This window comes from Dromiciops gliroides, chromosome 4 (genome assembly GCF_019393635.1).
Source record: "Dromiciops gliroides isolate mDroGli1 chromosome 4, mDroGli1.pri, whole genome shotgun sequence".
NCBI classification, from domain to species: domain Eukaryota; kingdom Metazoa; phylum Chordata; class Mammalia; order Microbiotheria; family Microbiotheriidae; genus Dromiciops; species Dromiciops gliroides.
The window spans coordinates 1-72,089 of NC_057864.1; the positions used below are offsets into that span (position 1 = coordinate 1).

The window sequence follows — 72,089 nt, forward strand, 5'->3', positions numbered from 1 at the left end:
GATCCCTAACCCTAACCCTAACCCTAACCCTAACCCTAACCCTAACCCTAACCCTAACCCTAACCCTAACCCTAACCCTAACCCTAACCCTAACCCTAACCCCTAACCCCTAACCCCTAACCCTAACCCTAACCCTAACCCTAACCCTAACCCTAACCCTAACCCTTTCCCTTAATTTATCTCCCAGACCAGTAAATGGCAGAAATCTCTTGTCTATAGTTAGAGCTTTTATTGTGTGGTAATCAACATCATGTAATCAACATCACCAGGTGATGTTGATTAGAAGGATAGGAAAGTATAAATACAAAACAAATAGTCTTAAGTCTAAGCTTAGTCTATATTCCATATAAAACTCACCAAAAGCCCAAGGCCGCCTTTGGGGGTAGAGAGAGAGAGCGGAGTCAAACGTGTGCTGCTAATGACTTGCCGGGCTGAGTCCAACTCCAGTCAGCGTCTGTCTGAAGAGCACAGTCATCAGACCAGGAGAGCAGGCAGGAAAACCCACTTCCATTCTCTCCTTGCCTTTTAAGCTGGCACTCCGGAAGTGGAGTACTTAGCAGGGGGGCTGGCTTATATAGCCCATGCACGGCCGCCGTCGGTCTCCTCCCCGAAAGGGTGGTCCTTTAAAAACTGGCGTCTTTTCGTATTCACTAACCGGCTGTTAAAAAACTTTTTACCACACCATCTTGACCTCACTTTCTTCCTAACATCATAAATTGGCTTTATGAAGCCACAAAGTTTGGCAGATGTGGACATGAGATTTATACCCCTCTCACGTCTTGTCTGCCTACCTAGCTTAACCAGAGTTAGAAAAATAGGAAGACTCTTTTTTTAAAAATCATAAGTATTTTATTATTTTCCAGTTACACATAAAGAAATTTTTCACATTTGTTTTCATAAGAATTTTAGACCCAAATTTTTTCTCTCTCCCTCCCTTCCCTCCCTGTTCCCCAAGAGAGAAAGCAATCTTATATAGGTTATATATGTACAATCACATTAAACATATTTCTGCATTGAGACTCATCTTTTTAAAGACTTTCAAAGTTCCACAAAAAAGTTTTCATTCTCTTTACTCTTTTTTCCCTTCAGCTGATAAGCCTAAAGGTAAACTTCACTTTCGATTTACCAAGATATAAAATTATCTCCTCTGGGAGACCCTGAAGTTCCCTTTGACTGTGACAATCAGCCCAGATGCACCTTATATATATATATATATATATAGAATTTTGGTTTTTTTAGATTCCCCTTCCAGGCTGGAAGAGCAGGAGCAAACATGGCCTCTGACCTGCCTACTAGTGGCTGCTTTTTTCTACAATGCTTCTGCTCTACCTCAGGGCCATCATGGGAATTCTCTCCTCATCACTGTACATACAGGTAACCTGTAGGAGACCACAAAATTCCCCCAAATTCCCCCAATTTTTATTCCCTTGGTCAAATAATGCTAATGCCTTCCCTTCACCAAACATTGTTCACCAATTGACATAATACTGACACAAATCCTTTTCTTCATTCTGAAGACATTCTATTTCTGAGAACATCCAGATGTCTTCTTTCACACAATCCCGCAGTTCCTGACATGATGTAATTAGGTGTAATTAGCTGGCTCGGCATCTGAAAGCTGCTCTCTGCCTACCCTATTAGCTATTAGCTGCCTAAGCCAGTGTGTAAACTCCTATCAGCCTGGGGGGGGGGGGCGGTGGTTAAGAAATCCCCCAGGTGTGGGCCAAGCTGTAAGGGCCTGCCCCTCCCCAACTGCTTCTCCCAGCCCGATAAGGAATACTATTAAAAAGCCTGCTTTCAATTTAATAACAAAAACAGGGTTTTTTGATAAGAATAAACTTAGAAGTAAATACAAAGAAAAGCAAGATTTATACGACCTATGAACTTGTCCAGCTGCTGCATCTCTTTTCTCAGTCTTCCTTTGCTCCCCCACTATACCTTTCTTCCTTCTACCGACCAACACTCCTCTTCACTACCTCCCTGAGTGTCTCTCACCTGCCTCTGTAAACTCTTATCCCTGCCATCTCTCATTCTCATCTACTGACTCCCTCACTGTCAGCTGCCTCCGCTCTTCTTTCTACGTAGCTCCATGTCTCCCTGCATCCCCTTTCTCAGTTCTCCCTCTTACCGGATCACTCCCCTTGCACTCACCGCTGCTCCCCTCTTAGCGGAAAGCCGGCCTCTTTCAACTCACTGGAAACCCCTTCTTTTCTCATCAGCATCCTCTTTCCTTCTCAGCTCCCCTGCAACTGCCACTCTTTCCTTCTCTGCTCCCTCCACTGTCTAACTTCCCCGGTATATAAGAGGCCTCTCTCATTGGGAACAGGGAGCCAAGCCCCCACACACACCAAGCTAATTGGTTGGCAGCACTAGGGCAGCAGCCAGAAGGAACCATGCGCCTGGGGCAGATCACACCACACCGGGGCCCAGGGTTTTCACCCTGGCTCTGAGGTGTGGCTTCTGCAGCTGAAACAGAGGGGGAGGGATGGATCCAGCACGGTTCACACAGAGAAAAACCATGAGGGCCTAAGTCTTTCTAATCTTAGCCAAAGGCAGGGTTCCCAAACAAATTCTTATATTTTCTTTTATTTCACCATTCTGTTATAATCAGACAAAAAAAAAATTTAACCTTTACCAACAAACTCAATGATCCAGAAAAAAAGCATGTCCACAGTGATCACATTCATAAGGTTTCTTTCCAGTATGAATCCTCTAATGTGAAGATAAGAGATGATCTCTGGCTTAAAGCCTTCTCACACAGAGTCCATAGATGGCTTATACCCAGAGTGAATTTTCTGCTGTGAAAGAAGCTCTTTACTCCATTGCAAAGCCTTTCCTCATTAACAGAAGTTATAGGATTCCTATTTCCTATGAATTCTCTGATGAGAAACAAGGGCTGACTTCATATTGAAGGCTTTACCACAGTGATTACATTCATAAGGTTTCTCTCCATTGTGAATTCTCTGATATTTAACAACATGGAACCGCCATCTGAAAGTCTTTACACACTGATTACATTCATGAGGCTTCTCCCCAGTGTGGATTCTCTGACGTTCACTGAACTTATGTCTGATTCTCAATGTCTTTCCACATAGATTACATTCAAAAGGTTTCTCTCCAGTGAGGATTATCTGATGGTTACCAAGATCTGACCTCCATGTGAAAGTCTTTCCACATTACTTATATTCAAAAGGTGTGGGTTCTCTGATGTTTAACAAGATGGGACCTCCATCTGAAAGTCTTTCCACATTGATTACATTCAAAAGGCTTCTCTGCAGTGTGGATTCTCTGATGTTTAACAAAAAGGGGCTTCCATCTGAAAAATTTTCCACACTGATTACATTGAAAAGGTTTCTCTCCAGTGTGGATTCTCTGATGGTTGACAAGATGGTACCTTGTTGTGAAAGCCTTTCCACATTGCTTACATTCAAAAGGTTTCTCTCCAGTGTGAACTTTCTGATGTTTAATAAGATGGGACCTCCATGTGAAAGTCTTTCCACATTGATTACATTGAAAAGGTTTCTCTCCAGTGTGGATTCTCTGATGGTTAACAAAAATGGACCTCCATCTGAAAGTCTTTCCACATTGGTTACATTGAAAAGGTTTCTCTCCAGTGTGGATTCTCTGATGGCTAACAAAAAGAGACCTCCATCTGAAAGTCTTTCCACATTGATTACATTCATAAGGTTTCTCTCCAGTGTGGATTCTCTGATGGTTGACAAGATGGGACCTCGATGTGAAAGTCTTTCCACATTGATTACATTCAAAACGTTTCTCTGCAGTGTGGATTCTCTGATGGTTCACAAAAAGAGACGTCCATGTGACAGTCTTTCCATGTAGATTACATTCAAAAGGTTTCTCTTCAGTGTGGATTCTCTGATGATTAACAAGATAGTACTTTGATGTAAAAGTCTTTCCACATTGATTACATTCAAAAGGTTTCTCTCCAGTGTGGGTTCTCTGATGTTTAACAAGATGGGACCTCCATGTGAAAGTCTTTCCACATTGATTACATTCAAAAGGTTTCTCTCCAGTGTGGGTTCTCTGATGGTTGACAAAAAGAGACCTCCATCTGAAAGTCTTTCCACATTGATTACATTGAAAAGGTTTCTCTCCAGTGTGAATTCTCTGATGGTTGACAAGACGGGACCTCCATCTGAAAGTCTTTCCACATTGATAACATTCAAAAGGTTTCTCTCCAGTGTGGGTTCTCTGATGTTTAACAAGTTGGGACCTCAATGTGAATGTCTTTCCACATTGATTACATTCAAAAGGTTTCTCTCCTGTGTGGGTTCTCTGATGTTTAACAAGTTGGGACCTCGATGTGAAAGTCTTTCTACACTGATTACATCCAAAAGGTTTCTCGCCAGTGTGGATTCTCTGATGGTTATCAAGATCTGACTTCCATGTGAAAGCCTTTCCACATTGATTACATTGAAAAGGTTTCTCTCCAGTGTGGATTATCTGATGTTTAAAAAGATGGGACCTCCATCTGAAAGTCCTTCCACATTGATTACATTCAAAAGGTTTCTCTCCAGTGTGGATTCTCTGATGGCTAACAAGAGCTGAACTCCATGTGAAAGTCTTTCCACATTGATTACATTCAAAAGGTTTCTCTCCAGTGTGGATTCTCTGATGGTTAACAAGATGAGACTTCCATCTGAAAGTCTTTGCACACTGATTACATTTAAGAGATTTCTCTCCAGTGTGAATTCTCTGATGGTTAACAAAATGGGACCTCAATTTGAAAGTCTTTCCACATTGATTACATTCGAAAGATTTCTCTCCAGTGTGGATTCTCTGATGTCTAACAAAATGGGACCTCCATCTGAAAGTCTTTGCACACTGATTGCATTCATAAGGTTTCTCCCCAGTGTGGATTCTCTGATGTGTTACAGCACAGATTTCTCTCCTAGCAAAGTCAGAGGGATCATTATTCATGCGTCTTTGCTGGTGAATTTCTTCAATAGAAAGACTTATCTCTGCAGGAGTTTCTTTTATTTCAATTCTGATCTGTCCTAAAAGAAACAAATAAACATACACACAGTTGTGTATACATACAAATATAATTACATTCCCTTCCCTCTACTGGCAGAATATAAAATGAGTTACATTCTGTTCCCCCCAGGGAAAGGGAAAAGTCTTCAAACTTAAACAGGTAGAATCGACCTTTTGAAAATGTCATTAGCTCACAATTGAAGGATGATTTTATTTACTAGTACTTTTTCTTATAATATGTAAAGATAGTTTTCAACATTCATTTTTATAAGATTTTGAGTCCCAAATTTTTCTCTCTCCTTCTCTTCCTCCCTCCCTTAAAGAGCAAGCAATTTGGTATAAGTTATACATGAACAATCATGTTAAACAAATTTCCACATTAGTCAAGTTGTGAAAGAAGAATCAGAGCAAAAGGGAAAAACTACAAGAAAGAAAAATAAAACAAAAAACAAAAAAAGTGAAAAGTATGTTTTGATCTGCAGTCAGATTTCATTGTTTTTGTTTTTGTTTTTTCCTCTGGATCTGGAGAGCGTCTTCCATCATGAGTCTTTTGGAACTCTTTGATCATTTTATTTCTGAGAAGAGAGGATTATTTTATTTACAAAAAGCTTCATATAAAATGTTTTTTAAAAAGAGCTTTGGGGCAGCTAGGTGGTGCAGTGGATAGAGCACTGGCCCTGGATTCAGGAGGACCTGAGTTCAAATCTGAATTCAGACACTTGACACTTACTAGCTGTGTGACCCTGAGCAAGTCGCTTAACCCTCACTGCCCCACCAAAAAAAAAAAAAAAGAGAGAGCTTCATACACAATCACATTGGGTCCTCACAACAAACCTGTAACATAGGCAGGACTGGCATTCTCATTACATTCACAACTCAAGTCATGATTTCAGAATGGTTCAGATTGTCTTGATCCAAATACCAGCAGCTGAGACTAGAACTCAAACTTTGTGAATGGGCATGCTCTTTCCATAATACCAGACAAATTGTCTCCACTTTGAATCTTGCCTCTTCACTTTCAACCTTCATAAACATTATGCCATTTGGTACACATATAGTAAATATTTCTATTATTTCAAAATCTAATTTATCTGTAACCATAATGTAATTTCCCTGGTGATCAATTTCAATCTTATTTTTTCTCCTACAGTATCTGAAATCACATGATGAATGCCAATAGTATTTTTTGCATTTACCTGAGGTGTGAGAGATTTTTGTTCTGGCTCATTACTTCTTTGGGGTTAGCCATTACTTATTTCTTTTTTAATAATTTATCTTTAAATGTTTCTGCTCACTAAAACAATGAATTCCTTGTAATAAACACAACTGTCTGAAAATATGTGTCTATGAATTTGAATCCACCATCCTTTTATAAGGAAGTAGACAGGATGCTTCACCATTAGTCCTCTCGCATCCCTTCTTTACATTTAGTAGTTCACAAAACTCCTGGAGGTTCTGGACAGTGGTCCAAAGGGTTGCACCAAAAATTTATAAATGGAACTTGAAGCAGTAAATAATGGCCCAATTTTATTGCAAAGATATTTTTCCTCTGGTACAACAAACATGCACATGTTAACCACAATAGGATTCTTTCTGCAATGATTCCAAACTGTCATGATCAGGCATATAATGCTTTTGGTGATCATTCTATGATTACATCATACTCTGACTGATTCAAACTAAGTGCAACATACTCTTTCAGTTTCTCAACTTAACATTAAATTGTTTCCAAACTTCCAAGAAGGTTGGTTCTTCACAGACATGCACAGAGCAGCATTGGCTGTCTGTCAATGCCCCTTAGTAGTTCTCTCATTCCTGGGGTGCCTTGTAATTGCATCTCATCAAAGCTGTTACCACCAGATTCAGATATTACATAAGCCTGCATACTTGCTGTGGAGGTAACTGGCTCAGAATACCATGACTGCTAGGCATGCACAGTAGAAGCCATAAGGAAACCATCAAGGACCCCCACAACCTTTCTACAAAAATAGACCTTAAATTGCCACTCATTGCAATGCTGAGGCACTTTCTTATCTGACCCAATCTTCCACTTATGTTACTGTTTGTCTCCCTGGCAGTTGCTCAAAGGAATTCATTGGCAAAACAAATTAGTCACTCAGTACAGTTTCATTGAAGTGTTGCTAGTTTCCCAGTGATAGAAAACACAAACTAAGCCTGAAGAAATTCTATCCTTACAAAGGTGATTCTAAAGATAAACATTGTTTTTTTAAAAAATGACAATAGTGACAAAGTAATATGTGCAACTGACCTTCAAATCCATTTATCATTTAATATACTACTTTTCATGAGCCAATAGAAAAATAAATCTTTTATGTAGTAACCAGGAATTCATTTTATTGACTAGTTAAGAAGCTCAAAACAAAAAAATGTATTTCCATCCCTCAGAAAGAGAGCTTGGCCAACTCTCCCATTTCCCACCCCATGCATGTGTCAACCTTTTTACAGTATTCTATTTAAAAGTCAAAATACAGCTGGTGGCCCAGCGGATAGAATGCTGGCCATCAAGTCAGGAAGACATGAGTTCCAGTTTCCCTTCAGAAACTTGCTAGTACTGTGACCCTGGTCAGAGACCTCTCTTTGCCTCAGTTTCTTCAATTGTAAAATGGGCATAATAATAGCACTAACTCCTAGAGTTGTGAACATCAAAGGAGATAATATTGATGTATTGCATGGCACATAGTAGGTACTATGTAAAAGCTATCTATTTGCTAGAGTGGGACAGAATTCCAGGCCTGATGTCAGAAAGTCTCATCTTCCTGAATTCAACTCTGCCCTTAGACACTTAATAGCTGTGTGACCACAGGCAAGTCACTTAACTCTATTTGCCTCGGTTTACTCATGTGTCAAATGAGGTGGAGAAGGAAATAGTAATCCACTCCAGGGTCTCTGCCAAGAATACCCTAAATGAGGTCAGAAAGAGTGAGAAAAGACTGAAAAATGACTGAAGATGAAATAAATGTGTCTATTCCAAAACACTCTCTCTTCGAGTAGATCAGCTAAGAGTGAGGTTCATGAGCTGTTACTTCTCAAAATCATTTCCATGTCTGCATAGTATACTGTGAGCTCTGTGACAGCAGGAACTGTCTTTTACATTCCTTTGTTTGCTCAGGGCTTAGCACAGCACCAAAAACCAGAAGGTGCTTGACCAGTGCTTACTGACTGCCTGACTGGGCCCAGAACTGACCCCAGGCCACAGTGGCCACATTCTGGTCTCTTCTAGTTGTCGTATGTATATTCTGGTCTTGTCATATATCATCTCTTTCACACTAATCACCTTTAAGCGTCACCTTTGTCACATTCTGACCCAACCCAATAGTGAAGATCACAGCGGCTTCTTTCTGGGCTCCTGACCATGGAACACCTGGGAGTCTCTATATCCCAGCTCCCCAAACTGAGGGGTGGTCACCTCCATGAGCCTGACCAATGATTCTCCAAGAATGGGACAGAGATTGAGCCAGAAAGGGACTTGGGCTAAGGATTTAGGCAAAGCTTAGCCTTGGATGACTTCCAAGTAAGGCAGTAGCCTTTTCTCTTCCTCATGTGTTGTTGAATAGAGAAAGAAAAAGAAATAATGAAAGCAGGCTTGCTGGATCTACAATAAATTTAGGTACGTCATCTCAGCTGGGCCCCCACTGTGGCAAAGCAGTGCTTTGCCATCTCCCTAATTGACACCCTATGCCTCTCAACATAGCAGCTTTTCCAAACCTTTTCAATCCTCCCCCAGCCACCTTTATAGGCTTGCTTCCATCCCCTCCCCCACCTTCTCACCTGAGAATTTGGCCTCTTATTTCAAGGAAAAAACTGGACCTTTATCAAGAGCTATCTCACCCTCCTCATCTCACATAGATCAGAGGCCTTCTTTTCCTCTTTGACCTCAGTATCAGACAAGAAGATCAGCTTTCTGCTCCCTAAAGCAAATCACTTTAAATTGTGCAAATGATCTCATTCCATCCTGTCATCCACCTCCTGGTTCTCCTTTTATCATGTCCAAAAGGAAACTGATCCTCTTTCCCCCAACCCTCCTTTCTTCCAATGTTCCTGATGTTCTCCGAGGCTCACAAATTATGCATGCCTGGACTCCCAGCCACACTCTCTACCCAAATTTTCAATCTGCTCCAAAGTCCTGTGATTCCAGCTGTGTAACATCTCTGAAAGACAGCCCCTTCTCTCCTTAAACTATCACTGTCTTGGTTCAAGTGCCACTCACCTCACACCTGAGGTATGTAAGGGCCTGCTGGTTGGTCTGGCTGCCTCATCTCCCCCTAGTCCAGTCATTCCTCCCCCCAGTGGTCAAGCTCATCTTCCTAAAGCTCTCAACTGACCAGGTCACCACCTACTTAACAACCTCCAGTGGCTGCCCAGCAAAAGGATCAAATATAAAACCCTCTGTGGGGCTACTAAAGTACTTCCCCTACCCCTCTGCTCCTCCTCCAGGCTTCTTTCACCCTATTTCGCCCAAAGATGCTACACTCCAATCGTACAGGCCTCCTATCTGTTATGTTATATACTCTATATATATATACTCTACATCCTGACACCATGGGTTTTCCACCCTCTCCTTGTTGCCTAGAATGCTCACCCTGGCTCCCCTGAAGCCCTACCTGGAGCCCCCTTGTACACTCAGCCTTTCCCAGCCCTCCTTCACTTTAGGGCCTTCCCTCTCTTGACCAGCTCCAACTTATCCTGTCCATAGTGGGCTCCTACATAGTTGTTGGTGTGTTGCTTGCCACATCAGACGGTGGGATCCATGAGAGCAGGGAACGGCCCTTGCATCTGTTTATGTCCCTGGCGCTTAGGGCCTGACATGTAGCAGGCCCTTCAGTGTTTGGTGACTTGAAGGTCTAAGAAAGAGCTCATACTGAATGGCCTTAGCCCTTTTTATGCTTTCAGGAGTTTTTCACAGTGACTTCTTAAAAGATCATTGATTGATCCTTGGAAGGGACTTGAAAGGCTATGGAGTCTGACTCCTTCATTTTACATATGGGGAAACTGAGGCTCAGGGGTCAAGGGACTGGCCCAGGAAGCCACTGCTAAAAATTTCTGAAAAAAGGTCTTCCTGTCCCCAAATCGAGTCCTTGCTTCACCACAACATATTGAAGCCTCTTATAATCACAAGTCTCATATACCTGCTATGGAAACTTATTTTGATTTGGGGACCATACCATTAGGCTGAGATTAGAAAGCCTTAGGCCCTCAGGATCTCTTCTCTGTGGGAGGTGCTGGTGCCCCTCCCCCTCCCTTCAGCTGAGCCGGAAAACCCCGTGGGCTGTACAAGACGGCAGGTCAGACAGCTGGGGGAAAAAAAAGTCCCCAGCTCCCTCTGACCTGAGCGGAGCTATCTGAAAGATCCCAGATAGCCTCTGGTGTAGCACATGAGGCTTGAGCACACCCCCCACCACCAGCTGCAGCCCTGACTGGAGGATTAGTTTGGTGTATGGGTACAGGAAGCCCCGAGATTTGAGTGGAGAGAAGAAAAGGTATATATAGACCTGGGAGTTAGACTCAGGGGGAGGCGGCTGATGAGAAGGCAAAAGGGGGGACGAGATGAACAGTAATGCAGGACAAGGTACGGGGGCTGACAGGAGGACTGGAGGCCGCCGGACAAGACTCAGAGGGGTTTCAGACGGACCAGACGAGGCAGAGAAGAGGTCAAGCGGTGGCTGACAAGATTAGAGAGATGGGAGGATGGACGAGATAGAGAGACTGGGGGCTGACAAGACGGCAAAGGTTGGAGAAGACAGACAGGCGGCTACAAGGACGCAGGAGAAGACGAGAAGGTCTAGGAGCACAGAAAAAGAGAGGCAGAAGGGAAGACTGATGGAGCAGACAGACAGAAGGTCGGTGAGAGAAACACAGGGGTTCAGCAGTGGCAGTAAGGAGAGGAAAATTAGAAGCAGGGGGATTTACAAAGTGAAAGGGGCTCTGAATTAGAATAAAGGACTGAGTGCCCTAAGGCAAGAGGCGGCTAAGGCCCCTATTGTATTCAAGAAGTTCCAAAGAGAGGCAGTGGAAAGAGAAGTGCCCAAGGCGGTCAGGTTGTACATTTTATTTCCCTGTATTCTTAATTTAAATAGTATCTCATAAATAAATTCTGCTTTGATTATTTAGTTAAAAGCCGCCTTAATCTTTAGTTTATCAATTTGGGAAGCAGTGTGGTGGAACTTTATAAATGGCCCACATTAAATTAATAGCAGTCAGATAGCCAAACAGTCAACAGTCCATAGATTAGTCACCCCAGTCAGATTTAGCCCCCCAAATTAGGCTAGTCAATCCAAAATATTCTTACACTGCTTTCACCTCACTCACCTGGACAACAGTGCTTCAGGCCTTCTTGCTCCAGCATCCATGGTGTTTCCCTTTGCTCAAAATAAGAGATCACATCTTCTCTGGGAACAGGAAGCCCTGGGCAGGGAAAATAAGAGATAAGGATTATATTCAGACATATGTGTCTATACTCACCCCTCAGTGCTTAGAAAGCAAGTCACCCAAAATAGAATGTGCCACATTATCCTGTCATAAAGCCTGTTCTGAGAATCAGCCAAACCCTCTGCCCCCGTTCTGTCATTTTCCATTCTGGCAGAAACTCCTAACCCCAAAACCAGGTAAAAGAGTTATTGTGCCAGATCAGCCTTGAGCCCCAGCTACAGGGACCTTGTCCTGTCCCCCTACCCTGCTCTTCACTCGCTGAAAGCTATGTAACCCTTCTGTGCTGTTCATTTGGGGAGTGTTTGCCTCACCAGGTGAGAGTCTCCCTGCTGGCAAACTCCAGAAACCCCAGCTTAGCCAAATTCTATTTCTACTCCAGTCTCTTGTTCTTCCCAATGACAGGGGCATGCAAACAAGGACCACAGGATGGCTCCCAGGATGCCTGAAGGATCATTTACATAGCATTTCTTTTAGGGAGCTTTGGGGAGAAGCTGGGGGGAAGATCATGGTCTTGGTACACCTTCTTCATGGATGGACTCATTGCAGAGTTTCCATTATCTAGAAATTAGAGGCAGCTGATAGAGCAGCAGTAGAGAGAGCTCTGGGCCTGGAGTCAGGAATGCCTGGATTTAAAACTGGCCTCAGACAGTTACTAGCTATGTGCACCTGGACAAGTCATGCAACCTGTTTGGCTCAATTTCCTCAACTGTGCAAATATATCACTGAACTTGGAAGACTATTGTGAGGATGAAGTAACATAATATTGGAGAGAAAGCACTTGGCAAAGCACCTGGCAAGTAGCAGGTACATAGAAATGCTTATCCCTTCCCTTTCTTTCCGACCATCTCTGCTGGAATGTTAGAGTCGTAAGAAGTTAGCTGAAGGACAGACCTGCTACACTGGCCACAACTCAGAGCTGTGAGTAACCAGTGTATGCTTCTTAAAGAGACTAGTCCAAAAACTAGACCACTCCCAAAAGGAAGGGGTTTCAAGGAAAAGCTGCTTAAGAAGTTTTCAGAGATCTGGAAGACAAAATTCATGTCCAGGTAGAGGTGAGACTAAGTAACTTCTGAGATTAGTTCCATGTCTGAGATGCTTCCACACAGATTTGATCTTTAACCTGAAGCTACCTGGAAATGGTAATAGGAACAAAGGAAACCCTCAGGTTCCTATCACACAATGCAAAGACTTTCTATAGGAGAACCAGAAAGCAGAAGGCACCTGTCTCTCAGACACAGGAGATCAGCACTCTTCTCTCTCTGATAATTGATAGATGCTCCAAACCCTGCCCAGGAGGGAATAAGGATATGCCCTTTGATTACAGGGGAATCATCCTTACCCAGGAAGAGCAGGTTCTGGGCATTCTCCAGCATGACATCCTTGTACAGCTCCTTCTGAGGAGGGTCCAAGAGGCCCCACTCTTCCTGAGTAAAGTCCACAGCCACATCCTCGAATGTCACCGTCTCCTAAATCATCAGAAGTCATAGGACAAAGAGCTGAAAGACACTTCAGAACTAAAGAGTCCAACTCTCATCAATGTGCGAGAGGAAACTGAAGCAACACAGGGGAGCTATTTGCCCAAAGGTCATACCCTTTATGAGAGCCAGAATCAACCCTTATAACCAGACAGTAAGAACCTGATGCAACTTTAAGAAAAGCATTTTCTATCATCAGTTGGAATAAAGCTGAGAAACATTTTACTATGAAATGTGTTTTCCTCTGGAATCACGGAGAAAGTTTGTGTACTATCTGTGAGGAAGCTCAGAGACAACATTAAATCAAGCCTCTAAACAGATTCTGGAGCTAGAGAACCTACAAAAAGATGGACTGAAACAATCTTCCAGCTTAAGATAACTTAGAAGGGGGCAGCTAGGTGGCGCAGTGGATAGAGCACCGGCCCTGGAGTCAGGAGGAGCTGAGTTCAAATCCGGCCTCAGACACTTAACACTTACTAGCTGTGTGACCCTGGGCAAATCACTTGACCCCAATTGCCTCACTAAAAAAAATTAATTAAATTAAATTAATTAAATTAAATAAAAAAGATAACTTAGAAGGAGTTCAGGAAAGGTCTGTCTCACTTGGGTAAAAGGGGAGTGCCGCACAGCACAGAAGGTGTCTGGGAAACACAGCAGGAGGCTCTTAGCACAGATCAGCATCTGAGGCCCCTCAGTCCTGGCTCAGAGGGTTAGTGGCACAGCAAGCCAGTTGTGAGGCCTCCAGCCCCAACACAGAAAGCAAACTGACAGCTGGTATATCTCCTATACAACAGGCATGACTAGGCCAGGCCATGTCTATTTCGTGAGCAAGCCACAAGCCCCTGAGGTCCTAGTGAAGAAAGCCAGTGATCAGGCCCCGGCCCCTAGCACAAGAAACTTGGGACAGTGCCCCCTGTGCCCCAGGAGCAGAGCTCAACTTTAAAAGTGTGAGAAAATGGGAGCAGCTAGGTGGTGCAGTGGATAGAGTACCAGCCCTGAATTCCAGAGGACCTGAGTTCAAATCTGGCCTCAGACACTTAACACTTACTAGCAGTGTGACCCTGGGCAGATCACTTCACCCTCATTGCCCTACCAAAAAGAAAAAGTGTGAGAAAAATTATTAATGGTGGGGTTTTGGGGGGACACAGGTATCTCCCCACACTCAGTTTCTCAGAGCCATCCCAAAGGTGCATTAGAGATCAGACTCATAGACTAAAACCACACCCTTTCGAAAGGGTCTTTGTCCTCAGGGGGTCTGTCTTTCACTGGACCCTGACATCAACACTGTAAAGCTCATTTTAATATGGACCACCCTCATGTCCTATCAGCCAATGAATTGAATGATTCTAGCCAATTAGTTTTGAGTTTTGTGTGAGAGCCACCCTGAGGGAAGGGAGAACTGGGGTGGACCACAGGAAGATTGGGTTCTCTAGCTGTCTTGTGCCTGAGATGCTCTTGAGCTAGCCACATTTCCTCCTCCCTCTTTCCTAGGACTCCAGGCTGGGTATGTTATTGCTTAGGCCTATAACTAATGTGGAAAGTTATTCAGACATACAGTGAAATTCATAATAAATGCTTACTACCTAAACTGGTGCAATAGCCTTTAATTTATAAGTAGCATTAACTTAGAAACCCCAGCATAGCTCCCCACTAATTTGGGGCAGAAAAGGGCTACTCTCCCCAATATTTCAAATGACAAAAAAGTCACAAAACAGGCTAAAATATGAATAAGAAAAAGAAAAGAACCCTCATCATACAAATCTACTATGGCAACAGAGAAGACCAAAACACAAACTTGGAAGAGGGCAACAGTGTGAAAATGTCTACATGTGAAACCTCAAAGGGAAAATGAATTGGTCTCATGACCAAAAAGCCTTCTTAGAAGAGCTCAAAAAGGATTTTAAAAATCAAAGAAGAGAGGTAGAAGAAAAAATGGGAAAAGAGTTATGCAAGAGAATTACGGGAAAAAAATCAATAGCTTGGAAAAGGAAGCACAAAAATCAACTGAAGAAAACAATTCCTTAAAAAATACAATTGTCAGGGCAGCTAGGTGGCACAGTGGATAGAGCACTGGCCCTGGAGTCAGGAGGACCTGAGTTAATAATGCTATCTGGCCTCAGACACTTAACACTTACTAGCTGTGTGACCCTGGGCAAGTCACTTAACCCCAATTGCCCTGCAAAAATAATAATAATAATAATAATAACAACAACAACAACAATAATGATACAATTGTCCAAATGGGAAAGGAGGTATAAAAGCTGCGTGAAAAAAATAATTCCCTAAAAATAAGAATTGGGCAGGTAGAAGATAATGACTCCATGAAACATCAGGAATTAGTCAAACAGAATCAAAAGAATGAAAAAATTGAAAAAAAAATTGAAAACATGTCATCAGAAAAACCACTAACCTGTAAAATAGGTCACAGAGAGACAATTCAAGAATTACTGGCATACCTGAAAGCCATCATTTTAAAAAAAGAGCCTGGACAGCATATTTCTGGAAATTGTCAAGGAGAACTACTGATATCCTAGAACCAGAGGGTAAAATAATCATTAAAAGAATCCACCTCCTGATTATCCCTATTGTAGACTGATCTACCCCTGCTGGTTTCCTCTGTAACCAGTCAAAATTTCTTAATTAATTTCTAAATTAACATTTTTTTGTTTTATTTAATTTTTTTTTCTTTTCTAGTGACGGTTTACTCTCTCCTTCCACTTCTCATCTGGTGGGGGACAAATAACCATGTGAAATGTTGTAGCTGTACCTGCAAAATATCTTTGTTCACCTTCTCATATAGTTTTGCTCTCTCATATAATTCCTGAGTTATGTTTTCATGTTATTTCCTTTCTATGAATTTTTTTTTTAACTTGGGACCACCAGGTCATAAAAGTGTTTTTACCTGACAGATGTGCTACTGATAGAATGCCCAGTAATCTGAAAACAGAGCACTTGGTAGCTGGCAAGTGCTTTTAAAAATAATTCCGGATTGCTTTTATTTTTTCTTTCTTAAAAAAAATTATTTTTCAACAAACCCCACACAAATGGAATTAGTCCTTGACCACTCATTTTATACTATGTCCTATGGGGTAACTTGTCCAACCAGCAGCCTGTTACTGTCCATGACTAACTGTAAGTGCTTATGATGGAATAAATTGTTTTTCTACATTAAAAAAAAAATCCACCTCCTGAAAGAGATCCAAAAATGAAAACTCCAAGGAATATTGTAGTCAAATTCCAGGATTATCAGTTAAAGGAGAAAATACTGCAAGCAGCCAGAAGGAAACAACTTAAATATCATGGAGCCACAATCAGCATTACACAGGACCTGGCAGCTTCAACATTAAAGGATTGGAGGGCTTAGAATATGTTATTCTGGAAGGCAGATGAGCTCAAATTGCAACCAAGAATCCACTACCCAGCAAAAGTGAGCATAACCTTAAAGGGGAAAAGATGGACAGTCATTAAAATAGGGAACTTTCAAACTTTCCTGATGAAAAGACCAAAAATAAACAGAAAATCTGATCTTCAAAGACAAGACTCAAGAGAAGCATAAAAAAAAAAACCCATGTTATTTAATAAGGTTAAACAGATCCCTACATGGGAAGATAACATTAATAATTCTTGAGAACTGTATATCTATTAGGACATATAGAAGTATACATAGACAGAGTATCTGGGTATAAGTTGACTCTGTGATGTGATGATATTAAAAAAATTGAGGGCATTTGTTCTGGAGAAAATTGGGAGGGATGGGGCAGTTCAAGACAGGTCTTTACATCATACTCTGTGGCTGCAGGGGTGAGTGGGGGTGGGACAGGGCACTGGGAAGAAGGGGAAAAGAGGGTCTACTTTGTAGAGAGAATGAGGGCCACAATCAGGCCATACAGGCCAAGCACCTCAGGGAAGATCAGAATCAGGATCATCCCCACGAACAGTCCCCCAAACACCAGCATCACCTATAATGCCAGTAGCAAAGTCAGCTGCCAGCCCACTCAGGCACACACTGAGGCCTCCTCCCAGCACAAGGAAGCTCTTGAACAGGGTGATTCCCAGTGTCCCAGTTGGCGATGAAAACGGCCACCAGCAGACCACAGATAGCAATGATACCAGCCATGATGACAGGAGTGACTGACTTCATGATCAGCTCAGGTCTCATGACTGACATGGCTGCAATACTGGTGACACTTTTTGCTGTGCCATAAGCTGCACCAAGAGCACTGAAGACCATGGGGGCCGAGGCGCCCATGACGGCGAAGGAGGATGGGTATTTGGGACTCTCCGACGTGTCTGAGCAGGATTGGTAGGCCGGAGGGCAGATGGGGTGAGGGGAGAAAGGCAAGGGCATGGGGCTGCATAGCAGGTAAGGGACTGGAGAGTAGGTAGGTGGGAGGGGTGGCATTAATTCAGTAGTTGGTCTTGTAAATGCACAATGTCTCAGTGATTCTTCTGCCTGTGTCACTCTGCAACAGATTGGATGGTACTTGAGGTGGGTCCAGCAGGGGCTGAGGCCTTCTGGGGCTGGCCAAGAAGCCGAGCAATCTCCCTACCCATTTGTTGTTAGTACTCTATGTATAAAGATGAATTAGAATTGTAAATTTTCTCTTCACTGGATGTTTATTTGTAAAGACGACATGTCCATAACTTTATGGAGCAATAATTTTCAATTTCCCATGCTATATATTAATCTTAAATATAGGCAGCTTGTTGCACTGTGGGGTTAAATGTCAAGTACTGAAAATTCCTTTGATGTGATCATTTGAAATTGAAGATTTCTGTAGTGTTCTGGCATTAGGAAGAACTGTATGATTTGGGAACGTGTTGAACATGTGTTTCCAATGGTGCTATGTAGCAAGGGGCCATGGCTTACAGAGACGTTTCCAAATAAAATTCTGACTGAAAAAAAATAAAATTAAGGGGTGAAAAAAAAGGATTGTACTGGGAGAAGAGGGAAGGGGAGGCAGATGAGGGTAAATTATATCACTTGAAGAGGCAAAAAAGACATCACCACAGAGGAAAAGAATGGGGGTGAGCATTGTTTGAACCTTGCCCTCCTTGGATTTGCCTCAGAGGAAATAATATACACACTCATTTAGGTAAATAAATTTATCTTATCCTATAGGGAAGAAGGGAAAGGGGAAAAGAAAAAGGGAGACACTGATAGAAGGGAGGGCAGAAGTAGGAGGGGAAAGGGGGAAAAGGGAGAGGGGCTGATAGAAGGAAGGGCAGACTGAAGGAGGCAGAAGTCAGAAGCAAAACACTGGTGAGGAGGCACAGGGGGAAAGGAGAGGGAAAAATGCAACATGGGGGAAAATAGGATGGAGGGAAATACATAGTTTGTAATCCAAACTGTGAATGTGAATAGGATGGACTCTCCCATAAAACAGAAGCAGATAGCAAAGTGGACTGAAAACCAGAATCCTTGTTTACAAGGAACACATCTAAACAGAGTGATACACTGAAAGTAAAGACTGGAGCAGAATATATTATGCTTCAGGTGAAGTTAAAAAAAAAAAGCATAAATAGATCTAATTAAAAGAGATAAGGAAGGAAACTACAACTAGCTTAAAGGTACCATACACAATTAAGTAATATCAATATTAAAACATATATACGCCAAGTGGTATAGCCTATAAATACTTAGAAGTTGTGAGTTACAGAAAGAAATAGACAGCAAAACTATACTAGTGTGAGACCTCAACCTTTCCTTCTCAAAACTAGATTAATCTAACCACAAAATAAACAATAAAGAAGTTAAGGATGTGAATAGCATATTAGAAAAGATAGATTTGATAGACCTCTGGAGAAAAGTGAATGGGGATAGAAAGGAATATACTTTTTTCTCAATGGTACATAACACCTACACAAAAACTGACCATGTGTTATGGAATAAAAACCTCACAGTCAATTACAGAAAGCCAGAAATAATAAATGCATCCTTTTCAGATCATGATGCAGTAAAAATTATATATAATAAAGGGTCACGGAAAGATAGAATAAAACTTAATTGGAAACTAAATAATCTCATCCTAAAGAATGAGTGGGTCAAACAACAAATCATAAAAGCAATCAGAAATTTCATCAAAGAGAATGACAATGAGACAACATTCCAAAACTTATGAGATGTAGCCAAAGCAGTTATTTGAGGAAATGTTGTATCTCTAAATGCTTACATAAAGAGATCAATGAATTGAACATGCAACTAAAAAAGCTAGAAACAACAATTTTAAAATCCCCAATTAAATACCAAATTAGAATTCTGAAAATCAAAGGAAAGTAGTAAAATTGAAAGAAAATTGTTGAAATAATAAACTAAGAGCTGGTTTTATGAAAAAAAAATAAAACAGATAAAGTTTTGGTTAATTTGATTAAAAAATAGAAAGAAAACCAAATTACCAGTATCAAAAATGAAAAGGATAAATTCACCACCAATTAAGAGAAAATTAAAGCAATAACTAAGAGCTAATTTGCCCAATCGTATGTCAACAAATGTGACAATCTAAAGGAAATGGATGAATATTTATGAAAATATAAATTGCCCAGATTAACAGAAGAGGAAATAAAATACTTGAATAACCCCAATTTAGAAAAAGAAATTGAACAAGCCATCAGTGAAGTTCCTAAGAAAAAATCTGCAGGGCCAGATGGATTTACAAGTGAATTCTAAACATTTAAACAACTATTCATTCCGATGCTAGGTAAGCTATTTTAAGAAATAGGAGGAATTCTAGCAAATTCCTTTTATGACACATATGATGCTGAAACCTAAACTAGGAAGAGCCAAAACAGAGAAAGAACATTATAGAACAATGGATATTGATGCAAACATTTTAAATAAGGTATTAGCAAAGAGATTATAGCAATTTATCATGAGGATTATACACTATGAACAAGTGGAATTTATACCAGGAATGCAGGATTGATTCAATATTATGAACATCATCAACATAATCAACCACATCAATAACAAAACTAACCAAAATCATGATTATAGCAAAATATGCAGAAAAAACCTGACAAAATACAGCACCCATTCCTACTAAAAATGCTAGAGAGCATTGATCTAAAACCATCAGCAAGAATTATATTTAATAGGGATAAGTTAGAAGCATTCCCAGTAGGATCAGGGGTTATCACCGCTATTATTCAATATTGTACTAGAAATGCTAGCTTTAGCAATAAGAAAAAGAAATTGATGGAATTAGAATAGGCAAGGAGGAAACAAAACTACTACACTTTGGACATGATATTATGGTATACGTTTAGAGAATCAACTAAAAAAAAATTGAAACAATTAACACCTTTAACAGGAGATATATATATATGTATGTCCCAGTCCTAGGTGACAGTCCTAGGGAGGGGTTGAGAAGTAGCACAACACCAACAACAAAAAAAGAGAAGTAGGACACCAGAGCTTTTCGGATTGTCTTGGCTCATTTTATTGCTGAGAAAAGTTAAGTCATTCACAGTTCTTCATCAAACAATATTGTTGTCTCTGTACACAATGTTCTCTTGGTTCTGGCTCATTTCACTATACATCAGTTCATACAAGTCTTTCCAAGCCCTTCTGAAATCATCTTTCTTGTCATTTCTTATAGCACAATAATATTCCATCACCATCATATACCACAGATTGTTTAGCTATTCCCCAATTGATGGCTATTCCTTTGATTTCCAATTCTTAGCCACCCCAAAAAGAGCTAATAGAAATATTTTTGTACAAATAAGTCTTTTTCTCTTTTGGGGGCATGTCTTTAGGATATAAACCTAGCAGTGGTATTGCTGGATCAAAGGGTATGAACAATTCTATATCCCTTTGAGCACAGTTCCAAATTGCAGAGCCCTACTTTAATAAAGAGATAATAGTCAAGAAATAGGCTAGGGACTTTAAGCCTTTTCTGATGAGTGTAAAATTCATTTACTGCCCTGCTCCTCTCCCATCTCTTCCCCCACTCCATAAGCCATTTCCTGTTTCTTTCATGTAGGATTTCACTTCTGCCCTTCCCCCTCCTCCACTGCATTCCCTTCACCCCTCAATTTAACCCTAAAGATGTCATCACCTAGCTAGGTGACACAGCGGACAAAGCATCACCCCTGGACCCAGGGGGATCCCAGCCAAAACCCAGCCTCAGACACAAGACAGTTGCCCACTGTATGACCCCAGGTATGGCCCCCAGCTCCAGTTTTTTATGGCTCTATAGGGTCTTGTATTTGAAAGTCAAATTTGCCATTCAGTTCAGGTCTTTTCATCACAAATATCTGAAAGTCTTCTTTTTCATTAAAGTCCCATTTTTTCTGCTGAAAGATTTTGCTGGGTAGGTGATTCTTGGTTGTAATCCCATTTCCTTTGCCCTCTGGAGTATCATATTTCATGCCCTCCGGTCCTTTAATGTAGAAGCTGCTAGATCTTGTGCTATCCTGACTGAGGCTCCACAGTACTTGAATTCTTTCTTTTTGGCAGCTTGCTAACATTTTCTCCTTGACCTGAGAGCTCTGAAATTTGGCTATAATATTCCTAGACCTTAAACTCAGAGTTGCCTCAAGGAGAGACTAACACACACACACACACACACACACACACACACATACACACACACACATATACACACACAACTGGGTAGAATAATCTATTTAATCTGGGCAGCAAATGAGCCTAACACTCACCAGAATTAGCTCAAAGACCTCAGTTTCATTAGAATTGGCTCAAGGAGGGAATAATGTACACACTCAGTTGGGTGGAGTAATCTCTATAACCCTGCAGGAAAATAGGAGGGGAAGGGGATAAAGAGAGAGGGGCAAAAGAAGGAAAGGCAGAGTGGGGGAGGGGACAGACAGAAGCAAATCCCTTTTGAAGAATGATAGGATGAAAGAATATGGATAATAGAATAAATATCATGGGGAAAGGAATAGGATGGAAGGGAAACAGTTAACAATAGTTATCATGAAAAAGAAAAAAGGGGGAAAATTGTACAAAAAATATTTATAGCAACTTTTAGTGGAGGCTAAGAATTGAGAATCAAGGGAATGTCCATCAATTGAGGAATGATGAATAAAACTGTGCTATATGATTGTAGTGGAATGGTCTTGTGCTACAGGAAATGACAAATAGGATGATCCCAAAAATACCTGGAAAGACTAATGAACATGGATGTATAGGGAAGTGAGCAGAGCTGGTAGGACATTGTGCATAGTGACAGCAGTATTGTTCAATGAGGAATTGTGAATGATTTAACTACTCTCAACAATGCAATGATCCAAGACAATCCCAAGGAAATAATGAGGAAACTTACTATGCACCCCTATAGAAAGAACTGATAAAAAGAACACTTGTGGATTGTACATATATAACCTGGTTGTGATCTTGTGGAGGGGGGAGGAAAGGGAGGGAGGGAGGGAGAAAAATTTGGAACTCTAAATCTAATAAAAATGAATGTTGAAAACTACCCTTACATGTAACAGGAAAAAAAATAAAATAAATGTTTGTTGCTTAAAAAAGAAGAAGAAGAAGAAGAAATAGACTAGGGAAATGAGCAAACAGAAAAAATTCTGACCAAAGAAAGTTAATATGGTGACAAGGAAGATCAAAACACACCCTCAGAAGAAGATAAGTAAAAGCTCCAATATCCAAATACTCCAAGAATAATAAGAACTGGTCTCAGGCAATGGAAGGGCTCAAAAATGACTTTGAAAATAAAGAGTGGTAGAAGAAAAAATGGGAGTAGAAATGTGATGCAAGAAATGATGAAAAAGTCAATAGCTTGATAAAGGAAACAACAAAAAATACTGAAGAAAATAACACCTTAAAAAGCATACTAGGCCAAATGGTAAAAGAGGTACAAAAAGCCAATGAGGAAAATGCCTTGAAAAGTCAAATTAGCCAAATGTGAAAGGAGGTACAAAAGCTCACTCAAGAAAATAACTCCCTAAAAATTAGGATTGTGGAAGTGGAAGCTAATGAATTTATGAGAAATCAAGAAACAATAACATAAAACCAAAAAGATGAAAAAAAAAATAGAAAGGCAATGTGAAATATCTCATTGACAGAAAAAAAAAAACAAAACCTGACCTGGAAAATAGATCCAGGAGAAAGAATTTGAAGATTTTGAAAATTATTGAACTACCTGAAAGCCATGCTCAAAAACAAAAACAAAACAAAACAAAACAAAAAAAGAGCATAGACATCATCTTCCAAGAAACAGTCAAGGAAAATTGTCCTGATATTCTAGAACCAAAAGGTAAAATAGAAATTGAAAGAATCCAACAACCACCTCCTAAAAGAGATCCCCAATGAAAACTCCCAGAAATAATATAGCCAAATTCCAGAGCTCCCACGTCAAGGAGAACAGCAGCCAGATATTCAAGAACTGTGTTGCCACAGTCAGGATAACACATGACCTAGCAGCTTTTACATTAAAGGATCAGAGGGCTTGGAATATGACATTCCAGAGGGCAAAGGACTGGGATTACAACCAAGAATCTACTCAGCAAAACTAAAAAAAAATCCTTCAGGGAGAAAAATAGGCATTCAATGAGAGGACTTTCAGGGATTCTGAGCTGAATAGAATATCTGACTTTCAAACACAAGACTCAAGAAAAGCAGAAAAAGGTAAACAGGAAAAAGAAAAAAGTGATTTTAAAAGGTTAAACTGTTTACATTCCTACATGGGAAGATATTTGTTACTCATAAGAACTTTCTCATTATTAGGGCAGTTGGATGGAGCATATATAGACTTCACAGATGTGGGTTGAATATGAAGGGATGATATCTAAAAATGCTAAAAATTAATGAGTGAGAGAAGATTACACTGGAAGGAGAACATGGGGGAGGTGAGAGGAAGTGAGTGAACCTTACTCTCATCAGAATTGGCTCAAAGAGGAAATAATATACATAATTGGGTATAGAAATCTATCTTGCCCTACAGGAAAGTAGGAAGGGAAGAGTATGGGGGTGTTTGATAGAAGGGAGGGGGTAGTCAGAAGCAAAACACTTTTTTTTGTGTGTGTGGGACAATGGGGGTTAAGTGACTTGCCCAGGGTCACACAGCTAGTAAGTGTCAAGTGTCTGAGGCCGGATTTGAACTCAGGTCCTCCTGAATCCAAGGCCAGTGCTCTAACCGCTGTGCCACCTAGCTGCCCCAAAAGCAAAACACTTTTGAGGAAGGACAAGGTGAAAAAAATTTTGAAGCAAGTTTGTCTAATAAAGGCATTGTTTTTCAAGCATATAGAGAACTGAATGAAATTTATTAAAATAAGAGCCCTTAAATAATCAAATAATATGAACAGTTTGATGAAATAATAAAGCTATGTATAGACATATAAAAGAGCCCACTCTAACTCACTATTAATTGGAAAGATGTAAGTCAAAACAATTCTGGGGTACTACTGCATAGAAAATAGGATTAAATAATAAGACAGCAGAAAAAAATGACAAATGTAGGGGAAATGGGAAAAATGAGACATTAATGCACTGTTGGTGGAGTTGTAAACTTATTCAACCACTCTGTAGAGCAATTTGGAACTATGCTGGCCTCACAATAACACTACTAGGTGTGTATGCAAAAAGAGATAGAAAACAAAAAGGAAAAGAATTGATATATACAAAATAGTTATAGCAACTTTTTTTCTGGTGGCAAAGAATTGGAAACTGAGGGGATGTCCATCAATGGGGGAATGGCTGAACAAATTGTGGTATGTGATTATAATGAATAATATTGTGCTTTAAGAAATGATGAGCAGATATGAAAGAATACTCAATCACTATTGATTGGAGAAGTGCAAATTAAAACAACTGAGATATGACTTCTCACCTATCAGATTGGCTAATATGACAAAAAAGGAAATTGGAACACTAATGCATTGTTGGTGGAGAGCAATTTGGAAATATGCCCAAAGAGCTATAAAACTGTGCATACCCTTTGACCCAGCAATACCACTATTAGGTCTATATCCCAAAGAAATCCTAAAAAAGGGAAAAGGACCCACATGTACAAAAATATTTATAGCTGCTCTTTTTGTGGTGGCAAAGAATTGGAAATCGAGAGGATGCCAGTCAATTGTGGAATGGCTGAACAAGTTGTGGTATATGAATGTAATGGAATACTATTGTGCTATAAGAAATGATGAGCAGGGGCAGCTAGGTGGTGCAGTGGATAGAGCACCGGCCCTGGATTCAGGAGGACCTGAGTTCAAATCCAGCCTCAGACACCTGACACTTACTAGCTGTGTGACCATGGGCAAGTCACTTAACCCCAATTGCCTCACTAAAATATATATATATATATATATATATATATATATATTTTGTAGCAATTCTTTTTGTGGTGGAAAAGAACTGGAAGTTGAGGAGATGCCTACCAATTGGGGAATGGCTAAACAAGCTTTGGTATATGGTGGTTATGGAATATTATTGTGCAATAAGAAATTACAAGCAGGGTGATTACAAAAGGTCTGAAAAGACTTGCTTAAACTGACATACAGTGAAGTGAGCAGAACCAAGAGAACTTTGTGCACAGAGACAACAATATTATTTAATGAAGAACTATGTATGACTTAACTATTCTCAACAATACAATGATCCAAGACAATCCCAAAGGACTACTGATGAAACATACTATCCACCTCCAAAGAAATAACTGATATTAATGGAACACAGACTAAAGCATGCTATTTTTCACTTTCTTTCATTTTTTTCTTTTATTCAAGTTTTCTTATACAAAAAGACTAATATGGTAAGGTTTTACATAATCATATATGTATAAGCCATATCTGATTGCTTACCACCTCAGGGAGGGAGGAGGGGAAGAAGGGAAGGAGGTATAAATATTGGAACCCCAAACTATGAATTAAAATTCTTATTAATTTTTAAAAAGTAAATACAAAAATGTTTTTTACATATAATTGGGAGAAAATGCTAAATAAAGAAAAAAGAATTTTCAAAATATATATTTATAACAGCTCTTTTTATGGTGACAAAATTTGGAAGTTGAGAAGATGTCCATCAATTGGAGAATGGCTAAATAAGTTGTGGTATATGAATGTGAAATACTGTTGTGCTACAAGAAATGATGAGCAGCTTCTCAGCAATACAATGATCCAAGACAGTTCCAAAGAACTCATGATGGAAAGTGTTCTCCACATCCAGAAAAAAGAACTGTGAAATCTGAATGCAGATTGAACAATACTGTTTCTACTTTTGGGGTTTTTTTTGTTCTTTTTGGAGGTTTTTCCCTTGTGTTATGATTCTTCTTTCACAACATGAATAATGCAGAAATATGTTTAATGTGATTGTACATATATAACCTATATCAGATTGTCTTCTGCCTTGGGGAGGGGGGAAGGGAGGAAGGAAAATTTGGAATGCAAAATCTTATAAAAACAAATGTTGAATACTATCTTTACATGTAACTGGAAATTTTTTTAAAAATACTTTTATGATTTTAAAAAAGAGAGAGGTGATGAGCAGATTTCAGAAAAACCTAGAAAGACTTATATGATACTGATGCTGAGTGAAGTGAGCAGAACCAGAAAAACACTGATCACAGTAACAGCAACATTGTGGAATGATCAACTGTGATAGACTTTGCTTTTCCACAATGATCCAAGACAATTCCAAAAGACTAAATGAAGGAAAATGCTTTCAACATCCAGAAAAAGAACTATGGAGTCTAAATGTAGATCAAAGCATGCTATTTTGACTTTATTTGTTGTCAAAATAGTATGCTTTGATCTACAGTCAGACTCCTGCTTCAGGGATAGGAACTCAGTATTTGACAAAAACTGCTGGGAAAACTGGAAGATAGTATGGCAGAAACTAGGAATAGACCAACATCTTACACCTTATACAAAAATAAGGTCAAAATAGGTTCAAGATTTAGACATAAAGGGTGATACCATAAATTAGGAGAGGAAGGAATAGTTTACCTCTCAGATCTATGGAGAGAAAAACAATTTATGTCCAAACAAGAGATAGAGAATATTGTAAAAAGCAAGAAGGAAGACTTTGATTACATTAAATTAAAAAGGTTTTGGGGGCGGCTAGGTGGCGCAGTGGATAAAGCACTGGCCCTGGATTCAGGAGTACCTGAGTTCAAATCCGGCCTCAGACACTTGACACTTACTAGCTGTGTGACCCTGGGCAAGTAATTTAACCCCCATTGCCCCACAAAACAACAACAACAACAACAACAAAAACACACACATAAATTAAAAAGGTTTTGTACAAACAGAAGCAATGCAGCCAAAATTAGAAGGGAGGCAGAAAACTGGGAAACAATTTTTAAAGCCAGCATTTCTAATAAAGGCCTCATTTCTAAAATATATCAGGAACTAAATCTAATTTATAAGAATCTAAGTCATTACCCAATTGAGACATGGTCAAAGGATATGAACAGGCAGTTTTTTGATAAAGAAATCAAAGCTATCTATTGCCATGTGAAAAAATGCTCTAAATCACTATTGATCAGAGAAATGCAAATTAAAACAACTCCCAACCTCAGACCTATCAGATTGGCCAATATGACAAAAAAGGAAAATAATAAATGTTGGAGAAGCTGTGGGAAAATTAGAACACTAATGCATTGTTGGTGGAGCTATGAAGTGATCCAACCATTCTGGAAAGCAATTTGGAACTATGTCCAAAGGGCTATGGGACTTACCCTTTGACCCAGTGGTACCACTGCTAGGTCTGTATCCCGAAGAGACTATAAAAAAGGGAAAAGGATCCACATGTACAAAAATATTCATAGCAGCTCTCTTTGTGGTGGCAAAAAATTGGAAATCGAGGGAATGCCCATCAATAGGGGAATGGCTAAATAAGTTGTGGTATATAAATGTAATGGAATACTATTGTGCTGTAAGAAATGATGAGCAGGAGGAGTTCAGAGAAACCTGGAAGGACTTACATGAAATGATTCTGACTGAGAGGAGCAGAACCAGGAGAACATTAACAGCAACATTGTGTGATAAACAATGGGGATAGACTTGGCTCTTCTCAGCAGTGCAACAATCCAAAACAGTTTCAAAGAACTCATGATAGAAAATATTCTCAACATCCAGAAAAAAGAACTATGAATTATGAATGCAGATTGAATCATACTGTTCCTACTTTTGGACTGTTTTTTTTTTTCTTCTTGTTTGAGGTTTTTCCTTTGTGCTGTGATTCTTCTTTCACAAGATGACTAATATAGAAATATGTTTGATGTGACTGTACATATACAACCTATATCAGACCGCTTTCGTCTTGGGGAGGAGGGAGGGAAGGGAGTGGGGCAGAAAAGAAAAATTTGGAACTAAAAATCCAGTGTAAACAAATGTTGAAAACTATCCTTATATGTAATATGTAACTGGAAAATAGTAAAATTACATTTTTAAAAAAAGAATATTGAAAACTATATATATGTAATTTGAAAAACATAAAATACCATTAAGAACCTTTTTAAAAATTAAAATAAAATAAAGGTGCAACCTCCTTTAAAAACAGAGCTGGGGGTGCCTACAGCGTTCTTCTGCTCCAGGCCTGTCCAGGCAAGATTCCAATGTGAAGGGTTTTCCTGTATCTTCAGTTGCTACAAGGGAATGTTCAGCCACAAAAAATAAAGGTGTGTGTGTGTGGGGGGGGGGGAGATGTGTAAACAATGCTAGGCAGCATTAAGAGAGCAAAGACATGCTCCCTATGTAATAGATACTAATAAAATGGTCACCCGTGTCAGTCACTTGTAAAGAGGGGGAACTTAAAAACAAACAGGAGAGGACAGCATGGGGGGTCAGGCAGTACTCAAGACAACAGGGTGTAAATGAATCAACTTAAAACACAGAAGATGAGAGCAGGACAGGGTGGTTACTACTTTATTCAATTCCATGCCTATTTTTGTACAGAAATGATGCATGAGTAAGAAACTGCCAGCTTTGTAGACAATCTCCTAGGTCTATGGAAATAGCATGGATTGCTGATGTTGCTCATGGTTGTGGATGGAATGCACTCACCTGGGCAAGTCTGCTGCTCCCAAGGGACATTGTCTCTCAATCCTGTGTAGGTAGCAAAATAACCAAAGTGACTCTATTTTGTAAAGTTCCTCCATCTTCTCCCTAGTTCTTATCTACCTCAGGTATCCGCTTCACCCACCCTTAACGGCCCCACAAATGTAGCAAATAGCCAAAACTCTTACTAACAAATTCTATGCCTTTCTAATAACCATGAGACTGTATGGAGAGACCTTGAAAATCCTTCCCCACTTCTTTAGCTCAGCACAGAAAAGCCCATATCTCCCCCATCCCATAACCTCAATCCCATACCGACTGCCTCTGGGCTCATACTCTGGGAGACTGCTATCTTTTGTAGTTTATAATAAAACTTCTAATTTCCCTCCAATGTTGGTGTCTGCTATACCTGCTTGGGTCAGTCCTAGGTCCTCTGCAGACTGAGCTGGGGAAGGGAGAAAGATCCCAGTAAGAAGAGGTCTTTCCTCTCTCTTCCTAGGCAGGAGGCTGGCCTTTGGGGATTTACAGTGAGGCCCAGGCCCTGCCTATAGGAGAGATAATCCAGTATTCAGAGGGAAGCCAGGAATTAGGGTTAGGGTTAGGTAGGGTCAGGTTTGCAAATGAAGATGGTCTGAAAAGGAAGACAACTCCCTTACTCTCACCTTCTGCCCCCCCCCATCCTTCTACAGAGACCCAAGAGGCAGAAGGGGTTCACCCTTAGATGGGATGAGAGCAATGGGCGCCTCAATGACCCCAGAGTCAGCTCTCCATCCAACTGGTATTCTGCCCTCCCAGCATCCCCTCTCTCCCCAGCTAATACACACACACATTACCTAGACAATAGAAGGCTTAATATAGGAGGGAGAGAACCTAGGGAAACTTGATAGGGAGGGCTCTGGAATCTGCCAGGGAATGACCAGAGGAAGTCTGAGACTGGGAGCCAAAACCCAGTCTGAGAGACCTGAGAGAAGTGGGGGCAGGGAAGCAGGCGAGCAGAGGTAGGGTCTGGGATTGTGGATAGCCGAACCTGGGAAAGCAAGATGGTTCTGTCCTGAGGGGAGCTCCTGGGAGCCTCTGGTGGTCCTCAGGCTACCTTAGAGAGACAAACACCTGGGATCTGAGAGAGAAGCAGCCAAGAGCCACCAAGAAAGAGCTCTGGTTCCTCTGCATCCGAGGAGGGGTCTGGGGACAGGAAGGCGGGACTTGTGGATCCTGACAGGGGGCCGGGTCTGAAGGCAAACAACTGAATCTGTAACCAGGAGGTGGGGGCAGGGAGAAAGGCCACCTGAATCCTGTTGGGAAGGCTTGAAGCCGGATAACTGGATCCCTACGGGTAAAGTCTGAAGCTAGGATCGTGGGACCCAAAGGTAAATCTCAGGAGGGTCAGCCAGAAGGGATAAGGGGAGCTGGTCCTGGAGCCAGGCCGCGGAGGGAGGCGTGCTTCTGGCAGACCTGGAGGATGAGACCCAATGGCAAGGACAACCAGCAAAAGCCAGGATTTGTGTGCGGGCCCTGGGTTGGACCTACCTGGGATCTGCAAGCACAGCGCTGGCTTCTGGAAAGCAGAGCGATCTCAGTTCAAAGACGTCCTGCTTCCCGCCAGCCCGCTCCGGAAGGGTCTTCCTAGTCCCAAGAGCACCGTCCTATCCAGCCCCTGAGGCCCTCAGGACGGTTGAGCCCTTTCCTCCAATCACACCCAGGGCCAGGCTCAAGGACTCCGACCGCCTCTCCTCCCTAAGCCCTGCCCTCCATCACTTAGAAGGCCTTCACTGCAATGATCCCTTCTTCCGCCTTAAACTCCACCCCCGTGCTCAAACTCCACCTGGGGCACCACCCACCAGGCTGGTCATCTCTGAGGGCTCCTCCTCTCCAGGGCCTCCACCACCTCCCTCCCTCCCAGACTCGGCTCCTCCTCCTTCAGAGTAGAAAGACTGCCAGGACGCAACTGCAGCTCCAGACTAACTGAAAGTAATCTCTGCAAGTAAATCAGACCTTGATGCAAAATACACTGACAGGCATATGATTAGGAACTGTAAGAATAAGAAGTAAATGTAATTGGATCAGAATTACTCCATGCTACATTGAATGCAATCAGGATAGAGTGTCAAACTGATGGATGGATGGATGGATGGATGGATGGATGGATGGATGGATGGATGGATGGATGGATGGATGGATGGATGAAGTGATTTTACTATGTAAGATAGTTCAGAAATACATTGAACTGAATTTATTCCATTTGGTAATTTTGTTTCATGTTTTAAATCTATGACAATATTATTATGCTTTTAACTTTTCTCCTATTGAAATGTTTGTGAAACCATTGTAATGGAAATGCTGTAATTTGAAAAATGATTTCTAGAAGGTGACACAATTGCATGAGAAATGATTGTTAATAATCGATATCTTGGGAGGGACCCAGTGTTCTCCCCTTCTTTCTTAGTCTTTTCTCTCCCTCCCCTCCTGCAAAATCCAATTCTCCTTGAAAGGTAGATTCATTTGGATCATACCATGGTCAATATAGAGCTATAAAAAGAGAGAGATAAAGAAAGAGATATAAAAAAGGCAAAGAGCCTATATGCACAAAGATATTCATAGCAGCTCTTTTCTGGTGGCAAAGAATTGGAAATTGAAAGGATGCCCATCAATTGGGGAATGGATGAACAAATTATGGTGTGTGATTATGTATGGAATACTATTGTGCTACAAGAAATGATGAGCAGCATGCTCTCAGAAAAACTTGGAAAGATTTGCATGAGCCAATGCAAGGGGAAATGTACTGTATACAAAGTAAGAGCAGTATTTCAAGATGATCAGCTGTGAATGATTTAGCTCTTCTCAGCAATGCAAAGATCCAAGACAACTCTGAAAGATTTATGATGAAAAATGCTATCCATCCCCAGACAAAGAACTGATGGTGTCTGAATACCAATTGAAGCATTTTTAATTACTTTATTCTTCTTGAGGTTTTTTTCTTTTGGAGGGGGGGTCTATGTTTTCTTTCACAAAATGAATATGGAAATGTTTTGCATTAACACACATGTAAACTGTACCAAATTGGTTGCCTTCTCAAAGGGGGAGTGGGGAGGGAGGAAGAGAGAATTTGAAAATCAAAATTTTAAAAACAAATGTTAAAAAATGTTTTTACATATAATTGGGGGGAAAGTAACTAAATAAATTTTTTTTAATTAAAAAGAAAAAGATTTATCAGGGTCAAGCCCAACCCAAACCCAAAAATCCTGGGTGAAGACAGATCCCTTTATTGAGATAACTGGAGGACGGATGAGATTTAGCCTTCACCAAACCATACCTATTGTGCTCCAATCAGCTTAGGTGGGAGGGTTCCTTCTCTGATGTCATTTTGACCAAGATTTGAGTGATTTAAGTCAAGTATCCCCAGATTTCATTTTTTGTTTTGTTTTGTTGGGCAATGAGAGTTAAGTGACTTGCCCAGGGTCACAGAGCTACTAAGTGTCAAGTGTCTGAGGCCAGATTTGAACTCAGGTCCTCCTGAATCTAAGGCCAGTGCTTTATCCACTGTACCACCTAGCTGCCCCACCCCAGATTTCATTTTAATATAACATACCTCCAATCATGTCAATCAATTGGATCTCATTGTTGTTAACCAATTAGAGTTGATTGCTATGTGATGGACCTCCTACAGTTAGAAAGGTATATAAACTGTGAGTCCATGGCAATTGGGGGTCTTTGGTCTGAGAGATGACCATTGATCATCCTTTTATTAATAACCTCCTGGTCTATTAATAAAATGCTTAAATTAAACAGAAACTATGCCTTATATTTTTAATCACCATACACCCTATGTTGCTTGGAAAGGAACTGGGAATTTCAGGGATACTTTCAACTGGAAAATGGCTAAACAAGTTATAATATATCATTGTGATGAAATAATACTGTGCTAGAAGAAATAATAGCTTGTTGGTTTTGGGGGGAAAACATGGATAGATTTGCACAAAATAATGAAGAGCAAAATGAGCAGAAATAAGAGAATGTTGTGTATAGTAATAACAATGTTTTTTCAAGAATGACTTTGAGTGATTAAGTCATTTTGACTATTATAAATACCCAAATTAACTACAAAAGACATGAAAGAAGACACTATTTGAGAAAAAAATGATTTTATTATATTAATAATGACTTTTATATATGAGACCCAAAGATCCTCTCTCCTTTTTTTTTTTTTTTGGTCTGCTTATTTAAAGCCTGGTCTCTCAACGATATTTCTGACCTTGCCCAAAGTATTCAACCCACCCAGACCATCTTATCTAGATGAAATTCTTACTCTAACCCCACCAGGTAGGACTGAATGGAGAATAATTACTTTTTTATGGATGACTGGAGTTGGAATTATCTAAAAGACACCTGACATGATCAGTCATGTCCACTAGTGCCTCATTAGAAAAAGCCCACCTTGGGGCAGCTAGGTGGCGCAGTAGATAGAGCATCGGCCCTGGAGTCAGGGGGACCTGAGTTCAAATCCAGCCTGAGACACTTAACACTTACTAGCTGTGTGACCCTGGGCAAGTCACTTAACCCCAATTGCCTCACTAAAAACAAACAAACAAAAAACAAAGAAAAAGAAAGACACAAAAAGCCCACCTCTCATGATATCTATTCTCATTAATAGTTGACCAAAGTTAATTTCTTCTCTCAAAGGCAATCCCTTTTCTAAAGGCTTTTAAGCATTCAAAGTTTGGGGGGGGCGGTCTTTTGGTTGCCAAGAGAGACCTATGACAATCAGTTTAATGATTATGTGCAAGACTAATTAAGAAATTTATTAATTACCAGAAACTCTGTATTTCAGAAAACTTTTGTTCATCACATATCTACATCTAGATAAAGACCTGATAAATAGACATATCTATCCAATGATTTTGCGCACATATATATGGTAGTCCTTTTTCAGTTGGAGGTAGGGGAAGATAAAAGGGGAAAAAAAATGTACATGGTAACTTTATTATGTATTTAAAAGGAATAGCAAGCTGTACATAATAGGGTTAGTGTTAGGATTTCTGAATTATCTTACATGAAAAAATCATTATAATCATCTTTTTTCTACTATGGAAATGCATGTTTTATTTCAAAAATTAAAAGAAAAGGATGACAGAGGATGAGATAGATAATGTCATGGAAACTTAGGAGATGGAGGAGAAAAGGGCTTGGTGGGCTATAAATCCACAGGATCACAGAAAGTTGGATATCACTGGACGACTGAACAATAAAAATAATTGCATCTGGGGCAGCTAGATGGTGCAGTGGATAGAGCACTGGCCCTGGATTCGGGAGGACCTGAGTTCAAATCCAGCCTCAGACACTTGACACTTACTAGCTGTGTGACCCTGGGCAAGTCACTTAACCCCAATTGCCTCACAAAAAAAAAAAAAACAAACAAAAAAATAATAATTGCATCAACCTCTAGAAATCATTTTTAATGTGACAAAAGTTTATCAAAAGACCCAGTAAAAGAAAAATTAAAGACAATCAGGCAAATAATATTATGGATTTAAAACATGAAATAAAATTATTGATAGCCAAGTGACATCGATTCAGTTGAACGCATTTACAAGTTATCTTACATAGAAAATCATTTCATGCATCTATCTATTTGACACTCTAGAATAATTGTATTCAAAGACCAGCATAGCATCATTTTGATACAGTTACTTTTATTTCTTCCCAGGGCAGATAGGTTCTTCTTATTACAATTTCTATTAATCACCTTTATATCAAAATTTAAGTGTACTTTGCATTAAGGTATGACCTACCAATGTATAATGTCAACTACCACACTTATTCTATTAGGAAACTACATGTGACTTTAAATGATCGCATAATAGAGTTTAATTTAGGACAAACTCAGACCCATCAAAACTGGAATTACATTTACAAATGGAACCATGTCCTTTGCTATCAACACCACAAAGTATGGGGCCCACTACTTTCTGTTACTTTGCTGCCCAAGTTTTATCATGGCCACCTTTCTGCTTAGGAGGAGGGTCTCAGACCCAGAGAGGGGTGAAAGGGAGGGAGGCTGAGGAGTGGTGGGTGAAGTAGAAATTCCAAAGATAACCTGGTTAGTAGTGGCCCAGGTGGAGTTCAACCTGTGGTGGAGTGTGGAGGCCTGGGAGGAGTTTGCAGAAGTCAAGGGCTCTCAGAGAGAAAGCTCTAGTACTTTTAGGGACCGGGGAAAGTTGCTTTTTTTTTTTTTCCAGAAGGTGAGATGGTAACTGAGTGAATCCAGGAAGCCCAGGTGAGGAGGGAGACTATTCCGGACACAGGAGGTAGCCATCTGAAAGGCATAGAGTCAAGATATGGAGGGTCTTGACCAAGGATCAGGCAGGAGGTCAGTGTCACAGGGTGAGAGAGAAAGTGAAGGTGAGTGAAATATAAGAAGACTGAAAAGAGGGTTGGGGCATTCCCTGATATAAAGAGCGGGGTCCTGGGGCAGCTAGGTGGTGCAGTGGATAAGAACACCGGCCCTGGAGTCAGGAGGACCTGAGTTCAAATCTGGCCTCAGACACTTGAAAAATTGCCTCACAAAAAAAAAAAAAAAAGAGCAGGGTCCTGAGGTCTTTTCCCAAGAGTCCCATAGGAAGAAAGGGCCTATCTTGTGGCCACAAGGGCTGGGCAGGGCAGGGCTCTTAGGGCATGGAGGACCCACCCGAAGTGAGCTGGCTGTAAACAGGAGACCTAGGAGTTGAGATCGCTGCCCTCTGGGAGCCAGCTCTTCAGGGGCAGGTCCTAAGTAGGTTGGGATTCTAGAAGGCACCAGGCTTCTGCTGGCTTCCATTTCCACTGGGTCTCATTCTCCACTTCTTACCTCCTGCTGAGCATCTTCTGTGGCCATCAGGAACATGTCTCCCTCTTTAGCTGACCTACTGCCTAGGTTCCCTACCTCTGGATCTTATCCAGATTCCCAATCACATCCCAAATACCCCAGAACACCATGCCCAATTTAACAGCAGGTTACACTTTCTCAGGTTTCGGACTTCCTTGATAAGGCCCTAGGTATCCTGTTTCCTCATCCCCAGCTCCTGGTTAGAGATTGTTATCCTGCCTTCATCCCAGGATCCATGTAAATTGATAATTAATGAAATGGGGGCAATCACACATGGGTCTTTGGCTACTTGCTGGGAAAGATCACAGCATGAAACGGGGCAGCAGGAACAATTGAACAAGGCACCTCTGTGCAAGCAGTGAAATGTTCAGAGTGATATAGAGGCACAGAGTGGCTTAAATATAAGGGAATAGGATGGGAAAGGGAGGCAGAACGGGGAAGGGGATGGGGAGGGGGAGAAGCAGAGAGCATTACTCATGCAACCATGGATTAGAGATGGGATGACTAGGTACTATAGACCCCATAGAGAAGGAAGAGGGCTGGGGCAGAGGGGAAGCATAATAATAAAAAATAATGTTACAGATTGAAACATGAAACAAAATTGCTAATCAAATGACATCAATTCAGTTCAGTGCATTTCTGAATTATCTTACATGAAAAAATCATTCTGTTCATCTCTCTATAGTAATTCTGATCCAATTACTTAATCCTTATTGTTAGAGCTCCTAAACATATTATCTTATTGATCAATTTTAAGTATATTTCATTAACATATGATGTAAGGGAAAATCATCCCAGTTATCACTATGGGAGAACACAACTGGCTTTTGATGAGCCAGCATTTTAATTTAGATTATGAGAAACTCAATCAAATCCAATCTGGATTTACAGTTACAAATGGTACATAGAATCCTAATTTTCCCAAGAGCCATTTGACACCAAGACCTCAAAGTACAGCCCCCCCTACTTTCACTTAGTCTGGTGCCCAAGTTTTATCCTGGCAGTCTTTCTGCTCAGAAGGGGGTTTGGGGAGGGGGCGGGTCTGAGTTCCAGAGCAAGGTGTGGGAGGGAGGGAAGTGCTGGAGAGATGAGAGAGGAGGAGCTCTCATAGCCTGGTGGGCCATGGCCCAGATGGAATATAGCCCTCAGGTGAAGTTTGGAGGCCTGGAAGGAGTAGGGCAGATCATTCTACTCAATCCCCAAACTCACTTCCAGTTCAGCTAATTCAAAAGAAAGCAGGGCTTTTATGTTAACTCACCACCTGGGTTCTGTAGCTTCAATGGAAAAAACAGCTTATAGCCAGGGCCCAAAGGACTCTGCTGCTCACGCTACTGGGAGGAAAGTGACTCCAGAAGAGAGCAAACTCCCCTCAGCAAGAGTTTAACCTTCCTCCCCCAAAAGGGGAGGTTCTTCAAAACTGCCTGTGTGACATCAGCAGCATACATCACTTCAGGGAAGGCCAGGTGTGGCTCATCCAATCAGTCAGCCAAATTCCAATAATCTTACCACAATATGGTGCAAAGAAAAATGTATATTCCTTTGTTGTCCCATTTAGAAGAAGCCATAAATCTTTTAATTCTAGTTTCTCCAGAAATTTGCTCATCTCTCCTGCTTTCATCTCATTCTGCATTTCTTCCCCCTCCTTTTTTTGTCTCCATCATGTAGATTCTGCTTCTACTCTTCCTTTTCAACTAGTTCTGTTCATTTTTAAATTTTTGTGCCCCTTTCCAACAATGATTTCTGTCACTCTTTGTTATCCATCTTTTCTTTCTGTTTTACCTAGATTCTCATTCTCTGATTCATAGCCTGTCTACTCACCTGGTCTCTCTTTTCTCAAATCTACCTTTCTCACCCCAATCTTTCTTCTGGATTTTAAGTGTTGAAGTAGGAGATGGATTTAATTGATCAAATTGATCATGATGCATCCCAAAAAATTACAAAACTCAGTGACTCAGTTTCCCAAGTTTTACTAGAAGACTGGTGGCCACAGAGAGAAGCACCCAAAGGAGAAAGGTGTCTCAAATAGGGAGAGGAAAAATGGTTATATTTATAGTGAGAAAAGTGGGTTACTTCCTCATTATCTTAATCTCAGGAAGCTAGGTGACACAGTAGATAGAGTGCTCCTCCTGGAGTCAAAAAGACTCACTTTAAGTTCAAATCTGACTTTAGACACTTATTAGCTGTGTGACCCTGGTCAAGTCACTTCACCCTGCTTGCCTCAGTTTTCTCATCTGTAAAATGAGTTGGAGAAGGAAATGACAAACCACTCATTATCTTAATCTCTTCCTTGTAGGAGGTTCACATCCTATTTTGGAATTCTTGGGGTCCTAAGATGTCTTCCAAGGCAGGTACCTTTCTCACTAGGGATGTGTTTTGGGGGGTTAAATGTCATAAGGTGAACCTAAGGACACATTTGGTCCTTCTGTGCATGTTCAATGTGGTAAAGTGGCTTTTGAAGGACCGCCCCTTTTTGGGAGGAGACCATAATGAACAGCTGTGCACCTGCTGCTGCCCGGGAGAGCGTGAACAAGCACGAGGTACTTCCGGGATGCCAACTTGAAAACAGAGGGTAGAACGGAAGTTGGCTCGCTCAGTCTCGCACTCTCCAGCTTGGCGGCGCATTCTGGTGATCAGCTCTGGTTCTGAGCCTGGCAGGCAGTTTTGGGATTCGGTGAGTTTTATAAAAGAATATAGACTAAACTTAGATCTAAGATTATTCATTTGTATTTCTACTTTCCTATTTCCCTAATCAGTATCATCTGTTTGTTGGCTAATTAATTCCCAAACAATAAAAGCTAATCCCGGGGGTGGCTAGGTGGCTAGGTGGCGCAGTGGATAAAGCAGCAGCCCTGGATTCAGGAGTTCCTGAGTTCAAATCCAGCCTCAGACACTTGACACTTACTAGCTGTGTGACCCTGGGCAAGTCACTTAACCCCCATTGCCCCACAAAAAAAAAAAAAAAAAAAAAAAGCTAATCCCTCTCTGATTAAAGCTCAGAGGCTTCTTTTCTTACTGGTCTGGGAGATATATAGGGGAAAAGTTAAAGGGGTAGTTTAATGCTCTTATATCAAATTTTAAATCTCACATCATAAAGACACGCTTAAACTTGTCAGACCCCAAGGGTCTCTCTGTTTAGGATATCTCTTTAAGATCTGGTTTTAGGTACAGTTTCTGTTTTCTGTCATCTAGGAATATTAATGGCTATTAATGGTTAATAGTCCCTGGTTACTGTCTCCTCAGGCTTCTGTTGGTAGTGATGATTGATAGGGACACAAACCCTCTGTTACTGTACTGTTGATAAGAACGCAAACCTTAATTTCTCTTTTAGCTGATTATTTTATCTGTTAACCCTTTTGGTATCCTCCATCAGTGTTAGATCTCTAATTTCCTTACAGACATCTCAAACAAGATGACTAATAGACATCTTAAAACTCAACTTGTCCAAAACTGAACTAGCTATCTTCCCCCAAGGCAAGATGTTTCCACCCTCCTACTTTCCATATTACTATTGAGAGCAACACTATCCCCCCAGTTCCTCAGACTCACCACCTAGGAGTCATCCTCAACTCCACAGTTTCACTTACCCCACATAATCAAATATAGTACCAAACCTTGTCAATGTCATCTCTCAAATGAGCTCCTTTCTCTCCTCTGACACTACCAGCATCCTGGTGAAGGCCCACACCCCCTCACAACTGAGCTATTAAGATAGCCTACTGGGAGGTCTGATTCCCTCAATCTTCTCCCCACTAGGAGCCACTCTCCCCTCAGCCATGAGAGTGATTTTCCTACAAGGCCTTTCTGATCATGTCACTGCCCTACTCAATTAACTCCAGGGGTTCCCTTTAGCTTCCAGGATCAAATGTGAAATGTTGTGTTTGGCATTCAAAGTCCTGTATAACCTAGCCCTCTCCTACCCTTCCAGTCTTCTGACAGCTTACCCCAACACATATTCTTTGATTCAGAGATATTGGATTCCTGGCCTCTCTCAGTCTGAGCATTTTCTTTTCTTTTTTTATGTAGAGTTTTATTTTTTCCCCAATTACATATAAAAGCAATTTTAACATCTGTAAGAATATAATTATTAATAATGAAGTTCTATGATCCAGCCATTCTGGAGAGCAATTTGGAATTATGCCCAAAGGGCGATAAAGCTGTGCATACCCTTTGACCCAGCAATACCACTTTTGGGTCTTTTTCCCAAAGAAATCATGGAAAGGGGAAAGGGACCCACATGTACAAAAATATTTATAGCTGCTCTTTACGTAGTGGCAAGGAATTGGAAGTTGAGGGGGTGCCCATCAATTGGGAAATGGCTGGACAAGTTGTGGTATATGAATACAATGGAATACTATTGTGCTGTAAGAAATGATGAGCAGGAGGAGTTTAGAAAAACCTGGAGGGTCTTGCGTGAGCTGATGATGAGTGAGATGAGCAGAACCAGAAGAACATTGTACACAGTATCATCAACATTGAGTGTTGGTCTACTGTGATGGACTATATACTTCTCACCAAAGCAATGGCGCAGAAGAGTTCCAGGGAACTCGTGATAGAAGAGGATCTCCATATCCAAGAAAAAAAAAAAAAAGAACTGCAGAGTATAGATGCCAAATGAACCATACTATTTCTTTTGTTTTTGATGCTGTTGTTTTTTTCTATTTTGAGGTTTTTCATCATTGCTCTGATTTTTTCTCTTATAACATGACTAATGCAGAAATAAGATTGATGTTATTATGTGTGTGTGTGTGTGTGTGTGTGTGTGTGTGTGTATATATATATATATATATATATATATATATATATATATATATATATATATATATATATATATATATATATGTAACCTATATCAGATTACCTGCTGTCTAGGGGAGGGGGGAGGGAGGGGAGGGCGGGAGAAAAATCTGAAATTGTAAAGCTTGTATAAACAAAAGTTGAGAACTATCTTTACATGTAACGGAAAAAAATAAAATACTTTATTAATTTAAAAAAATAATAAAGTTCTAGGAGAAACCCAGACCTGTTAGTGTTAGCAGCTCTCTTCCCCTTCCTAGAAACCAGCCTGGGATGAGCCTTCAACTTTGCAAAAGTGATGCGGATTGATCCTTCTGATTAGCTAGGGGAAGAAGATCTCTAGACCTCTCCCCAAGTCATGTCAATCAAAGGAGCTGAATGATGCTAACCAATTAGCTTAGATCGATGTGTGGTGACCCATCCCTACCAGAAAGGGGATTTAACTTTTTATTTTTTATCTCTTTTTGGATACTGACTTAGTAGTGGTATTCCTAGGTCAAAGAGTATGCATGGTTTTATAGCCCTTTGGCCATAGTTCCAAATTGTTCTACAGAATGGTTGAATCGGTTTACAATTCCACCAACAGTGCATTAATGTTTCATTTCCCCCATATCCCCTACAACATTTGTCATTTTCCTGTGCTGTTCTATTATCCAATCCAACAGGTATGAGGTAGTACTCCAGAATTGTTTTGACTTGCATCTTTCTAATCAATAGTGAGTAAGAGCATTTTTTTTCAATGTGGCTCTAGATAGCTTTGATTATTTCATCTGAAAACTTTTCATATAATTTGATTATTTATCAACTGGGGAGTGACTCTTATTTTAATAAATTTGACTCAGTTCTCTATATGTTTGAGAAATGAAAACTTTATCAGAAAGACTTCAAAAATTTTTTTCAGTTACTATTGCTAACTGTGCTAATTTCTCTCCATCCTATTCCCTCCCCATGCCATTTACTCTATTATGTATCTCCTTTCACCCTGTCCCTCCTCAAAAGTGTTTTCCTTTTGACTACCCCCTCCCCCAGTCTGCCTTCCCTTACGTCACCCCCCATCCCCTTCCTGTCCTACTTTTCTGCAGGATAAGATAGATTTCTATATCCAATTGAATATGTATATTATTCCCTCTTTGTGCCAATTCTTTTTTTTTTCATTTGTTTTTTTGGTTTGTTTCGTTCTGGTTTTTTTGTGGGGCAATGAGGGTTAAGTAACTTGCCCAGGGTCACATAGCTATTAAGTGTCAAGTGTCTGAGTCCAGAATTGAACTCAGGACTTCCTGAATCCACAGCCAGTACTTTATCCATTGCACCACCTAGCTGCCCTTCTTTGAGCTAATTCTGATGAGAGTAAGGTTCACTCACTCCCCAGTACCTTCCTCATCTTCTCCTCCACTGGAAAAGCTTTTTCTTGCTTCTTTTATATGAGATAATTTATCCCATTCCACCTCTCCTTTTCCTTCTCCCAGTGCATTCCTCTCTCACCCATTAATTCTATTTTTTTTAAGATATCATCCCTTCACATTCCATTCACACCTGTGCCCTCTGTCTAAATATACTCTATACAGCTGCCCAAAAAATGATAAAGTCCTTATCAGTTACAAGTATCTTCCCATGTAGAAATATAAATAGTTTAACCTTTTAATATCCCTTATGATTCCTTTTTCCTGTTTGCCTTTTTATGCTTGTCTTGAGTCTTGTATTTGAAAGTCAAATTTTCTATTTAGTTCAGGTCTTTTCATCAAGAATGCTTGACAGTCCTCTCTTTCATTGAATACCCACTTTTTCCCCTGAAGGATTATACAAAGTTTGGCTAGGTAGGTGATTCTTGGTTGTAAGCCTAGTTTCTTTGCCCTCCAGAATATCATATTTCAAGCCCTCCCATCCTTTAATGTAGAAGCTGTCAAATCTTGTGTTCTTATGACTGTGACTCCACAATTCTTGAATTGCTTCTTTCTGGCTGCTTGCAATATTTTCTCCTTGACCTGGAAGTTCTGGAATTTAGCTATAATAGTCCTGGGAGTTTTCTTTTGGGGATCTCTTTCAAAAGGTGGTTGGTGGGTTCTTTCAATTTCCATTTTACCTTGTGATTCTAGAATATCAGGGCAATTTTCCCTGACAATTTCTTGGAATATTATGTCTAGGCTTTTTTTTTTCGGGGGGGGGGGATAGAATTATGGCTTTCTGGTAGCCCAATAATTTTCAAATTCTCCTGGATCTATTTTCCAGGTTAGTTGTTTTTCCAGTGAGATATTTTACATTACCTTCTATTTTTTTTTCATTCTTTTGGGTTTGTTTGTTTCTTGATTTATTATAAATTCATTAGCTTCCATTTACCCAATCCTAATTTTTAAGGAATCATTTTCTTCAGAGAGCTTTTGTACCTCTTCTTCCAATTGGCTAATTTGGCTTTTCAAGCCATTCTTTTTCTCATTGGCTTTCTGTACCTCTTTCACCATTTGGCCTAGTCTGTTTTTTAAGGTGGTATTTTATTCAGTATTTTTTTGTGTGTCTCCTTTTTTTCCATGATTTTCTTTAATTACTCTCATTTCTCTTCCAATTTTTCCCTCTACCTCTCTTACTTTATTTTCAAAGTCCTTTTTGAGAGGTTTTATAGCCTGAGACCAATTCATATTTTTCTTGGAAGCTTTGGATGTAGGAGTTTTGACTTTGTTATCTTCTTCTAAGGGTATATTTTGATCTTCCTTGGCACTATAGTAACTTTTTGTTGTCAGATTTTTTTTTGTTTGCTCATTTCCCCCAGCCTATTTCTTGACTTTTAACTCTTTGTTAATGTGGGGCACTGCTTTCAGTGTGTAGGAAGCACTATCCCAAGCTTCAGGGGGTTTGTGTAGCTATTTTTAGAGATACTTCAGGATTTTGTAAGTTTTCAGTTCTTCCATGGTGGTATGATATAAGGAGAGGTACAGTCTGGGAATTTTCAATGGCTGTCCCCCATATCTGGAATACTCATCATTCTCAGTTCAGACCACTGACCTCCTGCCTTCTTTCAAGTTCCAGTTAAAAACTAAAAACTTTCTACAGGAAGCCTTCTTTAACCCCTCTTAATTCTTGTTCCTTCCCTCTCTTAATTATTTCCTATTTTTCATGTACTTAACTTGCTTTGTATATATTTGTTACATATTATCTCTCCCCCATTAGATTGTAAACACCTTGAGGGTAGGGACTGTCTTTTACCACTTTTTGCATCTCCAGTGCTTAATAGAATGCCTGGCACATAGTAGGTATTTAATAAACATATATGGAATTGAAAACTTTTAGTACCTGATATGACCTTAGCATATCATTCTCTTCTCCCTATCCTCCTCTTCCTCCCCCCTCCTCATGCATCTTCTCATGTTGTAATGTAGTCTGACAAAAGAAGCAGGATGTCCCAAGATTCTATCTCTAATACCCCTATAATATCCTCTTCACTGTTACCTCCACATTCATCCTTGTCTTCTTGTGTACTTTTAGAAAGAAGTCTCCTACATTCTGTTACTCTGTATCTGTTGTCTGCATTTATTTACTCCTCCATTTCTATTGTTTGGTGTGTTTAAGAAACAAATAATCTCTTAGATTCTGGTTTTCTTCCTAAAATATTCTGGACTCCTCTTTATTACTGAATGACTACCTTTTTTCCCCTGCATTATTACATTCACATTTATCTGCAGGAAGGGTCATCCCAAGCTGCATCCTGAGCTTCACTGCTCTCTGGAACACATTTTTCCATTGCCTCCTCATTTGTACTGGGTTTGCATTAGTTATAGTTTGCATTGTTCCAGTGTCCTTTCCATTGTATTCAATCATCTTTTTCCTAAATGCCTGAAGGACTTTGTTTCTGAATTGAATTGTTAAATATAACCACTACCATCTTGGAGTTTGTAGCCTTGGATATTTTCTAGAGGTGATCTGAATTCTTTCCGTTGGAATTTAATTTTCTGTGCTCAGAAGTTCTGGCCAAATCTCTTTGATTATTTCCTTCATGATTGTGTCAATGTTTTTTATACAGTGGTGCTCTTCTGGGAGCCCTATGATCCTTATCTTGTCTGGACATCGTGTCTTTGAATTCAATATGTTTTGCTTCTGAGTGGGCAGATTTTCTCTTAATGTTAATGATCTTTGTTTTTCTTCTAGGTTGTCCTTTTTTTTTTTTTGTATTTGCATTCTCAAGCTATTGTTCTCTTTTGTTTTCTTTGGGGAGCCTTTCGAGAGCAGATTCTAGGGTTTTTGTTCCCTCAGCCTCAAGTCCCTGGCCATATAACAGAGAAAGAACACACAAAAAGAAGAATGAAAAGTGATTGGGGTGGAGAGATCGTACCCAATTTAGGGCATGGTAGAGAAGTCAATCAGAGAAGTCTGAAAGAAGTAGGACCAGGTGAGAAATAAGACGCCTGTGATGAGCTTTTTCTTTAAAAAAAAAAAAAAGGTTTGAAGTTTATTCCCCACCCCAACCCACCCCAGTCCCCATGGTGGTGAAGGATAGATGTAGGAAGCTTAAGAAAGAAAAAGATTTGGAATAGCTTCTGTTAGGTGTGAGTCCATTAGAGTCAATGAGGGAATCAAATAAATACCAGTTATCCATTGTTAACATGAATATATGGATCACCTGGATTTGATGGAGGTACCTTATTATCCAAAAGTATTTTTATGAAACTCTGGATTAATAGGATTGATAGGAGAAAAATGTCCTTCAACTGAACTCCAAAATGAACCCAGATAGCTAGCAGATAAAAGACCCTACCTTGTGACTTCTTTTCCCTCAGGATAGTAAGTCCCTATCTTATGATAACATCTGGGCATCCTCATCCTTGCCAAACCCTTTTTTGGAATCCTGCAATCTTATCATGATGCTTCTGTATTTCCTCCATACTTGTTATAACTGAAATTGCTAAACTGCTTTTTGTTTCTGGGTTGATTTCTGTATCATGCTATTGAAACTGACAATGCCCTGTAATCAGTGGATTACCCTATATTTTAATATTCAATACCATCAATAAAAGGCCTGCCTTCCTTTAGTGAGAACTCACACTATAAATACTATACAAGAAGAGTGACTCAAGAGACCTTAGAGAAAAGAAGAGATTTATAAAATCTTGGAAATCTCAAAGTGTAAAAGAGCAGTAAATCTCTCAGTGATACAATGATCCAAGACAATCCCAAAGGACTAATGATGAAGTATACCTCCAAAGAAAGACCTGATATTGATTGAACACAGACTGAAGCATGCTGTTTTTCACTTTCTTTTTTCCTGTAAAAAATGATTAATATGGTAATGTTTTAAATAATTGCACATGTATAACCTATAACTGATTGCTTATAGCCTGGGGGCAGGGGGGTTGGGGAGGGAAGAAGGGATAGAATTTGGAGCTCAAAATTTTAAATAAATGTTAATTATTTTAAAATGTTTAAAGAGCAATAAATCCCTCAATTGTTCAAAATTAAAATAGAATAAAGGAAGTAAAAGTGAAAACATGGCTTACAAAAAGACAAGAAAGCAGATGCTCTAAAGAAGAATCCATAGTGGGGCAGCTAGGTGATACAGTGGATAAAGCACTGGCCCTGGATTCAGGAGGACCTGAGTTCAAATTCGGCCTCAGACACTTGACACGTACTAGCTGTGTGACCCTGGGAAAGTCACTTAACCCTCATTGCCTCACAAAAAAAAAAAAAAGAAGAATCCATAGTGATGAAAAATGAAACAGCAACTTTATGCACAGGATGGAAAATTGTTTTCAAATATCAGAATCTCTGATAAAGTGAATTATATCCTTATGGAAATGGGGTGGGGGGAATGAAATGGAAGACCATCTGATTCCAAATGCATTGGAGAAATATAAATTTGTGCATGTGATAGCTGGAAATGTATATGATACCTCCCAAGTATCAGGGTATCCTCAGATCTGGCCAACTTCTCCCATATATGATCCATAAGAAGGCCTCTTAACTCATTCTTTTGATTCTCCAAGGTTTTAGAGTTCTAGGGATACCTTTATATCATTTATTTATCATAAAGAAATTGGCAAAGTTTTTCTTATGAATTAGCTTAAATTAAGCCCAAGTTAATGAAATATTGCTATTTTAATCAATGAAGGAATTCTCTTTCCTCCATTATAGTTAATCTTATTTCTATGTAACTATTATAATTAAAGAATTATATGCCATAGACAAATGAAGGCAATTTTCCTAAAGCAAAGGCACAAGACTATGGTGCATTACACCCAGAGTGACCTCAAGTCCTCAGTGTAACAGCAGATAACTCTCACTTGGCTCAAAAATATCTCATTCCACTCAGTGCAGTCCATATTCTGATGAATATCTCTTTAGAATCCTTTTCATGTTTTCTTCTAGATAAGATTTTACTCCAGCCTCTCAGGAAATAAACTAGATATTTTCATTTAACTTTGTTCTCTTTTAAGTACTCATGTAAATCTCTTTTTTTCTCCAGAAAACACTGAACTTGCCAGTTTCTCACACAAACTCTTCACAGAATTTTCAGTATAAGATATATCTCAAATCAGTTCCAAAAAGAATGAAATTTCACATCACTCTCTTTCTACCCCAGAGATCCAACTGACATTAAAAATGCTTTTCTCAAAATTCAATTGGGGTCTTTGGTCTGAGAGAGACAACCACTGACCATCCTTTTTATTAATAACCTGCCAGCCTATTAATAAAAATTATTCAGTTACCCAGAAACTATGTCTCTCATATTTTTAATCATCATAGAGGCTTGGATTAAAAAAACAATTTTGGAGTGAGCTCCTGAACTCATGACATGATCGCTCCAAAAAAACACCCAAATAACACCACAGGAAAATGCCCAGAGCAGCAAAACTCACAGAAGAATGTGCTGAAATCATCTTCTAACCAAGAACGGCTTGGAAGGTCAGAAGGAGGGAGCTGCTGTGCTAATACAGGAGTTGAGCCCAACCCCACAGTCACCCTGACACAGATCCAATCCCAGGAAGGCCTCACCCGAGAAGCAGACCCCCAGAGGCTCTGAATCAGCTGAACCACCAGTGTCGTCTAGAACTAAGCTCACAGTCTGGTGAGAGGGCTGAGCCCTGGGCAGGGGAGAGACTACAGGGGTCTATGCTGGTGCTAAGGCAGAACTTGTATTTTACACTCCTGCTGAGAACCAGGAGGTAGGCTTGAGTAGCAGTTGCCCAGGTGGGAGAGGGGCACAGGCTCATCGGAGCTAACAACCACAACACACAAAGCTGGTTGATTAGCAAGTTGGTCTGGGGTCATATAAGGTCCAGGGAACAGGCCAGATGAGTGAAGAACCTGATTCTCTTTAAATCATACCACCTGGGACTTCTTAAGCTTGGGATACTGCAGCCTGGAAACAGTGCTCCACTTTAAGGAGCTAAAAGTCAAGTAAAAGAAAAGCAAGATGAGCCGACAGAGAAAGGTGAGGTCCACAGAAAGTTTCTTCAGTAACAAGGCACCCTCAGAGGAAGATGTCAACATCAGGGCCCCTATATCTGAAGCTTCCAAGAAAAATATGAATTGGTCTCAGGCCATAGAGGTGCTCAAAAAGGACTTTGAAGATAAAGTTAGAGAGGTAGAGGAAAAAATGGAAAGAGAAATGAGGGTGATGCAGGAAAGACAGGAGAAAAAAGCCAACAGCTTGAAAAGTCAAATTGGCCAAATGGAAAAGGAGGTACAAAAGCTCTCTGATGAAAATAATTGCCTAAGAATTAGGATCGAACAAATGGAAGCCAGTGACTTTATGAGAAACCAAGACACAATAAAGCAAATCCAAATGAATAAAAAAAATAGAGGGCAATGTGAAATATCTTCTGGGGAAAACTGCTGACCTGGAAGATAGGTCCAGGAGAGAAAATTTGAAAATTATTGGTCTACCTGAAAACCATGATCAAGGAAAGAGCTTAGACACCATCTTCCAAGATATTCTCAGGGAAAATTTCCCTGAAATTCTAGAAGAAGAAGCTAAAATAGAAATTGAAAGAATCCACCGATTACCTCCAGAAAGAGATCCCAAAAAGAAAACTCCTAGGAATATTATAGCCAAATTCCAGAGCTCTCAGGTCAAGGAGAAAATTGCAAGCTGCCAAAAAGAAAGAATTCAAGTACTGTGGAGCCCCAGTAAGGATAGCACAAGATCTAGCAGCTTCTACATTAAAGGACCAGAGGGCATGGAATATGATATTCCAAAGGGCAAAGGAAATGGGATTATAACCAAGAATCACCTACCCAGCAAAACTCAGCATTATCTTTCAGTGGAAAAAATGGGACTTTAATGAAAAAGACTTTCAAATACAAGACCCTAGAGAAGCATAAAAGAAATGGAGCTGGGGGACATGCCTGGGGTCATACAGTGGGTGACTGTCTTGTGTCTGAGGCCAGGTTTTGGCTGGGATTCCCCTGGGTCCAGGGGTGATGATTTGTATACTCTGTCACTTAGCTAGATGATAACATTTTTAGGGTTAAATTGAAGGGTGAAGGGAATTCACTGGGGGAGGGGGAAGGGCAGAAGCAAAATCCTACATGAAAGAAACAGGAAAAGGCTTATGGAGTGGGGGAAGAGATGGAAGAGGAGCAGGGCAGTAAATGAATTTTACACTCATCAGAAAAGGCTCAAAGACCTTAAACTCATCAGAGCTGCCTCAAGGAGGGACTAACAGACACACTGAACTGGGTGGAGTAATCTATTTAATCTGGGCAGCAAATGAGCCCAACACTCATCAGAATTGGCTCAAAGACCTCAATCTCATTAGAATTGGCTCAAGGAGGGACTAATGTACACACTCAATTGGGTGGAGTAATCTCTATAACCCTGCAGGAAAATAGGAGGGGAAGGGGATAAAGAGAGAGGGGCAAAAGAAGGAAAGGCAGAGTGGGGGAGGGGACAGACAGAAGCAAATCCCTTTTCAAGAGTGATAGGATGAAAGAAGATGGATGATAGAATAAATATCATAGGGAAGGGAATAGGATAGAAGGGAAACAGTTAACAATAGTAATCCTGAAAAAGAGAAAAGGGGGGAAAATTGTACAAAAAATATTTATAGCAACTCTTGGTGGAGGCTAAGAATTGAGAATCAAGGGAATGTCCATCAATTGAGGAATGATGGAAAAAGCTGTGTTATATGATTGTAGTGGAATGGTCTTGTGCTACAGGAAATGACAAACAGGATGATCCCCCCAAAACCTGGAAAGACTCATGAACATTGATGTATAGTGAAGTGAGCAGAGCTGGGAGGACATTGTGCATAGTGACAGCAGTATTGTTCAGTGAGCAATTGTGAATGACTTAACTGCTCTCAGCAATGCAATGATCCAAGGCAATCCCAAGGAACTAATGAGGAAGCTTACTATGCACCCCTCTAGAAAGAACTGATAAAAAGAACACTTGTGGATTGTACATATATAACCTGATTGTGATCTTGAGGAGGGGGGAGGAAAGGGAGAGAGGGAGAAAAATTTGGAACTCTAAATCTTATGGAAATGAATGTTGAAGACTAACTTTACATGTAACTGGAAATAAAATAAATGTTGATGAAAAAAATTCAATTGGGCTCTTAATGACTATGCATTAACTCTGACACTTTGGGCTGATCTCTGTTTTTCAGTTTCCTTCTATAAGTTGATGAGGGTGAGACCATTTAACACTGAAGGGTCTTTAAGCAATGTGTTCTATGACTTTTGATGGTTTAGGAGTTGGTGACATTCAAGGATGTGGTTGTGGACTTCACGCAGGAGGAATGGGGCCACTTGGACCATCCTCAGAAGGAGTTGTACAAGGAGGTCATGCTGGAGAATGCCCAGAACTTGCTTTCCTTGGGTAAGGAACACTTCCCCTGGCAACTCTGAGTCTTTATCTTCATTCCCTAGTATGCAGGGTTTGAAGGATTTATCAGTTGTTGTTGTTATTCAGTCATTTCAGTTGTATCTACATCTTCACAACCCCATTTGGGGTTTTCTTGGCAAAGATACTGAAGCAGTTTGCCATTTCCTTCTCCAATCTGTTTTGTAGATGAGGAAACTGAGGCCAACAGGATTAAGTGACTTGCCCAGGGTCACATAGCTAGTAAGTATCTGAGGCCAGATATGAACTCAGGAAGACAAGTCTTCCTAACTCTATGCAAGGCAGTGTATCTCCTGTGCCATCTAGCTGCCCCAAATACCAGTTATTAGAAAGGGGGAAATGATGGTCTCCCATGTCTAAGAGAGAGGGTCTTCCTGCTGTCTAGTTCTCCTATCACAAGGTCTTTGTACTGTGTAATAGTAACCTAAGGGTTTTCTTTGCTCCTACAGCTATATTTTGCCAATTCTACGTAGCTTAAGGTCAAAGATCAAATCAATATTGAAGAGTCTCTGACATGGACGTGATCTCTGAAATTCTTTTCTCTACCTGAACATGACTTTTGCCTGCTCTGAAAACTGCTCAGACAGCTTTTCCTTCAACCCCTTCCTCTTTGGGGAGGGTGTAATATTTGGAATATTCTTTTGAACAAGCATAATGTTGTAGCTCATATCCCCTAGTTATCCCTATGGTACCAAGTTTTTCCTTAATCTTATTTGCTCTTGCCCTAAAATGAAAGCATAGATGGTGGGAAAGGAAGGGAAGGGATTAAGCATTTATTTTCACCTACTATTTGCCAGGTGCTGTGCTAAGTACTTTCTTTACAATATTATGTCTTTCATCCTCTCCATAACCTTTAACGTCAGATGATATTATTATCCCCATTTGACAGTTGAGAAAACCGAGCAAGCAAAGGTTAAGTAACTTGTCCAGGGGCACATAGCTAGCAACAGTTTGAGGCTGGATTTAAACTCAGGCATTCCTGACTCCAGGCCCAGGGCTATCTCCAGCTGCCTCTAGTTTCTACAGAATGGACACTATGGAGTACATCTATTTATGAAGATGGCACACCAAGACCAATTTCTTTTTTGCAGGGCAATGAGGGTTCAGTGACTTTCCCAGGGTCACACAGCTGGGAAGTGTAAAGTGTCTGAGGCCTGATTTGAACTCAGGTCCTCCTGAATACAGGGCTGGTGCTTTTTCCACTGCCCCACCTAGCTGCCCCCAACACCAGACTTGTTCTATGATCTTCTCCCTGAGCTGTCCTCAAAGCTCCCCAAAAGAAATGCTATGGAAACTGTATTTCCAAAGTCATGGGAACCATCATGTGGTCCTTACTTGCATACCCCTGTGGATGACAAGACACATAACTGGGACCAACCACGTTTTATTGAGTTTTCCAACAGGAGAATCTTACCCAAAGAGGCAAATACTGCCCAAATGAATAATACACAAGGATTATATAGATTTCACGAGTGAGAAACAAGGCAAAAGATAATTCCTCCAGGTCCCCATTGCTGAGGCTTGAGTCTGATCTGACACAATTTTTTTTACCAAGTTTCGAGGTTAGGAGTTTCTTCCAGAATGAAGCGTAATTGGATTTGAGGCAGGGGGGCAGATGGGGACTTGGCTGTTTCTGAGAACAGGTTGTATGTCACAATAATATGGCACATCCTATTTTGGGTTTCTTCCATTAAAAGCGCTAATGGGTGAGTATAGACTCATATGTGTGAACATAATGGAGGAGCTCTCTATCCATACCGCTTTCCCTAAAGACAACTAAATTTCAAATTTCTCTCCATCCTCATTCCTAACTGATTTCCCTGCCCAGGGCTTCAAGTTCCCAGAGAAGATGTGATCTCTTATTTTGAGCATAGGGAAGCAACATAGATATCGGAGCAAGAAGGCCTGAGAAGCCACAGTCTAGGTTAGTGAAGTGAAAGCAGGTATATGAGAGTTATGATTACAAGAGGCTTCTACCAGAAAGATCTGTGAAGGAGAAAGAGGGCGATGAGAAGTTTTATTATCAGAATTAAGTGATATATCTTATACAGAAAATTCTGTGAAGAGTTTGTGAACAAGTGGCAAGTATAGTGTATTCAAGGAGAAAAAAAGATTTACATGAGTAAAGTTATAAAGAAGCAAGTGCTAGGTTTGGGGGCAGGAAGACATGACTTGGGATTCTCTTTAAGATTTTTTAGCAGTGCCTTCCTGGGTCTATTGCTGAACTGCTTCAGTTTCCATATCTGTAAAAGGAAGTGCCTCTGTGGCCTTTCAGTTCCCTTCTTATAATAATCCTGTGTTTTTTTTTTTAATTACTGACAAGTCAGCTATACTTTCAATGAAACTCTACTAACCTATGTTGCCAACCAATTACTTCAAAAAGTCCCCAGATAGCAAAATAACATAAGCAGAGGGATAAGTTCAAATCAGAAACAACCTTAGCATGACAACGAGTGGCAATTTAATGTCTGTGGTTAAAGAACACTTGTGGGGGTCCATGATAGTTTGGCCTCTACTGTGCATGCCTGACAATCATAGTTTTCAAATACCCAGCCACCTTTCCAGCAATAATGCAAACCCAAGTGATTTAATTTAATTTGGTGAGTATGGCTTTTATGAGATGTGATTACAAGAGAATCCAGGAATGACAACTATTCTAGTCCAGTTACAGACAGCCCATGTGGACCTGTACATGCCTGTGACTATTTATTTGCACATGAATGTCCATACTTCCTGGAAGTTTGGAAACAATTGGATATCAAGTTGAGGCACCAAAAGGATATGTTGCACTTAGAAGCAGTCAGAGTTTGATGTACTCACTGCATGATTCCCCAAAGCAGCATATACCTGATCATGACAGTTTGGAATCACTGCAGGAAGAAACCTTTTTTTTTTTTTTTTTTGGTGGGGCAGTGCAGGTTAAGTGACTTGCCCAGGGTCACACAGCTAGTAAGTGTCAAGTGCCTGAGGCCAGATTTGAACTCAAGTCCTCCAGGGCCGGTGCTTTATCCAATGTGCCACCTAGCTGCCCATGGGGGAAAAAAAAAAAAACCTTTTATGTTTAAAACATGCACACATTTATTGTCCCAGAGGGGGAAAAATAACTTTGTAAACCAATTGATCTATTATTCATTGCTTAAGGTATTATTTAAAAAATTTTAGCTGAAATCCCTTGGACCACTGTCTCAAAGCTCCAAGGGGTTAGTGAAGGACTGAATGGGAAAAGCTGCAAGAGGACTAATCATGAAGCATGCTATCTACTTCCTCGCCAAAGGATGATGGACTCAAGTTCCTATATGAGACATATATTTCCAGACATGGGAAATGCTGAACATTTTTAAAAATTCTGTCTATTCCAAAGATTTTCTTGATTTTTAGTCAGCAGGGTCATTTAAAGATAAGTTGTTAAAAATGAATAAGTTATGACTGTCCCAAAAGAGTAGTAAGCCAAAATGAAATCTTTTATGCCTCAGGTAAGTACAAAAAACAGCACTGCCATTTTCAGCATGTAATCTCAGATAGTGCAACAGAAAAAAAAAGAAATTGAAAGTGACCACCAGGGAAATTACATTATTCTTACAGATATGATATAATGATACGAAATTATGTGAATATTTAATATATGTGCACCAAATGGCATGATATCTATGAAGAAAGGATTAAAAGTGCAGGCAAGAAAAGTGAAAGTAAGAAGGAAAGATTGAAAGTAAAAACAATTTCTGGTACTATCAACAGAGAATTCCCAATCACAGGGTTTGAGATCTAGTCTTAACTGCTGGGATTTGGATTAAATCATTCAGCCAATCTAAACTCATAACCTAAATTGTGAATGTCATGAGAATGTTAACCCTGCCTATGTCACAGGTTGTCAGAGGATCCAGTGTGGTTATGTGTGAAGCTCTTTGTAAATTAAATCTTCCTTTGGATGTGAGTTAATGGCATTTTCAAATGATTTATTCTGCTCATTTAAGTTTGAGGAATTTTCTTTTTGCCCAGAGAAATAGAATGTAATTTAGTTTATATCCTACCCCTAGAATAAAGGGGATATAATTACATATGTTTGTATGTGTCTGTGTACAAATGTTTTATTATTGGTTTCTTTCAGAAGGTGAGATCACACTTAAAATGAAAGAGACTCTGGCAGAGCTAAGCCTTTCTGTGAAAGAAACTCACAAGCAAAAATCCATGAGTGATGGTCCCTGTGACTTGACTTGGAGAGAAACCTGTGCTGAACAACAGAGAATCCACACTGGAGAGAAACCTTATGAATGTAATCAGTGTGGAAAGGCTTTAAGATCCAGCTCCAATCTTGTTCAACATCAGAGAATTCACACTGGAGAGAAACCTTATGAATATAACCAATGTGGAAAGGCTTTTGTTCAGAGCTCTTATCTTGCTGAACATCAAAGAATCCACACTGGAGAGAAACCTTATGAATATAACCAGTGTGGAAAGGCTTTCAGATGCAGCTCCAATCTTGTTCAACATCAGAGAATCCACACCGGAAAGAAACCTTATGAATGTAATCAATGTGGAAAAGCTTTCAGATGTAGCTCTAATCTTGTTTGACATCAGAGAGTTCACACTGGAGAGAAACCTTATGAATGTAATCAGTGTGGAAAGGCTTTTACTCAGAGGATCCACACTGGAGAGAAACCTTATGAATGTAATCAATGTGGAAAGACTTTCATAAGGAGCTCCACTCTTGCTTTACATGAGAGAATCCACACTGGAGAAAAACATTATGAATGTAATCAGTGTGGAAAGACTTTCACACAAAAGGGCCATCTTGCTTTACATGAGAGAATCCACACTGGGGAGAAACCTTAAGAATGTAATCAATGTGGAAAGACTTTCAAGCGGAAAGCCAGTCTTGCTTTACATGAGAGAATCCACAGTGGAGAGAAAACTTATGAATATAATCACTGTGGTAAAACTAAAGTCATCCCTTTTTTTTCAGCAGAGAGTTCATAGGAGATAGGAATCTTATCATTGATATGAATGAGGAAAGGCATTGAAATGGGGTACAGAGCTTAGACAGCAGAAAATTCCCTCTGGGTATCTATGAACTCACTGTGTGAGGACATTCAGCCAGAGATCATCTTTTATCCTCTCATCCTGGAATTCATGCTAAAAAGAACCTTAGAAATGTGCCTTTTTCTGGAACATCAAGGTCACTGGTATACGTTAAATTTTTTGTCTGACTGTAACAGAATGGTGAGATAAGGGAAACTAATTCATGCCAACCTACCACATTGCAAAACAATAAAAGAAGGCAACAGGCTCATAAACTTCAGGATCACATGAAAGAAGACATCTGGATGGTCTTAAAAAGAGAATATCTTCAGAATAAGGAAAAGGACTCACTTCAATAAGGGAAGAAATCAGAGTTGTTTGACCAAGGGTACAAAAACTGGGGCAATTTAGGGCAATTTTGTGGTTTCCCACAAGTCTTATTGTCAAATGCAGAAAAATGCATCCTTTTTAGATAATAATGCAATAAAAATGATATTTCATAAAGTACCGTGGAAACACAGATTAAAAAAATCAATTGGAGACCAAAAATCTAATCTCAAAGAATGAATGTGTCAAAACACACAACAGATAATTGTATTAAAGAAAATGATAATAATAAGACAACATACTAAAACTTGTGGGATACAGCAAAAGCAGGAATCAGAGGAAAATTTGTCTCTAAATGCTTACATCAATAAACTAGAAAAAGAGCAAATCAATGAATTGGGTATGCAACTAAAAATAGAAAAAGAACAAATTATAATTATAATATGTACATACATATATTAAACATAAAATTCAAAATCCTGAAAGGTAAATGTCATGAAATTAATAAAATTGAATGTAAGAAATCCATTGAATCAATAAAACTAGGAACTGGTTTTATGGGAAAAGCAATATAATAGATAAACCATTGGTTAATATGATTTTTTTAAGGGAAAGAAAAGGAAACCACCAGTATCAAAAATTAAAAAGGCAAATACAACACTAAAAATAATGAATTTTTTCTATTGGAAAAAATATTATGTGTGTGTTATTTTTCATATCACTGCAGAATGCAGACCATAGAAGTCAAGGACACCACACCAGACACATCACATTGGATATTTATCAGGAAAATAAGTAGCTAACTACAGATTAAACAACTTTCTCTGAAGAACTGAGTTTAGACTGTCTCATCAGGGAGATGAAAGAGCATATATCATCACTCTAAAGGTCCACAGTGTTACCTATTATGCTATTTTCATTATGATCTGTTTAAAAAAGACAAGATCCACTATATGAACAGGTAGGCATCAAAATGATGAAATTAATGCAATTATTAGGAGTTACTTTGTCCACCTATATGCCAACAAAATTAACAATTTAAAGAAAATGGAAGAATAATTACAAAAGTATAAACTTGCTAAATTAGCAAAAGAGGAAATTAAATATATGAATAAACCTTTTATTAGAATAAAGAAATTGAACAGTCCATAAATGAGCTTCCTATGGAAAAAGGACCAGGACCAGATGGATTTACTACTGAATTTTACCAAATATTTAAAGATCAACTAATCCTAATATTAAATAAATTATTTGGAATAATAAGTAAAGAAACACATTTGGTGCCAAGACCTAAGCCAGGAAGACAAAAGCAGAAACGACTATAGACCAATTCCACTTATACATATTGATGCAAAAATCCTAAATAAAATAATAGCTAAAAGATTACAGCAACATATTACAAAAAGTATACATTGTCACCAAGTGGAATTTATACCAGAAATTCAGTGCTGATTCAATATAAAGAAAACATTTTTTTAAAAAATGTAGTAGTATCTCAAACATGGTTCTTAAGTTTCTTTTTCTTTTTTCCTTTTTAATAGTGTAAAGTTGCTATCTAGCTATACTGTCTAAATTATCTGAGTGGCCACCAATAAATTATAAGCTTTAGCAAGAGTTTAGACTTTTAAGCTTTTTTTTTTTTAGTGAGGCAATTGGGGTTAAGTGACTTGCCCAGGGTCACACAGTTACTCAGGTACTCCTGACTCCAGGGCCGGTGCTCTCTATCCACTGTGACACCTAGCTGCCCCCTTTTAAGCACTTATTAAGTAGAATAAGAATTTGGTGAAGAGAGAGAAAGAGGCCTAGATGCCTACAGCTATCTATCTCAGAGAGCCAGCATTTCTAGCTCCCCTCCCCACGAGGTCCTGATGAGAGAGAGAGAGAGAGAGAGAGAGAGAGAGAGAGAGAGAGAGAGAGAGAGAGAGAGAGAGAGAGAGAGAGAGAGAGAGAGAACCATCCCTTCTTCCTCCCACAAGCCTCCTGTGAAAACTGGAAATGTCCTGTCCCCACACACACAGCTCCAAGCTAATTGGCTGATAGCTTTGATAGACAGTACCCATGAGCAAACATCACTTCCTGATGCCAAGGAACTGTCCTCCCAAGCCACATGGCTTGCCCTCAGACGCCTCCTCATGGCAGAGTTTTCCTACAGGAACTCTCCAGCAGGTGGTGTCACTCCAATTGTTACAATAGTATCTTATATTTTCCTAATTATATGTAAAGATAGTTTTCAACATTCATTTTTGTAAGATTTTGAGTTCCAATGTTTTTCCCTTGCTCCCTTCCCTCCCTCCTCCCCAAGATAGCAAGCAATCTGAGATAGATTATACAGTACAATCATGTTAAGCATTCCACATTAGTCATGTTTTGGGTTTCGAGGCAATCATCCAGTAAGCATTTATTAGGCGACTGACATGCACTAGGAGTTGTAAATACAAGGGCAAAAGGAGACATCCCATGGCCTGCAGAGAAGTCCGTACACAGCAAATTAATATTTCTGAGGGGGAGGGTGGGATTAGGAAAGACCTCCACGTGCTCCTAAGTCGTTCATGTACCAATAGGGGCTTTTCCGGCATCTTTTTCTATCTTTTGCAGTCAGCAAAGGAGCTGTTATTTCTTATCCGTACTTTGCAGATGAGGAAACTAAGGCATAGCATTCAATGGCTGGTCTGAGATGGCCAGTCTATTTAAGCACTTACTGTGGTGCCAGCTATGGTGTGAAGCACTGGGAAGAGAAATATAAGCCAAAAGACAATCCTTGCCGTCAACAAGCTTACATTTGGGGGGGGGGCTAGGAGACAACATGAAAAGGAGCTGGAAAAGGGAGGGAAGAAAGTATTTGGAATGAGGTCATTAAAAAGTCCTGGGATAGTGAAGCAATAATGCATCCTGGAGGGGGATGGAGACATCCTTGACCTCTTCCTTAAATCGGAGGTTCTGGAAGGAGCCAGCCAATCAGAAAGTGAGACCACAGGGAAGGTGGGTACTTCAATATGAATAGTCCAGGAGTGTACCGAGCTTCCAGAAGGAAGTTTCTATGGCAGAGTAGAGAAAGTTTCATGTTGGTGAGTCAGAATGGCAGGGCAACCACCCACTTGGTAATTGATTAGTTTATGTGGGGTGACAGTAAAGAGCCAAGAATAATGTCAAAGTTTCAAAACTCAGTGACCAGAAGGAAGAGCTGTGCCCCCCAGAGAACTTGTTTGTCCTTTTTAAGTTCTGGAAGAGGACCATGGCATTAGGGAGGTGATGTCATGAATTTCAAGTGAATTGAAGTGAGGAAGGCTTGTGCAAGTCACCAACCTCACTCCTTCCTGCCTATTTGGGTCCAGTGGCAAGATATACATCAGGACCACTAGAGACGGCCCCCAGGATTTTAGTAGAGACTAAGGCTAGTCAGTGGGTCTTGTTAGTGGAACAGGAAGGAAGGCAGTGCTACTGGATGGAAAAATATGTGTTGGGGAGTCAGGTGTTAAGAAAACTGGAAAGGTAGGATGGGGCTGGGTTATTATGAAGGGCTTTGAATGCCAAACACAAGCATTTTGCATTTCATTCTGGAAGGGACTGGCAGCCACTGTAGTTTATTGAATGGGGGTATGTGTGTGACATGGTAGGACTTCTTTGGGAAAATCATTTTGGTGGCTGGATTGGAGTACCAAGAGATCTGTGGCAGGAAGTCACCAGCAGGTGACATCATGAAGAGATGGGCTCTGTGCCAGGGAGGTGGCAGTCAAAGGAGAGAAAAGGTGAGGGTGTGTTGGAGAGATGCTACAAAGGTGGAATTCATAGGCCCTGGCAACAGATTGGACATACAAGGGTGAGGGTGAGAAGCTGAGGATGACTCCTAGGCTGGTAGCACATCAGATTGTGTGCTGGGCCTAAAGTCAGAACAGGCAGAAAAGGCTTCAAATACAGCCTGAGACACTTTGTAGCTATGTGACCCTAGGCAAATCACTCCCTCTTTTGCCTTAGTTTCCTCTACTGCAAAACAGAGATAGTAGTGTCTACCTCCCAGGATTGCTTTAAGGACCAAATGAGGTATGTTATAAAGTGCTTAGCACATTCCCTTGGTGCCCTTGACAGTAATTGGGAGGTTTGGAAGGGTTAAGGATGAGTTCAATTTTGAACATGTTAAAATGTCACAAAGTCACTAACCTCACTCTCTCCTCCAGAGCCATCTGGGTCCAGTGGCAAGATGTAGGTCAGGAAGACTGGATCTGGTCCCCTAAGTGGCACCCAGGTTGCAAGCCAAGGTGACTGGGAGGATGATCAACATCACTCAATAAAACCCCTCCAAGGTCAAAAGTCCCTCCTAGAGAAAACCACTAAGGAAACACCAATAGACAGGGACCGTCCAGAAAATTAGCCCAAGAGGCATCAGATTACTATCAACATGCCATTATGTGGGCTGGAGGGAGAAAGGCAACAAAACGCCTGCTGTTTCCAGCACTAGGCTAAAAGTATGTTCTTTCATTTCAGCCTCACAATAGCCCTGGGTGGGCAAGTATTAAAGAAAAGGAGGCAGACTGGGGAACTGCCCAAGAAGCTTCATCTCCCCCCTCAGATGTAGGGGTGTGATAGCACAACCTTTTGGTCTGCCCTGAGAGCACCCCATATTTCCCCCTCACACCCCAAGAACTGGCTGCCCAGGGAGATAAAGTAACAAGCAGTTTCACATCATCTAGATGTGCCCCAGTTCATAGGGGGGCAGCCTACAAACAGGCCTCTTGCACTGTGATGTATATTGGTTGGTGCGTGCATGTGTGTGTGTGTGTGTGTGTTTGTGTGTGTGTGTGATGCATATTGTTAAAGAAAAATCAGAAAAAAGGGGGAAACAAGAAAGAAAAAAAACACAGAAAAGGGAAAATAATGTACCTCAATCTGCATTCAGATGCCATAATTCTTTCTCTGGATATGGAGAGCATTTTACATCAGGAGGCTTTTGGAACTGTCTTGAATCCTTGCATTACTGCTAAGAGCTAAGTCTATCATAGCTGATCATTGCACAATGTTGCTATTACTGTGTATAATGTTCTCCTGGTTCTACTCACTTCATTCAGCATCGGTTCATGTAAGTCTTAAAACTTTTAACATAAATTATGTTAAAAGCAACAAGAATCATGATTATGTCAATAGATGCAGAAAAAGATTTTGACAAAATACAACACTCATTCTTATTTAGAATTTTATTTTCTCCAATTACATGTAAAAACATTTTTTTTTGCAGGGCAATAAGGGTTAAGTAACTTGCCCAGAGTCACACAACTAGTAAGTGTCAAGTGTTTGAGTCCAGATTTGAACTCAGGTCCTCCTGAATCCAGGGCCAGTGCTTTATGCACTGTACCACCTAGCTGCCCCCCCAAAACAATTTTTAACATCCATTTAAAAAACTTTGTGTTCCAAATTCTCTTCCTCCCTTCCTCTCCCCACCCCTTAAGAACCAAAGCAATTCAATATAAGTCATACATGTGTAGTCAAGAAAAACATTTCCATATTATTTGGGTTCTGAAAGAAAATAGACAAAATAAACTTAAGAAATAAAAAGAAACTAAAAAAGTTGTGTTTCAATCTGTATTCAGATACCATCAGTTCTTTCTCTGACTGTAGATAGCATTTCCCATCATAAGTCCTTTGGAATTGGGTATCTTGGATCATTGTATTGCTGAGAAGAGCCAAGTCTATCACAACTGATCAATCCACAATGTAGCTGTTACTGTATACAACGTTTTCCTGGTTCTTAGGCCCTTTTTTTGATGATGGCTTTTAGATAGTCCAATAATTTTCAGATTATCTTTCCTGAATCTATTTTCCAGGTCAATTATTTTTTCCAAGGAGATATTTCACGTTGCCCTCTTTTTTTATTATTCTTTTGGTTTTGCTTTATTATTTCTTGATTTCTTATAAAGTCATTAGCTTCCATTTACTCAATCCTAATTTTTTTTTTATTTTTTAGTGAGGCAACTGGAGTCAAGTGACTTGCCCAGGGTCACACAGCCAGTAAGTGTCAAGTGTCTAAGGCCAGATCGGAACTCAGGCACTCCTGACTCCAGGGCCGGTGCTCTATCCACTGCTCCACCTAGCTGCCCCTTAATCCTAATTTTTAAGGGGTTATTTTCTTCAGAGAGTGTTTTTGTTCTTCCTTTTCCATTTGGCCAATCAAGCTTTTCAAAGCATTCTTTTCCTCATTGGCTTTTTGTACTTCTTTTACCATTTGGCCCGGTCTGGGTTTTTTGTTGTTGGGTTTTTTGGGGGGGTTTTTTGGTGAGGCAATTGGGGTTAAGTGACTTGCCCGGGGTCACACAGCTGGTAAGTGTCAAGCATCTGAGGCCAGATTTGAACTCAGGTACTCCTAGACTCCAAGGCTGGTACTCTATCCACTGTACTACCTAGCTGCCCCCAATCTATTTTTTAATCTGTTTTTCTTCAGTATTTTTTGTGTCTCCTTTACCAAGCTGTTGACTTATTTTTCATGATTTTCTGGCATCACTCTCATTTCTCTTTCCATTTTTTCCTCTACCTCTCTTACTTTATCTTCAAAGTCCCTTTTGAGTCCTCTGGCCTGATAGCAAATCATATTTTTCTTGGAATCTTTGGATGTGGGAGCTTTGACTTTGTTATCTTCTTCTGAAGATGCATTTTGATCTTCTTTGTCACCATAGAAACTGCCTAGGGTCAGCATTTTTTTCTCTTTGCTCATTTTCCCAGCCTATTTCTTAACTTTTAACTCTTTGTTAAAGTGGGGCACTGCTTCCAGGGTGGAAGCACTGTCCCAAACTTCAGGGAGGTTGTGCAGCTGTTTTCAGAGATACTTCTAGGAATTTGTAAGTCCTTAGTTATTCCAAGGTGTTATGATTTAAAGAGAGGTGTGTTTACTACTGTGGAAATTTATTTTGATTTGGGGACCCTACCTTTAGGCTGAGATTAAAAAGCCTTAGGCCCTCAGGGTCTCTCCCCCTCCTCCTCAGCTTCGGCTGAGTGAAAAAGCCCCGTGGGCTGTACAAGACGCCGGGTCAGACAGCTGGGGGGAAAAAAAGCCCCCAACTCCCTCTGACCTGAGCGAAGCTATCTGAAAGATCCCAGATAGCCTGTGCTGAGGCACATGAAACTTGGAGCGCACCCCCCCACACCAGCTGCAGCTCTGGCTGGTGGATTAGCTTGGTCTGTGGGGGTGAAGGAAGCCCAGAGATTTGAGTGGAGAGAAGAAAAGGTATATATAGACCTGGGAGTGAGACAGGGGAGGGGGGGGATGGACTAAAGAAGGAGGAGACAGACTCGAGGACGGACTAGATAGAGGGACTAGAGGGGTGGCTAGAGGGGAGCTCGGACAAGGATAGAGCAGAAGACAGACTGACCAGGAGGCAGTGGAGAGCACAGAAGCAGGTCAGCACAGGGTACAGGCTGGAGAAAGTGAAGATTAAGAGGAGTTAGAAGAAAATAGCTGACCAGGGAAAGTGTATTGTGCCCTGAGGCGGAGGCAGCTAAGGCCCTTATTGTATTCAAGAAGTTCAGCAGATGGGAAAGAGATGCAGTGGAAAGAGACCCCAGGAAAGCAGTCAGGTTGTATACTTTATTTCCCTGTATTCCTAATTTGAAATAGTATCTCATAAATAAACTCTGCTTGGATTATTTAGTTAAGAGCCTTCTTAATCTTTAGTCTATCAGTTTGGGAGCAGTGTGGTGGAACTTTATAAATGGCCCACATTAAATTAATGAAGTCAGATAGCCAGCAAGTCAACAGTCCCAGATTAGAACCCCAATCAAATTAGCCCTCAAAATTAGCCCTAGTCAATAAAATATTTCCACATTTTAATGGCAACCATGAAGGGATTTATGGCCCAATTATATTTTTTCTAAACTTATCATTTTTCATATAATCATATTTTTTCATAAATCCAATTATATAATTTTCCAGGTTAGTTATAGTTATTAATAATTAATTTTTTTTACACTACTTACTCTCCTAGCCTGTACTCTGGTCTGAAAACAACCACAGGCCTGCTTTTCTGCCCTTGAACTATGAACAGAGTTCTATTTCACTGTGGCTTTGAGTTCTGGTGTGCTTGTGCTCCTCCCCTGCCAGGGACAGTAACCTAGATCTGATTATGGGCAAAAGAACAGAGTCCTGCCTCAGTGCTAGCAAAGAGACCCCCTGTAATCTCCTTCTGGCCAATTGTTTGACCCCCTTACTGTCTGTGGCCTGAGTTTCAGAAGTAGTTGCTGCCATTGCTGATTCAGGGTCTCCCAATCCCTGCTCCTTATTTGCTGGGGCTGGGTCTGCCCTGGGGCTGGGTCTTTGCTGGGTTGTGCTCCATTCTCACCCTAGAACAACAGACTTTCCCTGCTGATCCTCTAAGCTGTCTGGCTAGAAAATTATTTCACCCTGTCTTTTTGTGGGTTCTGCTGCTCCAGGAATTGTTTTATGGCATTATTTGAAGGTATTTGGAGGGGTCTTGGGGAGAGCTCAGGCAAATTACTGCCTTTCCTCCACCATCTTGGCTCCACCCCCTCCACTCATTACTCTTAAAAGCACTTGAAAGCATAGGTATAAATGGATTTTTCCTTAAAATGATAAGAAGCATCTACCTTAAATGATCTGCAAGTAATATCTGTTATGGGGATAAGCTAGATTCCTTCACAATAAGAGCAGGAGTGATGCCCATTATCACCAATATTATTAAATCCTGTATCAGAAAAGGTAACAACAGTAATCAGTTTCTTGGCCCTCTCTTTTACCCACTCCCTTGACTCAGAATGCTTTCTCTTGGTACACACTCTTCCTCTTAGGACTATGGAGGTATGAAGGCCTGAGACCATGAGAAGTTAGGGAGACACTCAGTCAATACTGACATATGTTGTTAATTCATAATAAATTCTTACAACCAAAAATGGTGCCATTGATATATAAATAAGAATAAATTAATTTATAAAGTACAGTAGTAGCAATATATTTTTTAAAAAATATGCACCTGATGCTTTGTCACTTGCCTGTCACCACAGGACTTTGAGATAGGTAAAAAATTATAAAATTATATGGGTGATGTCTTTTGATTTGTGTATATGTTAGATTTAAGTGAGGCAGAGTTGCATGAAGTCATCAGCCTCAATATTCCAGAGCTGTCACAATTTAGTGGGAGGACAGAGTCAAGATGATTAGTGAAAGCTCAAGACATAGTGGATGACCTTCATCTTTAATGTCTAATGAAACTCTAAGCCTTCCATAGCACCTGCTTCAGCCACCTTTGTATCCATTGAAACAAATTATTCTCATTAATTCCATTTAAAATAACTGTAGACAATATAAAATACTTGAAAGTCTTCCTGCCATGACAAACCCAGGAACTATATGACCAGAACTATAAAACACTTTTCAGACAAATAAAGGCTGATCTAAACAAATGGAAAAAATTCATTATTTGACAAAAACTGCTGGGAAAACTGAAAAACAGTATGAGAGAAACTAGGTATAGACCAACATCTCACACCATATACTAAGATAAGGTCAAAATGGATACATGATTTACACATAAAGGGTGATATCATAAGCAAATTAGTTTATCTGTCAGATTTATAGTCAGAGGAAAAATCTAGAACCAAAGAAGATAGAACAATATAAAATGTAAAATAGATCATTTTGATTGTATAATATTTAAAAGTTTTTGCACAATCAAAACTAATGTAACAAAAATGATAAGGGAAGCAGAAAACTAGGAAAGAATTTTTGAAACAAGTATCTCTGTTCAAGGCCTCATTTCTCAAATATATAGAGAACCGACTTAAATTTATAAGAATACAAGTCATTTCACAATTGATAAATGGTCAAAGGATATGAACAGGCAGTTTTTAGACAAAGAAATCAAAGCTATCTATAGTCATGTGAAAAAAATGCTCTAAATCAATATTGATCAGAAAAATGTACATTAAAACAACTCTGAGGTATCACTTCACACCTATCAGAATGACAAATATAACAAAAAATAAAAATATTGAGTGTTGGCAGGAATGTGGGAAAACTGGGAGGCTAATCCACTGTTGGTGGAGTTGTGAACTGATCCAACCATTCTGGAAAGCAATTTGGAACTATGTCGAGAGGGTTATAGAACTGTGCATACCCTTTGACTCAGCAATACCACTGCTAGGTTTATATCCCCACCACATTCTCCTAAAAGAGAAAAAGACCTATTTGCACAAAACTATTTATAGCAGCTCTTTTGTGGTGGCTAATAATTGGAAATCAAAGGAATGTCCATCAATTGGGGAATGGTTAAACAAACTGCGCTATATGTTGGTGATAGAATATTATTGTGCTATAAGAAATGACGAGCAAGATGATTTCAGAAAGGCCTGGAAAAACTTATATGAAGTGAGCAGAACCAAGAGAACATTGTACACAGAGACAGCAATATTGTTTGATGAAGAACTGTAAATGACTTCACTATTCTCAGCAAGACAATGATCCAAAACAATCCCAGAGGAATTATACTATCCACCTTCAAAGAAAGAACTGATATTGATTGAACACAGACTGAAGCATGCTATTTTTCACTTTCATTTTTTCTTTTATTTGTTTTCTCATATAAAATGACTAATATGGTAATGTTTTACATAATTGTTCATGTATAACCTATATCTGATTGCTTACTGCCTTAGAAATGGGAGAGGAGAGGGAGTGAAGGAGGGATAGAATTTGAAACCCAAAACTTTAAATAACCATGTTTATCATTAAAAATAAAAACAAATTGTTCTCATTTACCCATTTCACCAGGGGAAGCATTCCTAAGCTTATGGTAGATGTGTTTTACCTACATTAATCTATTTATTCAGTGCCATACCAAACTACCAAACATTTTATAGAGATAGAAAAAATAATATTAAGATTCATCTGGGGGCGGCTAGGTGGCGCAGTGGATAAAGCACCAGCCCTGGATTCAGGAGTACCTGAGTTCAAATCCGGCCTCAGACACTTGGCACTTACTAGCTGTGTGACCCTGGGCAAGTCACTTAACCCCCATTGGCCTGCAAAAACAAACAAACAAACAACAACAACAACAACAACAAAAAAGATTCATCTGGGGGACAGTTAGGTGGTACAGTGGATAAAGCACTGGCTCTGGATTCAGGAGGACCTGAGTTGAAGTCTGGCCTCAGACACTTGAAACTTACTAGCTGTGTAACCCTGGGAGAGTCACTTAACCCTCATTGCCCCGCCAAAAAAAAAAAAACTCATCTGGAAGAACAAAAGGTCAAGGATATCAAGGGAATCCATTTTTAAAAATGAATGAAGGTACTCAGCCACACCAGATCTCAAACTAAATTAGTAATTATCAAAACAACCCGGTGATGATTAAGAAATAGGTGGATCAGAGGAATAGAATAGGTACAAATTACACTATAGTAAATGACTATAGTAATCTAGTATATGATAAACCCAAAGTTCCAAGCTTTTGGAACAAAAACTGATCATTTGACAAAAACTTCTGGAAAAACTGGAAAATAGTATGACAGAAACTAGGCATAGACCAACATTTCATACCATATACCAAGATATGGTAAAAATGTGTACATGATTTACACATAAAGGGTGATGCCATAAGCACATTGGGAGAGCATAAAATAGTCTATTTGTCAGATCTATGTATAAGGGATGAATTTAGTACCAAAGAAAATGTAAAGAGCATTACAAAAATGTAAAATAGATAATTTTGATTATATAAAAATTGAAAATATTTGTGTGAACAAAACCAGTGTAACCAAAATTAAAATGAAAGCAGAAAACCGAAGGGAAAATTTACAGGTATCTCTAATAAAGGCCTCATTTCTCAAATATGAAGAGAACTGAGTCAAATTTATAAAAATACAAGTCATTCCCTAGTAAAAGGATATGAACAGGCAGTTTTCAAACAAAGAAATCAAAGTTATCTTTACTTATATTTTAAAATTCTCTAAATCACTATTGATGAGAGAAATGTAAATTAAAACAACTCTGAGGTATCACTTGACAACTATCAGATTTGCTAATATGACCCAAAAAAAAGAAAATTATAAATGTTGGAAGGGATGTTGGAAAACTGACACACTAATGTACTGTTGTAGAGTTGTGAACTAATCTAACTATTCTGGAGAAAAATTTGGAAGCATGCCCAAAGGGGTATCAAATTGTGCATATCCTTTGATCTAGCAATACCTCTGCTAGGTCTATATCCCAAAGACATTCAAAGGGGGGCGGTGAAGGAAGGACCTATTTGTATAAAAATATTCATACTAACTCTTTTTGTGGTGGTTAAGAATTGGAAAGCAAGAGGATGCCTATCAATTGCGGTGAAAAATATCTCTATTCACTGTCAGATGCTTTGTTAAAAGAGAGGGTTCAATGGAGAGGTGATATTGTAGGAAATTCTGTGATGTTTAACAAAAGATGTTCATTAAATAAGGAAAAGAAATAAAGGGAACAAAAGTCAGAGTTCTCTCCTGTTAAATATGTCATTAAGCAAGATTGGATTCTAATCCAGGCTCTCTCACAGATGGCATTAATGTTTCACAAACTGGTCATGACACACTTGACTCTTTAACTTGCCAAATACAGGGAGGATTACTTTTGAGTTGATAAGTTCCTGGGTTGGTCATAATAAAATTTAAAATTACTGGTAATGTTTGTTGGCATTGAGTATTGAGTGTTGAAACAGTGTCTCATAATCCATTCTTGAACTCCCCAAAGAACTCTCACCAGAGACAGGGACTTTTCAATCAATGGGTCAGCTTTCGGCTCCATTTCCTGCCTCCAACAAAGCAAAGATTAAGAAAGACACTGAGTGTGGGGGCTGTTGTATGAATGGAGAAGCCAGGACCAGGATCAGGGATACTGGCCCTCATTAGGACTAGGGCAGGCCTGCTAATTGCCACTGTTTGGAATAGAGTGGTGATTCATAATTGAGATGTTGGGGATATGCCTACTGGCTGGGATAAAATTGTAGTTGTGCTGAGGCCTTCATATGCATCTTTAAGTTGAATCTTCTAGTGAGGTTGACCTCAGTCCCTTAATTGACCAGACTGGACAGAGACAGACACAGACACAGACATCTTGTACTCTCCCCGCACTGCCCAGCAGAGCATGGCACAGGGAGCCCCTCGATCACGTCCTGGGTTTAGTAACACTTGGTCAACGGGCGGGATGGCTGGCGAGGGGCAGGTCCTCAGTTGGGAGGGGGTGCCAAGTGCCAGGCGATGCCCTCAGAGCAGGAAGAGGGGCACCCTGGAATGGGCACTTGTGACTTTGAAGTCCCTGGGAGAAGCCGAGGTGGGACTGCTGGTCTCCTCACACATCGCTCAGGGCCTTGCGGGCAAACTCGGGCAGCATGAAGGCCGAGCAGTGGATGTCCGAGTTGTAGTATTTGAGGTTCATTTTCTCTACTTGTTCCTGGGTCAGCTGCTGCAGCAGCTCCCGGAAGTTAGTGCTCCGGTTCTTGCTGCAGAGCATGAAGCCAATCTGGCCACTGGGGCAGGTGGGGATGGTGCAATAGGTGTATTCCACCACAGGGACTTGCAGAAGTGAGGCATCTCCTTGATGAGGTCCAGATGCAACCATTGGCACTCACCCTGACAGCAGAGGATCCCGTCATCTCTCAGTGCTGTCTTCATAAGCTGGTAGTAAGACTCTTTGAACGAACTCTCGGCAGGACCCATGGGGTCCGAGGAGTCGGTGATGATGACATTGAAGGCGTCCTGGTTCTGTTGCATGAATTCAAACCCATCTCGAACGTGCAAGGTCAGCTTGGGACTGGAGTAGCCCACAGCCATGCCCGGCAAATACTTCTTAGAGACCTGGATCATGTCCTCGTTGATCTCACACTGAACCACAGACTCCACAGATGGATGCTTCACTACCTCCCGAAGGACACACCCGTCCCCACCACCAATGATGAGCACCTTTCGTGGGCTGGGGTGGCTGCCGACGGGCAGGTTGGCAATCATCTCCTGGAATGAGAATTCATCCCTCTGTGCACTGGATGACTCCATCCAGCACCAGGACGTTGCCATAGGTCTTACTGCGGAATACCAGGATCTCCTGGTACTGGGAGCGCTGGTGGTGGAGCAGCTCGTCCACCTGCAGGGACATGGCCTGGCCCGGCCACAGGCTGCACGTCTCCCGGAACCAGCCCTCGCGGATGGCTGGGGGCCCGGGCTCCATGGCGGGGCCGGGGCATGCACAGGCCGCAGCGCCCGCCTGCCTGTCCTCCCGCCAGCCCACGCCACAGCCTCTAATACTTTCATTTTTCAAGTGGGGAGGCTAAGGTCTAGAAAGTGCCTCACTCAAGATGGCACAGTTAAGTGATAGAGTTGGGATTTGAACCCACATCCTCAGTGCTCTTTCCACTATACCACATTGCCTTACCACCACCACCCCCATTTCTGGCTGCCAACATTCTCTCATTTGGTGTAAGGGGAGCAAAAGGAGAGAATAGCTTTCTGATCAAACAGGTCCTTTCAGATTCTAAAGATTCCCCTACAAAAGATCCCTCCATCTTCCCATCTCCCTCACCAAGTTCTATTCACTCTTCAGCTAGGTTACTTTGCACAGACATAGGCCAGGGCTTCAAGTTTGATGTCCCCCTCAAAGACAACAGCCTTCCCCTTTCATTTCTCTCATCATGCCCCTGGGACAACTACACAGCAGACATACCAGTGTATCACCCAAGGATTTAAAAGAGTTCTTTTAATACAGTGTGAATGAATGGGTAGTAACTATATAGGTAAGTGAGTACACAGGATCACATCACTCAGCTTTACAAATATGGTGGCATTGCTCCAACCTGCAGGGGTGATTGCTTTTAGACTAGAAGACCCACCAGATGAGAGCTCTGAGCACAGGAATTAGAAGAATAACCTTCAGAGGGACTCATGGAACCCTGAAGGGTGATGAAATAACTGAGTCTCTGAAGAGCCAGCCCACCAGGTTAAGAGGTAGCTGAGGAAGTCGAGTAATTGACTGATGGAACACCCATAAGATAAGCACTTTCCTTATAGGCAGAAGAACCCTTGGTTACCTCTACTGGAGTATGCCTGAGGTGGACTGTGACCAGACTTACGGTGATAGTCCTGCTATCACCTGCTTTCCTCATTTCTCTTTCCATTTTTCCCTCTACCTCTAACTTTATCTTCAAAGTCCTTTTTGAGCACCTCTAGGGCCTGAGACCAATTCATATTTTTCTTGGAACCTTTAGATATAGGGGCCCTGATGTTGACATCTTCCTCTGAGGGTGCCCCTTGGTCTTCCTTGTCACTGAGGAAACTTTCTGTGGTCCTCACCTTTCTCTGTCGGCTCATCTTGCCTTTCTTTTACTAGACTTTTAGCTCCTTAAAGTGGGGCACTGTTTCCAGGCTGCAGTATCCCAAGCTTAAGAAGTCCCAGGTGGTATGATTTAAGGAGAATCAGGTTCTTCCTCGCCCGGCCTGCTTCCTGGTCCTTAGATGACCCCAGACCAACTTGCCAATCAACCAGCTTTATGTGTTGTGGTTGTTAGCTCCAACGAGCCTGTGCCCGTCCCCTACCTGGGCCATTTCTACTCGAGCCTACCACCTGGTTCTCAGTAGAGGTATAAAATCCAAGTTCTGCCTTAGCACCAGTATAGACCCCTATAGTCTCTCCCCTGACCAGGGCTCAGCCCTCTCACCAGACTGTGAGCTTAGTTCCAGACGACACTGGTGCTTCAGCTGATTCAGAGGCTCTGGGGGGTGTCTCCTTCTCTGGTGAGGACTTCCTGAAACTGGATCTGTGTCAGGGTGACTGTGGGGTTGGGCTCAACTCCTGTATCAGCACAGCAGCTCCCTCCTTCTGACCTTCCAAGCCGTTCTTGGTTAGAAGATGATTTCAGCACATTCTTCTGTGAGTTTTGCTGCTCCGGGCATTTTCCTATGACCTTATTTGGATGTTTTTTGGAGTGATCATGTCATGGGTTTGGGAGCTCACTGCCTTTCCTCCAACATCTTGGCTCTGCCCCTCGAAATGACCTATCACCTGCTTTCCTGCTAGATGGCCCCTCTGCCTAGGAGGAACTCCCTCTGAAATATGTGCTATGGTGCTCAATAGCATCACAGTTACTGTAAAGACCAAAAGAATACAGTGAGAATGATTTCAGAAAGGCCTGGAAGGACTTGCATGAACTGATTGTATAGTGAACTGAGCAGAACCAAGAGAACGTTGTGCACAGAGACAGCAATACTGTTTGATGAAGAACTGTGAATGACTTAAGTATTGTCAGCAATACAATGATCCAAGACAATCCCAAAGGACTAATGATGAAGCATACCATCTACCTCCAAAGAAAGAACTGATATTGATGGAACAGACTGAAGCATGCTATTTTTCACTTCA

The 72,089-nt window shown here is 40.4% G+C and overlaps 1 protein-coding gene and 2 pseudogenes across 5 annotated transcripts; 1 reads left to right on the forward strand and 2 right to left on the reverse strand.

The window, feature by feature from the left end:
* Positions 1-947: 947 nt before the first annotated feature.
* On the reverse strand, positions 948-30,979 carry LOC122726661 (zinc finger protein 260-like). Of its 5 annotated transcripts, XM_043964505.1 has the most exons (6): positions 30,423-30,979; positions 29,305-29,340; positions 28,902-28,943; positions 12,785-12,911; positions 11,326-11,421; positions 948-5,018 (listed from the first exon to the last, which is right to left on the reverse strand). In XM_043964505.1, exons 3-6 carry the CDS (start codon positions 28,929-28,931, stop codon positions 3,187-3,189), a joined length of 2,085 nt encoding a protein of 694 aa, XP_043820440.1. In that variant the 5' UTR covers positions 28,932-28,943; positions 29,305-29,340; positions 30,423-30,979; the 3' UTR covers positions 948-3,186. The 5 variants fall into 5 exon arrangements, with proteins under 5 accessions (XP_043820440.1, XP_043820439.1, XP_043820441.1 ...); XM_043964504.1 differs by lacking the exon at positions 29,305-29,340; XM_043964506.1 differs by lacking the exons at positions 28,902-28,943; positions 29,305-29,340.
* Positions 30,980-38,240: 7,261 nt separating this feature from the next.
* On the forward strand, positions 38,241-55,354 carry LOC122753529 (annotated as a pseudogene).
* Positions 55,355-69,032: 13,678 nt separating this feature from the next.
* LOC122752528 lies at positions 69,033-69,905 on the reverse strand (annotated as a pseudogene).
* Positions 69,906-72,089: the final 2,184 nt, after the last annotated feature.

Coding starts and splice junctions, on each gene's coding strand:
- LOC122726661 (XM_043964504.1), bottom strand. CDS start 28,931: ATGTCCCTTGGGAGCAGCAGACTTGCCCAG. Junction 12,912..28,901: donor GGAGCAGCAGACTTGCCCAG/GTGAGTGCATTC, acceptor CTGATGATTTAG/GAGACGGTGACATTCGAGGA. Junction 11,422..12,784: donor CCAGAACCTGCTCTTCCTGG/GTAAGGATGATT, acceptor TTCCCTGCCCAG/GGCTTCCTGTTCCCAGAGAA.